General features: G+C 39.9%; 1 protein-coding gene across 1 annotated transcript; it reads right to left on the reverse strand.

Moving 5' to 3' along the window:
* Positions 1 to 3,947: 3,947 nt before the first annotated feature.
* Lars1 (leucyl-tRNA synthetase 1) lies at positions 3,948 to 60,199 on the reverse strand. Its single transcript, XM_051201129.1, has 32 exons — positions 60,037 to 60,199; positions 57,941 to 58,065; positions 53,490 to 53,577; positions 53,036 to 53,116; positions 48,922 to 49,059; positions 47,378 to 47,539; positions 46,670 to 46,782; positions 45,573 to 45,636; positions 45,121 to 45,188; positions 44,661 to 44,886; positions 39,993 to 40,080; positions 39,839 to 39,915; positions 37,968 to 38,021; positions 37,086 to 37,226; positions 34,316 to 34,393; positions 33,237 to 33,322; positions 33,087 to 33,152; positions 32,916 to 32,998; positions 32,004 to 32,142; positions 31,362 to 31,574; positions 30,465 to 30,522; positions 29,145 to 29,208; positions 23,754 to 23,937; positions 22,056 to 22,146; positions 20,819 to 20,959; positions 19,708 to 19,848; positions 18,686 to 18,796; positions 16,033 to 16,143; positions 13,747 to 13,851; positions 12,193 to 12,288; positions 10,818 to 10,950; positions 3,948 to 4,332 (listed from the first exon to the last, which is right to left on the reverse strand). Exons 1-32 carry the CDS (start codon positions 60,040 to 60,042, stop codon positions 4,127 to 4,129), a joined length of 3,537 nt encoding a protein of 1,178 aa, XP_051057086.1. The 5' UTR covers positions 60,043 to 60,199; the 3' UTR covers positions 3,948 to 4,126.
* Between the last annotated feature and the right edge of the window lie 472 nt (positions 60,200 to 60,671).

Genomic DNA, 60,671 nt, shown 5'->3' on the forward strand with positions numbered 1-60,671 from the left:
CCTCCTGCTCCAGGGAATGAAGCCTTCTTCTGGCCTCCACAGGCACTGCACTCAAGTGCATACACCCACACTCATGGCACACAAATACATTTAATTAAAAATAGAACAAATCTTCTTTTTTCCCAAAGAAAACCATGAAGCTGGACATAAAAGAATAATAAATGCAATGATTAAACCACATATAGAGTCAGGCATGGTGATGTATGCCTTTAATCCCAGCCATCAGGAAGCAGAGGCAGGAGGATTACTGTGAGTTTGAGACCAGCCTGGTCTACAGAGTGAGTTCTAGGACAACAGCAAGGACTGTTACACAGAGAAACTCTGTCTCAAAAAACAAAAACAAAAAGAAGCACATATAAAAAATAATTGGGGATGGGGGGTAGGTTATGAGCTGGAGAGATGGCTCAGAGGTTAAGAGCACTGGCTGCTTTTCTACCTGAGTTCAATTCCCAGCAACCACATGGTGGCTCACAACCATCTACAATGAGATTCAGTGCCCTCTTCTGGCATGCAGACATACATGGAGGCAGGATGTTGTATTCATAATAAATGTGGTGGCGCACACCTTTAATGCCAGCAATGGGGAGGCAAAGGCAGGTGGACCTGAGTTCCAGGCCAGCCTGGACTACATGGAAAGACCTTGTCTCAAAAATATACAGTAATTCAAGAAGCCATATACCAAAAAAAAAAAAAAAAAAAAATTCAAAAATATACTTGAATACAGCACTGACTATATAGCCAAGAAAGATGCTCTAAAACACAAGGAAAAACAACTGAAAAATAAAAATCACTAACTCAAGAGATTTTTCATCCATAGTTGTGTTGAACTGAGAGCTCCAAAGCAGACACACCTAAAGGAAACCAGTTATCCGTGGGTCCCTAGCACAAAGCAAAACAAAAGGTGGCCCCAGGAAATCAACACAAAGGGCACAAAGCCTATCCCCCCCCCCCCCCCCCCCCCCCCCCGCATCGCTCACTCACTAGTAACATGACGCTGTGAGGTAGTTTTCCTAGATCAGGCTGGCCACCTGACAGTAAGTCAACAAAGCTTACTATTCCTTCCATTTTATAACTGTAGCTGAGAACTTGCCAAGATACCCAAGTTCAAATGAAGTGGAATCTAGCCTAGCTAGCTGACATCAAAGCCACACTGCCTGACAGATATGTGATCTGCACCGGATTCCCAAGCAACAGTCACTGGACCTCAGTTAGAATTCAGCTTCCTTGGGACTGTCAAAACTGGCCTTTCCCCATGGTGAACCCTTCAAAAGTGGAAATATTTCCTTCTCTGCTGGTCGATGCCTTACGTCTTTTCATTATATGAAGACAGATGGACAAATGTAGTACTTTCCAATAAAAATAAAAAGTTTATAAGTAGTAAGATCTTTAAAGCTAGTTAGACTAAATTTTGCTAACTCATATCTAGGAGGAAAAAACTCTTAAAATACTAAAACTTACAAGAGATTAAATAAATTACAAGCTTTTAATAGTATCCCTGAACCTGGACCATACTGGAGAAGTAACTCAGTGGGTGAGAGCACTTACTAATAAGTATAATGAAAAATGAAAAATACCAACATCAGCTTATACTGGAGAGGATGTGGAGAAAGGGGAACATTCCTCCATTGCTGGTGGGAGTACAAACTCATACAGACACTTTGGAAATCAGTATGGCGGTTCCTCTGGAAAATGGGAACCAGTCTACCTCAAGATCCAGTAATTCCACTCTTAGGCATATACCCAAAGGATGCACATTCATACAACAAGGACATCTGCTCAACTATGTTCATAGCAGCATTACTTGTAATAGCCATAATCTGAAAGCAACCTAGATGTCTCTCAACCGAAGAATGGATAGAGAAAATGTGATATATTTAGACAATGGAGTACTACTCAGTAAGGGGGGGGGGGAGACAATGGAATCTTAATATTCCCAGGCAAATGAATAGAACTAGAATAAACCATCCTGAGTGAGGTAACCAACCCAGTCACAGAAAGACAAACATGTTATGTACTCACTCATATATGGATATTAGTCATAGAGCAAAGGTTTACCAGAATATAATCCACACATCCAGAGAAGTTAGGAAACTGTAAGAGAGACAAGACATTCACAGTCCCCCAGTGAAAAGGAAAGGGACAAGAAGAGTTCCTGAACAAATTGGGAGCATGGGGGGAGGGGAGGAAGGAGGCAAGAGAAAGATGAGGGGAGGAGGGAGAAAACATGAGTGATCAGGAAGATTGAGTGGGGAGATGAATAGAGGACAGCAAGAAAAGAATCACATCAATAGAAAGAGCCATTATAGCTTTAAAGAGAAATCTGGCACTAGGGAATTGTACAGAGACCCACAAGGATGACACCAACTAGGAATCTAAGCAATAGCTGAGAGGCTACATTAAATGCCCTTCCCTTATAATGAGAATGATAACTACCTTAAATGCCATCCTACAGCCTTCATCAGGTAGCTGATGGAAGCAGAAGCAGAGATCTACAACTAAGCACTGAGCCAAACTCCTGGAATCCAGTTTCAGGACCCAAAGAAATGGGTCAAGACCATGCTGAGAAACAGCTGACCTGAGCAAGTGGGAACTCATGGACCCCAGCCTGACAGCTGTGGAACCAACATAGGATCAAACCAGCCTACCCCCCCCCCCCCGAACGTGGTTGTCAGCTAGGAGGACTGGGCAGTCTATGTGGCAGTGGAACCAGGATGTAGCCCTAGTGCACAAACGGACTTCAGTAGCCCATTCCCATGGAGGGATACTCCCTTAGCCTAGGGACATGGGGGAAGTGCCTAGGCCCTACCCTAAATGACTGAACATATTTTGATGATCTCTCATGGAAGGCCTCACCCTCCCTGGGGAGTGGATGGAGGGTGGGATGGGGGGGTGGAGGATGGGAGGGAGAGGGAACTGGGATTGATATGTAAAACAAGAAAAAATATTAAATAATAAAAAAAGAAAGAAATCTGAATTATCATACAAACATTTTAAAAATCTGGGCATCTGAACAGAAAGATGACTCAGCAGGTAAAGGTACTTGTCCGGTACACCTGGAAACCTGATTCAATCCCTGGTTCCCATGTAAAAGTGGAAGGAAAACACCAATATATTGTTGTCCCCTAATCCCTATGTACACATTGTGGTACAAACACCTCACCCTCCACCCCCATATATACACCACACATATACAAACAATAATAACAGTAAATTGAAAAACAAAGTATTTGCTTGGGCTCCATAACTGCCAGTCTAGCTCAGGTTCAGTGGTAGACTATGTCTCATGGGAATAAAGCAGAGAATGACACAGCAGAACACCCAATGTCCTCTTCTGTCTGGCACACGAACATATGCATAGAGTTCTGCACACATACATACACATGTACTATACACATGCTCACATCACACTCGTAAAAGGAAGTAATGGAACTACCTCACTCACAATTGTCTTCTTTTCATTTGTTCATTTGTCTGTTTGTTTGTTTCAAGACAGGGTTACTCTGTGTAGCCCTAGCTGTCCTGGAACTCACTGTGTAGACCAGGCTCTCCTTAAACTCAGAGATCCATCTACCTCTGTCTCCTGAGTGAGGGGGATTAAAGGCGTGCACCACCACCACCTAGCAGTCTCTAAGCAGTTTAGCTAACTCCTTAACTGGATATAGTATAAGGAGCTGTGATGCTCCTTAACCTGCATAAACAGTAAAAAGCACACTTCATAAAAGGGACACACCTACAACAGGGCACAGGGGGATGGACATGCTTATAATCCCATCATTTGGGAGATTGAGTCAAGAGGATCATAAGCTCCGAGGCCAGCCTGGGCTACAGTGTCTGAAACATAAAAAACAGACCAAAAAGGAAGCATCCTGACACTCTTGTGTAAAGATGAAAAACTCCTAGGAAGCAGCAATTGTTTGTTAAAAATAAATGGCATAGCACAAACCATTTCTTAGAGGCCCAAAGGTGAAAAAGATGCCAGTTTATTAGATTTAGAAATCAAAGGAGAATTGGTGTGATTATGAATACACACAGGATCCAGCCATTAGAAATGAAGTCTATTTGGATTTAGCTTGAGATTATCAGGAAGTACCTTAGAAACCACATTAAAGCTTCAATTTGCACAAGCTCAGTGAACCAGATAGACCATTGTGTCGCCGATATCTGTGTGTAGCCCGTTCTCGGTGAGGTGGACTTTCTTGCTCACTAGGTCCACATGGAAAACAGCATTCTCAGAAATGAACGTCTTCTCACTGTGCTCTCTCCCTAGGACCGGAACTCGTCGAGGCCCCAGAAGAGGATCATCAAACCTCATCAGTTTCACTTTGGAAAGATCTATAACAGAAGAGATGTCCAACATGAGCATCTGCATACAGTCACTGATACAGCCCAGTTGTAATAACCTAACACAGACATTTTCATCAGACACATGGGACCCAGTCTCAGAAGAACGGCAGCGTCATCCCCTTCCAATAGTCAGAGAGTTGGTATAACACATCTGGAACGCCAAACAAGAATAGTGGCGGCCTATGGCTTAAATCACCTTTACATGCTTCAACAAACCTTTTGTGCTCCTGGATGTACTCAGCTGGTGAAAGGACCTTTTTGACCTATTTTTAGAGAAGTCATGACCACTGTGAGAAACAGAATTGCTACCTAGTTCTTCTTTTGCTCAAGAGATAAGTATTTGGGGCACAGGCTGGTGAAAATCAAAAAGAAAAGGAGGGGCAGAGGGAGGGGCAACGTTGAGATGAGCTCTAATCTGACCTGCATCTGGTCTACTGTTGTGCAAGCTAGTAATAAATAGGGCTCCTGACCAAAAAGAACTAACCAACCAAACAACAAATCTACAAAACAGAAGCCCCAGACCAAACAAGCACTTGCCCTGTGAATAAATTTATGATTCAACAATCTGGACAAAAAAAAAATTTTATTTAAGCAATTTTAAGACCTCTCAACACCAAACAATTTTGTTTTTATATGGGGGGAGAACACTGATACAAATGCTCATTCTAGGACTGTCATTCCAAGCACAGCATGGCCAGTTATGCTTCACCTGCCCCTCCCCAAAAAACACTGCCTACCTTACTTTTCTAAAACTGACCACTGGGTGGTCTGTGAGCTACATTCCCTCAAGGTGTCTCAGGAGGACAAAGCCTAACTTTGTAAGGGATAAGAGATCAAAGAAGACATTAATGCAGCTGGCAGTCGTGCCCAGAAAACAAGTCTTCCAGGCATTCTGTTCTCTCTGAGAAGCAAAGACTGGAAAGCTGCAAGTTTAGAGAAGAGCTCTCAGGGCTTACAGAGCAATTACCTGCATCTGCCATAAAAGCAACCCCTGCCTCAGAGTGTTCAGTCTCTGCAGAAACTATACACAGTCTACTCCAAGACAAAGCACAAGCCCTGAAATCTAACATCGAGAGGGAGGCAGCGGCATCTTCCCCAAGCCTTCATCTTATTTGGGTGAACACAATTCATTGTAACAGCTACTGCAATCTCACCTGTACATTAGGGCCACCAAATATTTTTGCTATAGAAGCAGTAACAGTCTCTGCCAGCAGATTTTATACATTCTCTGCAGCTTTCTCTAACTGTCTTCCCTCATCATATCAACCAATTCTAATTCGGACTATTTCAAAGAAACCTTAACACTCAATCAGCCTCCTAAGTGACAAAACACATTTGCTTTGATGTTTTGCCATGTAGTTCATTACTGCCAATAAAATCATAGGGCTTTCTTAGTGGCCTTCCTATCCATTCTTATCCCACATCTCTCTCATCACTGAAAATGTTGAAATTTAAGTCTGCAACTACACAAGATTTAAGGTACTTAGAGAAAAGATAAGAGCGATTGAAAGCCCCTAGGGACTAATAATAAGAAATGGAGCCTCTCACCTCCAAGTTATTAGTTCATATGTGGTATAGGTGTGAGTGATTTAAAGTCATTATCATCAAGAGTTGCTCAATGGCCTTTGTGGCATGAAATGATGGTTTGAGTCGAGTTCCTCCTGGCTCTAGATCATAATCACCCTCAATACAATTGGCACTAATTGGACTGCACGCTGGCTAGTACAGCAGACTATGAAGTGTGTTACTGAATTGAACTGCTTTTCTATCTTACATACTCAACATGTTCGGCCCCCATACATATCAAAGCAACCCAAAGCCCTATGGAAAGTGTCAAGGTCAAATCTCTTCTGTGGATTCATACAAATATCAATTTCAAACTTCACTAATTCCTCTATCCATTTTCCAAAACATGTAGCAGCTAGTAACACCAAACTTAAAATACACATTATTATTATGATATTATTCACAGTTTGTATGATCAAAGAGATAAGAACCACCCCAGAGGCTATACAAGAAAAGACAACAAATAGAAAGCAATGCCAGCACAATTCTAAGGAACCCAGCCAGAGTTCAGAGTACCTTTAATAGGGTTGTTGATTTAACACCTTAAAAAAAAAAATTCCTGTCAATGGTGGTGAACACCTTTAATCCCAGCACTCAGGAGGCAGAGGCAGGCAAATCTGAAATCAAGGTCAGCCTGGTCTACAGAGGAAGTTCTAGGATGGTCAGGGCTACACAGAGAAACCCAGTAAGGAACACATCACACACACACACACACCCGATAAAATAAATAAAATTCATTACATTTATTTATTTATTTGAGAGGTGTGTGTTTATGTACATATGCCATAGCATGAATGCAGAGGACAATTAAGTTTCTCTTCTTCCACAACACCATGGTCATCCGTCAGCTTGGCAACAAGTGCCTTAGCTTACTGAGGTATCTCATTATCCCCAATTTAACACTGTACAATACCAATTCCAATGTGGAAACACACCCTCTACTATACCACAACTTCATAATAAGGACCCTCGGGTCCATACAAACACCTGTTTTCTTTAAAAGCCACTCTGATGTCTTTTAGAGCTACAAGTTCTTCCTATTACAAAATCTGCAATACAAATATGAAGAGGCATAACATGGCTTCCTACACATTCATACTTTCAAATTTTCAAGTCCTGCTTACTTGTTCCAAAGGTGTATCTGCCATTCTTGGCTATTTCACTAAGGAAACATAATAAATGCCTATATGGGCTAAAGAGAAGGCTCAGTGGAGAAGACACATGCTGCTTTTACTGAAGTCCCAGGTTCAGTTCCCAGCACCGCACACTGGATGGCTCACAACCGCCTGTAACTGCAGTTACAGGCTGACACCTCCTTCTGGCCTTCATGTACACCTGCACGCACATGGTGCACACACATACACTCAGGCACATAGGAAACAAATCTTTAAGAACATGAATGAGTCTTGGAAAACTCTATGTGTATGTGTGGTATATGCATGTATACACACATGTATGTGGGTGCACTCACGTGTGCACATGAAGGCCAGAGGTCAGTGTTGGGTGTCTTCCTTTGCTACTCTCCACAGTATTATTTATGAAGAACCTGGAGCTTGCTGTTTCAGCTGGATAGGCTGGCTGCTATCTGAACACATCGCTTTGGGGTTTGTTATTAATATAAGTGCTGGGGATTCAAACTTAGGACTTCACGTCTGCACAGCAAGCACTTTACAAACTAAGCTAGCTCCCACACCAACCCAAAGCTTAATCAATAATGAAAACCACTGCTGGGTCAAGTGGTGCATGCCTGTAGCTCCAGCTACTCAGGAGACCAGGCAGGAAAACTGGTCAAGGTCAGGGCTGGATAACAGAATGAGGAACCATTTCTTTATTTTAAAAAAAAAAAAAAAAAAAGAGCCAACATAAAATATATCTAATCTTTAAAGTAAGTATAGAAACATCACTCCCTCTTCTGTGAAGTACCTAGAATAGGCAGGAAAGTAAAGAGTGTTCACAAGGGACTAGAAACAGGAAGAGGCAACAGGTTACTAGGCACAGGACTTCCATGTGGGAATATGAAAAGTTCTGTGGCTGGACAATATGAACACATTCAGTGACCTGAAGATGACTCCAACAGCCAAGCATGGAGGGTCACACTTATAATCCCAACACTCAAGAGCCTAAGCTGCACAGTGACAGTCTCAAACAAACACACAAAATAGGTACATTTTATGTTTATAAATATTTTACTTTAATTAAAAACTATTTTTATAAATATAAAATACCTTACCTAGTACACTGTGGATAATACATATGGTGAAACACAGTGGACACTCTCCTCCTTCTAATACACTTTCCTTGCTTTCACAAGGCCCATCCAAACAGTATTTTCTCCATAAATGTGTCTATAATCACCACAGCTGGAGACCTCACCTCCCCTGGGCCCTGGATGGAATCTTCATTTTTCTGACAGACTCAGTAGTTTCTCCTTCAATTATAGACAAGTGTTTCAACAGCTTAATTCCCGACCCTTTCACTGCACATAGCTACTAATCAACAGCGCTTATGGAACCCTCAAAACCCCAGAAATAAACAACTGATCCTACACATAACCACACAAGGCCCGATTCTCAACAGACATCCAAAAGACGGGAAACAAACAACCAGAGCAGAAACAGAATGTATGTGAAAATGAATTCAGGTTTTCTAGTTTGATAGAACATGACCACTCAATACAGTGCCATTAGTAAATTTTTATGCTGGACTGGTTAGATGACACTATGGGTAAAATTCTTGCTGCCCAAGCCTGACCATCTGAGCTTGATCCGCAGGACCCATGTAATGTAATGCCCCACCTAATCATAACATACAATAATTGTAAAGAAAAATTTTATACTGATGTAAAGAAAGTAGTCCAGCTCTTTTTTCTGAGACAGACTCTCACTGCATACCCCAAGTTGGTTTCCAGAGTGGCCTCAAACTTTTGATCATTGTGCCTCCCAAATGCTGGGGGTATAGATATATGACACCAAGCCAAATCTAATCCATTTTTGAATATTATCAAAAAGAAAAGAGGGCCAGCAAGATGGCTCAGCAGGTATAGGTGCTTGCACAAATCTGTCCTCTGACCTACATATATATATGCACATACATAAGTAAAAGTCATTAAAAATGAGCTATAATTCAATGGAAGACCTCTTGCCTAGCATGTACAGGGACCTGGATTCAAAACCTAGGACTGCAAAGAAATATATACATAAAAGTAAATGAGAGGACCAGACCTAGGGGCATCCAGCAGTTAGGAGGCAGAGGCAGAATTGCCACAAGTTCAAAGCCAGCCTGGTCTACATAGTGAGTTTCAAGTCCCCTAGGGCTTCATGGTAAAAGCCTGTCTGAAAACACATACCCACAGTGATGGAGAAGAAGAGATGGGAGGTGAGGGAGAGACAGATATCATCTCCAAGATGAACATTAACATCTGTTGGTCTTTATTATCCAGCAGAAAAGTACTAGAGACACACTTTCCTGTCTTTTATGTTCATTCCAGGACCTGGCTAGAGTGATGGATGGTCAATCTTCACTAACTTGACTGCATTATGAATCAAGGGAACACCAGGCAGTGGTGGCACACACCTTTAATCTAGCACTTGGGAGACAGAGGCACTGTGAGTTCGAGGCCAGCCTGGTCTACAGAGCAAGTTCCAGAACAGCTAGGGCTGTTACACAGTGAAACTCTGCCTCAAAAAAAAAAAAAAAAAAAAAAAAAAAAACAAAGGGTCAAGGGAGCAGATTGGATACGTAAGGGCACTTCCACGGGGTTTAAGTGAGAGAAAACCTACTCTGAATGTGGCGGCACAAGCCCATGTACTCAGGTCCCACACTGACTTGGAAGGAGGAAAGAGGGAAGACAGCTGAGCATCAGAGCTCTCCTGCCTCCTTCCTGACAGCAAATGTAGTGTGACTAGCACTTCAAGATCCTGTGACAACAGCCAAGGACTAACCTCACTGCCAGGCCTTTGCCACCACGCACTACACCCTCAAACTGGAAGTCAGAATCAATCTTTCCTCTCTTAGGTTGCTTCTTGTCAGTTATTTTTTATAGCAATTTCAACACTAAATAATAACTAATACTGAAAAAGGAAACCACAGTACTCAGGAAGCAGAGGCAGACAGATCCCTGAGTTTCAGGAAACCTGGCATACATAGCAAGTTTCAGGCTAGCCAAGGCTGCATAAAGACCTGCAGGGGAGGGGAGAGGGTGTTTAGATTGAACTTAATCACAGAACATATATTCTTAACCAAGATCAGAAATTGAGATTATTTATGTATTTTGCCTAGAGAAAAACTGTTTAAAAGAAAAAAATATGAGCTTTGTAATCTAACAGTTTGAATTCTAGGCTTGAGATTTTCCAGCTGAACAAACTTTTCAAGTTACTTAACCTTTGTGAACTTCCATTTCCCTCTCTATACAATGAGAATAATAATAATAATAATAATAATAATAATAATAATAATAATACTTACACTGTAATTTGTAAAAAAGATTAAAAAGCTAATGCTTGGAAGACACTCAAAAACTCATTCTATTTCTCCTCTTCCTCTAGGAAGAGACCCAGCTGGACAACTTAGTCTAGAATACTAAAGGTATATGTTTTTAATTTTGAATTACCTCTAAGAGACATATATCACCTTACTGTAATTTTACAACCAGACCGGATACTGAAAAAATATCCAATCCAGAATACTCATGTCATTGAAAGAGAGTTAGCCTGGTAACTAAGTGACACAACGTCACCAAACTACCTAACTCCAATCAAAAATGAAAGAATCTAGGTTTCCGGTTTGGGGTCTAGTTCTCTTTCCATGGTGCTACACAGCTATGAGAAGAGCTCTCTCTGTCCCTTCTACTTACAACTCATCATTACATGAGCTTTTGCTAAGTAGGAGTTTCAAGGAAACTATTTTACCTTTGATTCCTCGGTCCATTTTCATTAAGCGTCTGATTATGGAATCACAGCTGTCTCCTTGCCTGATATCGATTTTAGTTGAGAAGTGGCCATTGGATGGCTGGGGATTCACTAGGGAAACTGACACACCAGGCTAGGAGAATAAAAACATAAGTTATAGCACATCAAATTTGAACACTGCCAAAAATAAGGGCAATCTCTACTATATTTTCAATACCCTATGAAGACATGACCAAGACACAGTCAGATATAAAAGAAAAACTGTGTAAGTTCATGTTTACACCTAGATGCATTGGTAAAAACAGATACAACTGCATGTATCAATGCTGGTGACAGACATAACAATAACAGCATGTCCTCTTCCACAACTACCATCGTTTGTCTAACTTCTCTACTACAGGTCAGGCACTGGAAGAAGCACTTTATAAACATGACTCCCACATTCCCAAAGGGAATATTACAGCTGCATAAAGAACATTACTTCATTTATTCATTTCTGCAGCCCAAATGATTGCACTTCTGCAAGCTACACCGTGAGACAATGAAAGAATTATCAGAAAATAAACACAGAAGGTCACCATGAATGTCATTACCTTACTCTTTCAACATAGACCACTGTTTTCAGTTAATATCATACCTATATCCTCTATTAGGATATTCTATGGAGTCATAATTATATTCCAAATCTGAATGGATTCTTGGAGGCTAAATCTGTAAGACCTTTATACTTTTACTAATAATGACCAAAAAAGTAAGAGGTAGGAGGCAATTCCAGCATTAATTAAGATGATGAACCTGCCTGGTTTATATCAAAAAGCAAAAAACCTTGCATAGCAGTTAAATAGTCAGAATAGAAGACTTGAAGACTTTGTCACTGTTTAAAAGTCTTACCCACAGCTAGTTGTTTGGGTTTTTTTTTTTTTTTGTTTGTTTCTTTTTGTTTTTGGTTTTTTTTTTTTTTTTTTCCTCCCAGTAAAAACCAGGTTCAGAGCTGGGTGGTGGAGACACACCCCTTTAATCCCAGTACTTGGGAGGCAGAGGCAGGCAGATAGCTCTGAGTTTGAGCCTAGCCTGGTCTACAAAGTGAGTTCCAGGATAGCCTGGGCAACACAAAGAAACCCCGTTTCAAAAAACAAAACAAACAAACAAAAATACCCAGCTTCAGAACATCTTACTTTAGCTTTTAAAACTACAAATAATAAATAACACTACCATAAGGCATAACCAGTAGTACATAAACCAGAGCAACAACAGAATACCTAAGTCCAGTCCCATTTCTAGCCCTTCATATTCAATTCCTTCCACCTATGAATGATGGGCGTTGCTCCTGTCTATGCCTAGTAGGCAATGATTCAATATGGCTTCTTCAACTTACTTCTGTTCTGAAAACATTAAGCGGCTTCCCAGGACAACAGTCTTCCCTGACTTTATCTTCTGCTTCAGAGGCAAACTTGACTTCTATATGTTCTAGCTAAGTGGATGGGGAAAGGAAAGTCATTAGGAGCACTAAATATGACAGAAATTAATCACCACCTCATCTCTTTAAGAGCAAACTGGTTTCTCCACTTAATATGAAATGATCTGTACAATTTTATTGTTTTCCTTATAAATGTTAAATGAAATCTACAATCTGTTATCAACATTCATCTTAGTTGTTTCATGGCATTGTTCTTTACATAATTGTGTGTCACACTTTCCATATCAGAATCCAGCATTTACCCACCACATAAGAGGAAAAGCAGGATATAAGCTTTCCACTTAAAGAACAGACGCTCCAAACTTTATCATTTGAGAAGTTACATAAGCAGAAGGATAGTTCAGTAACATAACATACTGCAGATTCCTGAATAGATGCTGAGGTGTGTATTCCTACTGTCTACATGGAAAAACCAAATGGAAGCAGGGCACATGCTTAATCCCAGCACTCGGGAGGCAGAGGCAGGTGGATTCAAGGCTAGCTTGGTCTACAGAGTGAGTTACAGGACAAGCACCAAAACAATACAGAGAAACCCTGTTTCAAAAAACGAAAAAAGCAAACAAACAAACAAACAAAAGGAGTTTCTTACCTAAGAAAATGTATATATATGAACATTTAGAGATAGACAAAAACAGATGTCTACTAATCTTTGACTTCATGATCAACAGGCTTAGCAAGCACAAGGCTCTGGGTTGAATCACCAGCAACAAATGCACAATGATAATGAATAAAAACAAATTCTCACAAAGAACTATCCATCAGCTCTGTGTTCATGGAACAGCTCTCAGTCACTCTAAACCTGCATGGTTTTTAGTGTCTTCATTATCATTAGAACCACATTCTGAGTCTTCTAACTGTATTCTAATGCAAATTAGTTTTCCTTTTGCCTCAGCTAAGGGAAAGCATTTTTAGATTCTGTGTAAGTTGTGACTGAAAAATGTACCAGGACCATAGATTATAATTAAGTCAATTCTCTAATTCTGAGGTCTGAAAATGGGACAATTAAAGCCTTCCTATTATGCCACATTCCAAAAGGCATCTAAATATAAGGTGTCACTTGTTTGGGGCTTTGGGTTTTCTCTGTGTGTGTGTGTGTGTGTGTGTGTGTGTGTGTGTGTGTGTGTGTGTGTGTACACGTACGCGCGCACGTGGTAAGCACCCACTAGGGATTCTGATTGCTAAAAGATAATCTAGGGAGAATCTTAAGCCACATATAGCCCATGCTTTACATATAAAACAACTGACAAATAAATAAGGTGACAGATTTTTCTTCTGGAAATTTTATATCCACTCATTTGCTTTCATCTGAAAAACATTTATCAATTATACATTTAGTAAAGTCCTAAACAGTGGAGTTGAAGTTAATGAAAAGTATCCTAATGGGTTGTAGAGCTGGACTGTGGTTTTATAGGAAACCACAGTAATTAGTTATACAATCCCTAGCCCTCTTACCTCGAGAGAATTGGTTAGGTAGACTATATTCTCCATAAGTACTGCCTGCTCATCAAATTCCAACTGTAAATCCAAGACTCGAGGCCCTTTCTTCTCCATGTTTTCCTAATAGCCAAATGGTTTTGAAAAACAAAATCATATTAAAAACATGTTTAAAAGAATCTATTTTTTCCTAAGTAATCAATCATTCTCTCAACTGATAAAATCTTTATATTTCAGCAGGTAAAGGAAAGGCCTTTGATTCATGAGTTTCTCTATCTATGTTTGCCTGTTAATGAAATTACTTGCTCAGAATAATTGCCATTTAAAATAAGATAAATTAAAGGAAATACTGAAGACACTGGAAGGCGTGGGATTTTCAGGTATTGGAAATTAACATGTTTTTAAAACTGTGTATTTAGATGACTGACTGTACAAACTGAAAGGATCAAAGATATCTATGGGGGAAAAGTCTCCTCAGCTAACATTTTAAAAATTTTCCAAGATAACAAATATAAAAGTCCCAGCTATCCCTGCAAAGCTTAAAGAAAAACTGACACTGTCATACTATATAGGTATTCAGATAATCTTTTTTTTTTTTTTTTTTTTTTTTTTTGGGCTTTTCAAGACAGGGTTTCTCCGTATTGCTTTGGAGCCTGTCCTAGAACTAGCTCTGTAGACCAGGCTGGACTCGAACTCACAGAGATCTGCCTGCCTCTGCCAGCCGCGTGCTGGAATAAAAGATGTGCACCGCCAACAACTGGTTTCAAAATAACAATTCCTTATTCTTCATTTTCTTCAACATTAAATATTTGCTACTCAAAACATAACCTTAATGGTCCAACTTCATAAGGACAACTACAGCTGTGTAACACAATGTTACATTAACCCCACATTATTCCTACTGTCCACTGCTTTAGGGTACTGTCTGCAATCAATCTGTGCCTTTTTATAGGGAGTGTCAGTTACTGATCCGTGTGTACTGCAGGTGATCCTAACCTGTCCTCCCATGGTGTCAGGGCACAGAGGCAGGACTGGCCTGATTGCCTTTGTGTTTATATAAATTATCCAGGCTTGGCTAGGGATGTCAAGTGGTGGGATACTTGCCTAACATATGCAAAACACTACATTTAATTGCCAATATCACAAAAAGAAAAAGGAATTATCCAGTCTGTGGTATTCTTTTATAGCAGAACAAAATGAACTAAGATATCACCTAAGTTCTGTTTCCTTTCCCACAAAAGTACCAGAAAGGCAACTTCTTTAGAAACAGGCTCTCATGTGGCCCACAGTGGTTTTCAACTTCTTATGTAGCTGAGGAGTCCTTGAAATTCTTATCCCCATGCCACCACCTCACAAGTACTAGAATTATAGGTGTGTACTACCACATCTGGTTTAATTTGGTGTGAGGGACCAAACCCAGAGCTTTGGACATGGTATGCAAGCTCTCTACCACATGAGCCACATACTCAGGCCAAGAAAGCTATTTTCTTTTTCACAGATTCATCAGTCTTTTCAACATTTGCAAAACCACTGATTTTTTTTTGGGGGGGGGGAGCGCTTGGTAAATCAGGAATATTATTTAAGAGTATATTACTTTTACTGCTGGTGTGGTGACACATGCCATTAATCCAAGCACTCAGGAGGCAGAGGCAGGCAGATCTCTTGGTTTGAGGTCAGCCTAGTCTACAAAGCAACTTCCAGGACAACAAGGACTATACAGAGAAACTCTGTCTCAGACAAAAAAAAAAAAAAAAGAGGCAGGCGATCTACACTGAGTTCTGGGCTAATCAAAACTACATAGTGAGACCCTCCATCAAAAAATTAATTAAAAAATAAAAGAAAACTATGATACTGAGATGCTAAAGAACTCAACTCTTTCATAAGAACTTACCAGATCAAAACATCAACAGCCACTGTTGTATCCAATAACCCAAATCTAGCCACTGTCACTGTAATGCATGCTGTTCAGCTATACCACAGAAACGCAGAAATGCTCCCAGTCAAAGGATCCACTGATGACACCCTAACAGAAGCCAAAGAGAGAACTTCTTCCCCCAAACTGGAAAGGAACAAAGGCAGAGCACGGGAGCAGTAACTATGAGTCTAATTTTCTCCTGGAATAGTTATTTTCATATGTTCACTAATTCTGCAGATAAATTCAAAATCTGACTGTTTGTTCATGTCTCATAACCCCTAACTAAACAGTACTATTTTGGCATGTCATGCTTTTTTCTTTCCCTCTTTGGTCCTAGCTAACCTTTTCTCAAGTGGCTGTAGTTGTCCACAGGGTTCGTGCTTGCTTACCTTAATCATGGCAACAAACGGCATAACTTTCTTCATGTATTTCTTCAGCTCTGGCAGATTGCCTAGTTCACAGGCAATGGCTTTGTTATCTGGCAATTTCCCACCACTGGCCTAAAAATGGGAGCAGGGAGGAAGAGAAATGTATAAAAGACATGCGAGACCAAGGGTTAAGCCTGCGGGGACTATGCCAGATATAGAAGGTGGCTATTTGAGAAGGGTGTTCAGACCAGCATCATGAAGTGCAAGCTCAATGGTTAATGCACAAAGGTCTTTGGTTCTGTACAGAAACAGCATACTTATCAGTGCAAATGTGAAACACTGAGGATTTATCTTTCTTAATGAAAGAAGGCACTCCTAGTAAAAGACTGATACAGTCTTATAAAGATCCTGTCCTCAAGTTCAAAAATCTTATTTCATTGGTCATGTTAAAATGGAAAGCAATACATTTCTTATACAAAACTTATACATGACTACTTGGGAGAGATTTCCCCCACTGTTGGGAGATGTCATTCTGTAAATATGTTTCTCTTATTGGTTAATGAATAAAGCACTGTTGGCCAATAGAAAAGAAAGATAGGTGGGATTAGGAGACTAAGAGGAGAGAGGAAGGAGTAGAGGGGAGATTCAGCATGGAGAACAGAAAGAGCAGAACGCTGGGCCCTCTCTCCGGTAAGCCAAAACCATGTGGAAATAGAGTAATAGAAATGGGTTAATATTTAATACAGAGCTAGCCAATAATTAGTGATAGTAACAGGCCAACAAAATTATATCTAATACAGCATTTCTGTGTGTTATTTGGGGCAGGTGTGGCTGTGGGACAAAGCCGGCAGGGAAAACCAACTCATAACAAAATGAAGTCCAACAACGACCAAAGAACTTCCACTGAAAACTTAACAAAAGCTGGCAACACCACCTGCATCAGAAAGGAAGATGGACCTTAAAGAAACGCGTTATGAAGTTTGCTTTCAATATGGCAAGACAAGCCATTTGGGCAAGATACTGCTCTTGTCTGAACTGCTTGACTTTATGCTGTATAAACTGGACATGCAGGACCCACAAAAAAGTGACTGCTGATTCAAGATGGACATTGCTACAGAGTTCCTGCTTCATGGAAGAAGAGTCTGCCAGACAGTCTGCAGGACACAGAGAAAAGTGACTGACAAACTGCCAATACAAGAAGACAGTTTAATGTTTCCTGCTTTGCTGAAGAGTCTGCCAGACACACTATGGCCTATAGGCTGAACATGGTACATTACAGAAGAACTTTGGGTGACTGACCAGGCGAGTTGTCTCTGTCATTTCTAGAGTTTATATGTTATCCTTCTGTGGTCTTTGATGGAGTTGAAGACAGGTAATTATGGTAATAGTTTTCCTTAGTTAGGATTAAAGATAAGTTACATATAAAACTTCAGACTCACAAAGATAGGATAAATGATAAAATATTTTCTTTAAATCTTGCTAAATGTTATCAAACTAAATATTGTTAACTATGGTTCTTATTTGATAACTGCTTTGTTGTTAGGCCAAAGTTAAAACCCTTCTTTATATTTTGGACAGAAAAGAGGAGATAATGGGAGATGTAATTCTGTAAATGTTTCTGTTATTGGTTAATGAATAAAGCACTGTTGGCCAATAGGAAAGCAAGATAGGCGGGACTAGGAGACTAGGAGGATTCAAGAAAGTAGTAGGGAAGAGTCAACATGTAGAGACTTGAGAGAACAGAGGTCCAGGCCCTCTCTCTGGTAAGATGAGACCACATGGAAATACTTAGATTAACAGAAATGGGTTAATGTTTAAGACAGAGCTAGCCAATAATTAATGGTAGTAACAGGCCAACAAAATTATATCTAATACAGTATCTCTGTGTGTTATTTGGGGCAGGAGCAGCTGTGACACAAGGTTGGCAGGGAAAACCTACTCATAACATCCCACCCCATAATTAAGTGTGTAAGTGAGTGGGGGGGGGGTGTGCATATGAACTCGAATGCCCATGCAGGTGAGAGGCATCAAATCTCCCTGGAGCTAGAGTTGCAGGCAGTTGTGATTTGCCTGATGAAGGTGCTGAGAACCAGAATTCACAGGACTGCTTTTGAATACTCCCCAGGGTGGGGGGAGGAAATTCCCTAATTTCTGATGCCAAAAATAGTATAATTTCTATCTACTCAAAACCAAACAAAACAAACCCCCCCAAAAGTTATCATATATCATATATATAGGCATGTATATAGTACCCATACATACATCATACATGCAGGCATGCAGGCAATATAAATTTAAAATGATATACATATATATGTACTATAATCATACACATAAAAATATATTTTTTTAAAAAGTTAGGGCCAAGAGTAGTGGCATACATTTAATCCCAACACTAAGAAGGCAGAGACAGGCAGACCTCTGTAAGTGATAGGCTGACCGGACTTAGCCATAGAGATGTTGGAGGACTGAGGAAGTTGGATACAGAGGGATAGGAAGAGAGGAGGAGGAACAGAGGGGGATTTCCTGGGTTTTTGGAACAGGGAAAAAAACATGTAGAGCAGGGTCAGTCAACCACTGACTCTATCCTCGATACAAGGTAGCTTTACTGAAACAGTCAACTGACAATGTGAACAATTTTCCTGCAATAGTACTAAGGGAAACCCAATATCACCTCAAAGTGGGTTCGCAGGACCGACAGGGTGATGTGCTGCCAGAGAGGATAGTTCTTTGCCACATAGATGGTGCAGTGTGAGGGCCTCTGTGATGGTTGTTTGTCAGTCTTCTGCACAGGAGAAGAAAAGAAAAACATGGGTCCTTGTGTAAACCAAAGATGAGAACACTCAGCACCTAGACCACCGCCCTGAACAGGTGGAACATACATGCTTCAAACACTTGTTAGAATATAACATGCTTCAGACCCTTAACAGTTGAAACATACAGGCTTCAGACCCTTAACAGAACATAAATACTTCAGACCCTTAACAGTTAAAACATACAGGCTTCAGACCCTTAATAGAACATACATGTTCCAGACCATTAATAGAACATACATGCTTAAAATCCTTAACAATTAGAACATGTATGCTTCAGACCCTTAACAGTTAGAACATATATGCTTCAGACCTTTAACTGTTAAAACATACATTCTCCAGACCTTTAACTGTTAGAACATGTTTCAGACCTTTAACAGTTAGAAACTACATGCTCCAGACCTTTAAGTTAAAACATACATGCTTCAGACCTTTAACAGTTAAAACATACAAGCTTCAAACCTTTAACAGAACATACATGCTTCAGATCCTTAACTATTAGAACATGCATGCTTCAGACCTTCAACAGTCAGAACATACATACTTCAGACCTTAGAACATACATGCTTCAGAGCTGTGTCCACAATAAACACAGCACAACCTATTTTAATCACCTAGTTTTCACTAGTTTGTTATCTGACTACATACCGTAAGGAATAATCCTTTTTAAAAACTGGGCTGGAGCGATGGCTCAGTGGTTGGGAGCACTAGCTGCTCTTCCAGAGGACTTGGGTTCCATTCCCAGCACCCACATGTGAGCTCATGACTATAAGTAACTCCAGTTCCAGGAGATCCAACACACACAGACATACATGCAGACAAAACCAACAATGCACATAAAATAAATTATGTTTAAAAAAAATTGTTTAAAGGATGACTTCACCTTCCCTTTAGCTGGCATCATATAATTCTTGAGCCGTAACCTAAGGTCATGTGCTACTTCCATGAGATACTGTGAGGAACGAATTAAGGATTCATCCACGGGACCTGCCACAGGCCATGAGGCATTCATAATTGAATCAGGCTTTAAACAACAAAAAAAAAAAAAAAAAAAAAAAAAAAACAAGACTGAGTGAGATTAAACAACACTTGCTTCCCAGGCCTTGCTTACAGTTTTATACCATGGCTACCATCTGTAGTCGTGTGCCCCAAGTTCAAACCTGACTACACATAGCACACTTCTACAGTCCCTGATCTAATGTTCCCTAGAATTCAAGCTGTGAAGTCTGACTCCACGTTCTTAATTAGCATCCATTTGTACAAGCATATTAATACCCACACACATATGCTCACTTTCAAAGAAAATTATGTAATGCTAATCTGCCTAAATTTAATCATTATATAAATTATGCATGCTCTCAGATTTTATCCTATTAATACATCCAATGTTAAATGTATGGCTATTCAGCATATACATCACTAGCACAGTTCCACATGTGCTCATAGACTGAAAAGCACAAACACCTGGCTAAGGCAACTGGAGAGGAACATGAACCAGACCAATCTACTGATCTGCAAGCCTAGGAGAGAGAACTGAATTTATCTTCACACTATGAATGCAACATAGCATTCTTGAAATGCAGCTCAATATATGCCAGGAGTTTTATATAAAACAAGAACATTTATGCCCTTATATATTTACCTCATTCTGTTATTTATAGCTCTCTAAAATATTTCCACCTTGCTAACCACTGAAGGAACAATATTACACATGCATCCAAATGTACATCTGAACAAACATACTCAAATACAGATGGGAATAAAATAGTGGACAACATGATAACATAAATATGACCACATTTTTAACACATATACATGTATATGTAAAAATGCACATATCTGATCTGTCTTGTATGGCTCTTTCAACCTGTTAGAATTATGATGATGAATCTAGTATTATCCCTGAACTTCTCATGAGTAACAGTATTATCACACTTATTTATTAAAACCAAACTACACTAGCCATGACATTTAAAACCCAGTGATGTACATACCTTTCCCAGCAGTGTCCAGATGTGCTCACACAAATGTGGACAGAATGGAGCCAGAAGGATTGTCTGAACTTCAATAAACCGAAACACAAGCTCTCTGTGCATCCCTTCTGTGGCCAGTTCACGGTATTTATCTTTCGCAGCCTACGCAGAATTTCAAAAGATTTATCATTTTCTTCATCTTTAAAATACAGATGAAATACTTAGTTTCTTGGTTTTAACACATTAAGTCTTAGTCTTTTAAAACATTCCATAATAAGTTATTAAAAAGGTTTCACTTTATTTTTAAAACTCTACATTATAAAAACAACCTTTTATTCAGAGAATATTATGTCATTATATTAATGATTCTCAAGAAAGAAGGCTGCTGGGAATACAGTTGAGTAGCAAGAGTACATGCCTAGCACATGCAAGGCCCTGGGTTTAAAATAAACCAGATAATTATTTCAAATAAGTCACAGAATTTTCTTTGTCTACCTGGTTTGAGGTTTCTGAGACAAAAAAAAAAAAAAAAAAAAAAAAAAAAAGTATCATAAAAATAACACTCTTTGATGCAGGTTAACCCCAAACTCACAGCAATCCTCAGCCCTTAGTCTCCCAAGTACTGGGATTATGGGCATGAGTCAACTATGTTCTACATTTTTCTTTCTTCTTAAGGCATGTTTCTGTCAGTGAAGCATAAAGCTAGATTTCTGAACTGTTTTCTAAGGTCAGGCTTTGAGCAGTGCCCAGAGAAATGCTAGCATAAAGAACTATGAATGCAAGATTTCTACGCTCAGCACTTGGCCTTATTTAACCACATCTGAAAACCAAGTTACATAAATCCCAATGTGATAATTTACAAAACTGAGCGAAGCTACATGTGGCTCTTTAAATGCCAAATTTGGAAAAATACTGACACCTTGTGGAAAAACTCAGAAAGCACTTACTTTCATGTTGCCTTCTTATCAATTTAAAATGCTTTTGTGCATCAAGACACAGTGGTACATGCCTAGGTGGAGGCAGGAGGACCTCTTCTTAATGGTCATGAGTAAAATAAGAACAGAATTTTCTATACTAAGTAGATACCACAGACACAATGTCAAAGAAAACTATTTTAAAATCACAAATTATTAGAAAACTCATTGAAAAGATTTTTAGTCTGTACTTTAGACATGCAATTATTTCACAGCAAGAATAAAAAGGGGAAAACATAGTGTATTAATGCTGACATGTTTTAGACACCAAAATAATAGCATACCTGAAACTCAAAAAAACCTGTTTTCAAAGCTTCTTTAAACATCATCTTTTCGTAGTTTTGATCTGTTTTTATAATTCCTGCATTCATTTCACTATTGAATAGGGAAAGAAAATCTATTCAGTTTAACCACAACTACATATTTTATGTATTTTAAACATTATTGTATATTTATATTTTATATTATATATTTATGACATAAACTTGTACTTATGTATTTTATAGACACATATAAACATATATATAACTATTACATAGATCAATAATCAGAAAAATGAGAAAGACACCAAAAACATTACAAATTGTTCACTGAAACCAGGGGATGGCTCAGTGAGTGAACTGGCTGCCATACAAGCATGGCGGCTAAGCTCAGATGCTCAGAGCTCAACTAAAGCCAGATGATATAGTACATGTCTGTAATATCAGTGCACCAAGGTGAGATGGGAGGCAGAAACAGGAGAATCCCAGGAAGCCCCCAGTACAGCTAGCCTGGCATATATAAGATAGAAGGCAAGGACCAAAGGACCAATGCCTGAGGTTATTTTCTGACACACACACACACACACACACACACACACACACACACACTTACTTTCTAAATTTTTGCTTTTAAAAATAATTGCCCAATATAAACCTGCTTCTTCCTCCTTAAAACTATTTGTCTACCCACTTATATGCTTTCACTATCCAGGGTTCCTACTTACAATAACACCCTTCACAGTGTTGTTGTTTGTTAAGTTTCTTGGCGGTACTGGACATCATGGCCTGTAATCCAGGTACTTGGGAGGTTTAGGCAAGAGTGTACCAAATTCAAGACCAGTCTAGAGTAAGTGTGAGATCCTGTCTCCCCAAACACATCCTCACTAAAATCACTGTTAATGATCCTTAAATACACTATGAAAATCACCTAACTAGGTAGGGTGGCAAACAGGATTTACACATGTGAAGTAATAGATACCAGCTATTAGGAAACACATCTCTTGCCACCCCAGATTTAATCTGACCTGAGCTGGCCCTGATCTATTTCATATCTTGGCTCTGACCTACATATATTGTCTGTCAAATACCATACCCTTCCCAAGGATTATACATGTTTTCTCCCTTCTGCCTAAAACTACTGTCTTTTTTTTTTTTTCCAGAAACCCAGAATTCGCACGTCTCCCTGAGTCCTCCTTACACTGACTACTGAATTCCCGAATTCCCAGTTAGCAGGCGCTTTATCCTCTCAGCAAGTCTTACTCATCTTTGTATTCTTACTCATCACTCCCAATACAAGACCAACAAATGTCTTGAATTTTTTTTTGAAGGTATTTCTCCTTTTCTCTTAACCTGTTTTTCCTGTCACCATTTCATGCTACTGTAATGGGAGACACTGAGAGAAAGGCTATGCAGAGGCTCTGGAGATACAGACAAATTCATATCCCAAGGTTCCTATTACTACATTAAGGTATTTAATGAAATAACTAATAAGCCTCAGTCTCCTCATCTCCAAAGCTGAGCGAGCTACACTGTTAGCACATGAGGCTGCTTTGAGGCTAGAGTCAGATTAAAGTACCTAGCACAGAGAGGCCCTCAACAAATAGCAGTCATTGCCATTATTTAACTTTTCTTAGAATGAAGAAAGGCACTCTGAAGAAACAGACACTCTGAAAACCTGGAGGACTCAGCAACTCCTATGGCATAGCACTGGCCCAGGATTACCTGGCAAATACACGATCATTGAACGAGTTGGCAGGTCCACTTCTGAGGCTGCTGCGGTTGGCAAGCATTTCTTTGACCCACTCCACCCAAGTGTACAAACGGAGGATACCTGCATCTGCCATGGTTTCCACGAAATTGGCATCTTCAACAGTGTCACCTGCATCAGCCAGAGCCAGGCGCATTCCTGAAAGAAAACAAAATAGTCACTTAAAAACATGGTTACTGGCTGGGCGATGGTGGCACACACCTTTAATCCCGGAGGCAGAGGCAGGTGGATCTCTGAGTTCCAGGTCAGTCAGCTCTATAGAGAGAAACTGTCTTGAAAAACATGGAGAGAGAGAGAGAGAGAGAAAGCACATGCACGCACATATGAGTGCGCACACATATGTATGTATATATGCGCATCTATACACACACACATATATATATAAATACACACACACACACACACACACACACATACACTGATGGCCAGGCATAGTAGCAAACACCTGCAACCCTAGCACTTGGGAGCTAGAAGCAGAAGTTGATGGTCATTCTTGGCAACATAGAAAGTTTGAAGCCAGTCCAAGCTATACAAGATACTGTCTCAAAAAAAAGACAAAACAAAACATATTCACATTCTAGGAAAAAAATGCATACAGCTAGGTACACTGCAATCCTTAACATATAAATTAAGAAGTAATAAATGTTATGTATGACTGTCCTGGATCAACACAAAAATATAACTTTCAACTATTTAAAATATTTTTTGTATCCTCTGTGCCACATTTGTATTATTTGTATACATTTGTATCTGTTTCCACACACTCAGGACAAGGTGTTTCTTCCCAGGCATGCTGAGATGATAATGGTATTAAGGCATAGTTCTTGTTATCTGGAGTGAGACAATCAACTAAGGCTGAGCCTTCAGGATTAAAAGTGTCTGTAGAAGGCAGTCTTCATTTCTGTGGTATGGGATGGCATGCCTACTAGATTAATGGGGTTTATCACATGAATATGAAGATACCCTGAAAACAGTTAAAGATCTAGAAGAAAATTTACAGTCCTTGAGATTAGTGCACAAAGGTCGAGATTGTCAGCAAAAGGGTTGTCTGGCCTTTGTTATGTGTAGTTAGAAATGGATCTGAAGCCAAGATTGCAGCTAAAGCGGGAAGTAGTTTGTATAAATGGGACAGTTATAACAAGAAACAGAGATGTGGCTAGCATCTTCTGTGTTAGCCTCTGATTTGGCAAGTAAATTAGATAAATAAGAGGATGAGATGGAGGTGCCGGCTTGCCAATTGTTAAGGCTTAGAGGTCAGAAGGAAAAAATGACAAGTTAGATCTGTGCTTAGAAGGCCTTCCTTGGATCCAAGAACTTGGAACCCATTGGAAGATTCAGAGTGAGGAGGAAGGGGAGAGCATGGTAAAAAATGATAAAAGATACCCCCTCAAGTGCAATTTAACAGAAAAAAAGGGATAATCTGTAATCCAGTGTGCAGATGGGAGAATTAACAATGGTCCCATGCAAAATTTTTTTTTTTTTTTTTTTTTTTTAATAGTGTGATCAGGAAATAGTCAGCATCTGAACCACTGGAACTGGGAAGATTTTAAACAAGCAATGAAAGAGCCTGCATCAGGCTGGCCTGTGAGGCTGTGGGACATGGAGTGGACGGGATCAGTCTAATGCTATGGAGGCAGAGAAACTGAGTTATGTAACTTCTCATCCCTCCTTAAGAAAAATGCTGCATAACCTGTGGCAGTGTGAGGGAAATCAGCCCTTGGATTGGCTTATCCAAGTCATTAGGAACACTTGGTTATCTCTGTCCAAAGTCCCCATAAATAGCGGGGTTGAGGACCATAGGGTAAGGGCAGACACTATTGAGGGAATTAGGAATAAGAGAAGCTGTGTTTGAACCCCAGTTTACTGGACCACAGAGATTGTGTTCACAGAGAAGTTAGAGAAAAGGATGACCCAGCAGGAACCTCACAGCTAATATGGAGCTTTTGTGGCTTTTCTCAGTCCTTTGGTGAGGCAAGATCTTTATAATGTAGAGAAGGAAGGCTCTGGAAGCTCCCTGACTTAGACCAGCATATGATGAGTGTCCGTAAAGTAAAAGAACAAGCTAGAGGCAATAAGGGAAATGTAAAGCAGAAGGAAGAAGTCTGTCTGGGTTGCTCAAAGACAGATATGGCAGGGTGTGTGTTGTGCTTAAGTTCTTAAGAAAAAAGTTGATAGAAAGCCAAACTGTGCTAACAAGCTTCTTGAAGGCTTTTAAGCCTAAAGAGCAGTCCACAGAAGACATCCATGATAGAACAATGCTATAAAGATGATCAAGCCTGTCCCAGGGGCGAGTCATTATCCTCCCAGACTAGCAAAAGGTTATGCTAGGGCTGGAAATGATTTGCCCAGTCAAGAACTCCCCAAAGAACCAGGTATGGTGAATGGGGAGGCTCTAAGCCACTGTGCCAACCCAAGGCCTCTCTTACCAAGGGAGGCAGCAGGTACACAGGGGAAAGCATGGCCACATTCGCCTTTAACAGTCCTACTGAGTTTATCAGGTTTGGAGAAATGTAGGAAGGCTCCATGGAAAAGCTCAGGAAATGGAAACATTATGGCTCGGAGAGAAAAACTAGGGATTAGAGGGAGCTAATTAAATTTGTGTCTCCTATCTGGACTTTCTACCCAACCTTGAACTGTGGTAAAGGCAACTAATACTAATGGATGGAATCTTTCTATACCAGATAGGACTTTGCTTATGTTTGACTTTTTAGTACCTTCTTAGCTGTGAACCTATGGGGTCACCTGACTCTTGCTGGGAACAGATGACAACTATTCGTTATAGAATGATGGTTCAGGATGTTGCCTTGTCCTACCCAACCTCTGGAGAAGGTTTTGTTATATAGATGACACAATGCTAACCTCTAAGGTTTTGCAGATTTGGAAAGCCATTAAAAAGACAACTAGGTATAATGGTACTTCTAACTACTTTGCAACCCTACTGGGGCTGGGTTAACTAAAATAAAAAATTAAAAAAAAAAAAATTCCAAAAGGTATCCTACATGGATGAAAAAGAACACCCTCAGGGGCCGTTACTGAATGAAAACTCCAGTGGTAAGAGTGGGTTACTTTCCGGTGAGTTGCTGGCCAGCGAAGCCCCTGAGGTCCCACAAATCATAAAAGACATTGTTACTTTTGTTGGCTGTAGGCCAGGACTAGACTATAAGATGCTATTGCCAAAGACACCACATGTATATCCTTTGACTGTAGAACATGGAGAAATTAGCAGAACTGAACTGGAAACTCCCACCCTGCTGGCTGGCTACTGTAGTTTCAGAGAGGGCTATGTAGGCTGCTGGTGGAGAACTGTCACCAACATTCTTTTTTGCCTAAGGGACCTTGTATAATAAAATATCAATATGCCAGACAAACTGTGCCTGCTTGTACAATAGTGTCTCTGCTAAAGCATGGGTAAGACCAACAGCATTCCAAATGGATTTCAGATCTGCTCTAAAAAAAGAAAATCATGACTGGTACTGTGAGCCGGGACAAAACCTGTGGCTGGGAAGGTCATAAATCCCAATGGGAAAGCAACTTCTATCGCTATGCTTGACAGGTGTCATATACCTGCCAAACAGCCTTCTAAATATACGTGTTCACACCCATAGATCACTGTTATCAGCCTCAACTCATAACCACTGGTGAAGCTTCTGAGAGCAAGAGACTGCTACTGAGACCATACCTGAACATCTTTAGTCACAGAGATCACTGTAGAAGAGGAGGAGAAAAGAATGCAAGAGCTGTGGCTGTGTAACAGTTTCTTGTGAGACTGAAAATTCTATCCTAAAGAGAACCTATTTAAACAGGAAAGTGAACTCAAAATAGCTTCAGGAAGTCCCTGAAACTGACCAGATTAGCTAGGCCCCTCCCTGCCAGAGTAAAAAAATAAAAGCTGAGCATCCCAAGCAGGCAAACTGAAGCTGAGCTGCAAAGAAGACTCTCACAGGAGAAAAGCTACAAAGACTCTGAGACAGATCAGCTGCCTGAAGAGGTTTAGACCAACTGAGGTACCTGAAATGGACATTCTCCAACCTGTTGAGCTATACAGGCTGTGTACTGTGCTCCAGGTTCCCAGCTTTTTGAGCTGTCACACATGCTGGGATGGGCTTTGCTGTTACAACTGCTTTGAGTCATTTCTGCTCCTATAAGTAACCCCAATAAAACTCATTGGTTCACCAAAGTCTAGTTTTCATATTTTAGAATATGGAAGGTATCCACATTTTGGTCTGTCATGGGATCCCTATCTAGGGTGACTAGATGTGTGTGTTTGAGTTTTCCCAGGAAAAGGTCTGTCACACAACAGGCTACATTAAGGGACTCTGTCCCAAACAAACAAATACTCTATGCCAGGGAAGCCCTCCACCTCTACCCCCATTCGTCATCTAATACCAAGTAGTCAACCCTGAAATCAAATACATAAAGTAACATCTCATAGACTAAGCAATGTGTATTTATATATTAAGAATACAGTCAGATGGTACATACCCTTAATCCTAGCACTTGGGAGGCAGGGGCAGATGGATCTCTTGTGAGTTCAAGGTCAGCCTGGTCTACAGAGTGAGTTCTGGAACAGCCAGGGCTGTTACACAGAGAAACCCTATCTCAAAACAAAACAAACATGCATATAACGACAACTAAAAAAAAAAATGTCATGAATGTGAGAGAAAGTAGGGATGAGAGGTACACATGGGAAGGGTCAGAGGAAAGAATGGGAAGGTAAAATGATGTAATTAAATTTTAATTTAAAAAAATAAAAACATTATTAAGAAAACTATAGAGTTGTCAAGATGGTCCCATAGGTTAAGTGTTTGTCAGGGTTGATGACCCCAAATCCCCAGATACACATTAAAAAAGCTAAATGTGGTGAAACACATCTTTAATCCCAGAATTACTATGATGAGATGAGAGGTAAAGACAGGAGAATCACCTCAAGTTTGATAGCCAGCTAGTCTGAAGCACACAGAAAAACAAGAGAGACCCTGCCTCAAAGCAAGGTGGAGAGAAAATCAGCTCCAAAAAGCTGTCATCTGTTCATTGTAGACAATGTTGGGGGGCGGGGGGAAGCTATCATCTGACCTACACATTTGCACCACAGTAAGAGTGTATGCACACATGCATCATACACAGAAGCACAAAGGTACAAAGATAAACATCTTTAAAGACTCTAAACACATTGAGTTTTCTCTTGAATAGATTATACTAGCAATTCTCATGTTTTAACTTATACACTGTGCTTCTTATCCAAAAAAAAAAAAAAAAAAAAGAGTATTTAAATTTCTGTTAAAGGCAAAAGAATAAGCAACAATTTTAACCTATCTTCCACAGCAAGGTTAAAAATGTGTACCCACCATCAGCTGAAAATTTGTCAACAGCTTGGCTCAAAGTGAGGAAGTTGCCTGTAGATTTTGACATCTGAAAAAGAAAGCAATGATCAGGCATTAATAAGAATATATATAAATAAACCAGCTAGTAGTGGCACACGCCTTTAATCCCAGCACTCGGGAGGCCAGCCTGATCTAGAGAGTGAGATCCAGAACAGCCAGGACTGTTACACAGAAAAACCCTGTCTTGAAGAGGGGAGAAAAAAAAGAATATATATAAATAAGAAAATCCAAATCAAGTTAATAAAGACTGGTCGTGACTAAGTCATAAACCAAAAGAATCTGAACTGAGAAGGACAAGGGAGGTGACATGACTGAGAGAGGAAATCACTGAAGCCAAGGCACAGGGCCTCACTGTGACCCCAAGGCTGGGTTAGACAGAACCAAGGAGACTGTGACAGGGAATACTGACTGCTTACACAGGGAAGAGCCTTGCTGACCAGAAGTCACTAAAAATACATTTGCTCAGGTGGGTAGAGGACCTTCAGCAGCACTTAGAGAAGCGGCACCCACAGCAGACTAAGAAAATGCTAGACTCTAATAGGGTCTTACCACACAGCCCTCGCAGGCACAGACAGAGTTCATGGAGAGCCACCATCTGCCTCTGCCTAAGTGCTAACGTGAAAGGTGTGTATGCCCACCCAAAGAGAAGCACTTTTAAAATTCACCTCTTGCTTTTAGGGCACTGGCTAAATCTGACATTGCTTACTGTAATTTATACCATCTACTGTTTATTCAAATCTGTATCTATTTCCAATGTAACACTTAGAAAGATTTGTTTCCATATGTATTTAGTTATGTGTGTGAGAGGGTATGAGTGTGTGTGAGTATGAACATGTCCAGAGTCCAGAAGAGACCATGAAATCCTTGGAGCCACAGTGACCTAGGTACTAGCAGCTTCAAAGTCTGAACTGTTCTCCAGCTCCTACTATAACAGCAGCCCTGCCATTACTATTCTATTGGTTACACTAACATTACTAGTTGGCCAATGAACCTAACTTACTGATTCGGAGATAAATGCAGTCGCTTTGGAGGGTTTCTGTTGAGCAAATATTAGAGGGACAAGTGAAGGAAGTCTGCATAAGTTTTTACCAGGAAACTGACTTACTGAGATAAACTCACACAGCCAGAAAAAGGAACAGTATTCCTAAGGGTGTTGGGAGTAGCAGTATAGGCAGGAACAACATACTATTAGTCCTAAAGAGTTTAAGTAACTTTTCTTAACTCTAATTCCTACTTCTGTTTATTTTTTTTCCTCAGCTGAAAAGCCTAGCCCCAGAGCCTCACCTTCTCTGAGTTGAGCAGCAGGTGTCCATTTGCTCTCACAGCCACAGGCCACTTGTCACTTCACAGGCACATGTTGCAAGACAGAAAACAAAAGGCAAAGCAGGATTACAGTTCCCCATGATACCCTCAGGTCAATGTGAACAATGAGCAGTTTGTTGAGTCAAGGCCATGGCACTGCAATTGTGGGTGGCTTTTGCTTTGAAGTTATAGGGCTCAAAAACAGGGCTTGGTTCATCCCACAGAAGTGCTCCCTGTTTTCAACAGGAAGCAACTGAAAAGAACCAAAGGACTATCTCCGTGAGTTATAAAGACAGAAATACAGCAACTGTTTTGAAACCATAGGCAGAGCTCAGGTATGAACACAGTAAAATTTTGAAAATATGCTATTATGCAAAGAGACAGAAGAGTTCATATACTGTGGTTACCTATATACAAATACATAGCTAATTCCCACAATATGCATAAACGTTTGTTCCAAAAGAAACCAGAAAACAGCCAGGTATTGGTGGCACACTTGGGAGGCAGAAGCAGGTGGACCTCTGTAAGTTCAAGCCAGCCTGGTCTTCAGAGTGAGCTCCAGGACAGCCAGGGCTATAGCAGAGCGGAATAAGTGCAATGGTGGGTGACAGGTCATGAGCAGCCTTTTGTCTTTACAGCCTGTAGTATACATTCTCCAACCTGTCTTAAAACTGCTGCAATCCTTCACCAATCAGATCACTATCCTTTGATGACCCGAAATAAAGCATACTCTTTGAGCTGTCGGTCCAGGAAGAAGTACACATTCCACATTAAGGTATACTGTACCAAATCCAACTAAACCCTCCATAGTCATTCCTTAAGATACTTAAAGCCTAAGACACCCTTATTGACCTCACCCAGACTTGAGCATTCATTCACCTTTGTTCCGGCCACATGGCCACATGGTTGTAAATGTAATATGAAAGATGATTTGGAATCAGATCTTTGCCAGAGGCTCGAAGGTCCACTGGATACCAGAACTCAAATTCCTGCTTCAGCCGATCCAACTTTTCTTTTGGGATCTGAGTCTTAGGAAATGGAGCATCCTTGAAGAATATATAATCCCAAACTTCCTTAGTCATCTGCTGGGGTCTGCATTGAAATAAAGAAAACAAATGATGTACTTTTATTTTGAAAGAATCAGAATTTTCACATGAATTGAAATTTCAATTACAGTATCAAACAAGAACAAATCACTCCCCTATGAATTAAGAAGGCATAACATCACAGGAGGGTGGCTACTATCATCCTTCTCAGTTGCTCAGTAAAAAAGCAAATGTAATAGAAAGAATCTCACTGTGTTACCCTGGCTATCCACTATGGAGACCAAGCTGGCCTTCAACTCACACAGAATGGCCTACCTCTGCCTCCTGAGTGCTGGGATTAAAAACAAATGCCTATTTCTAGCCAAATTCTTGAAAAATAAATATGAAAGAATGAATTTCTAAAAATATAAACCAAAATGTCACAAGATGTGCAACTGAATATGTACATAGTTCTTTTCGTTAATTATGTACCAACCTGATGCCCAATGGAGACTCTGCCTGCCCATGCAGGTCATTCCCCTGCAGCAGGTGTGCAACTGTGTAAAATGCCATGTAAATAGTGGAATCTGAGAGTGATTCAATCAACCATTGCTCATCCCAAGGCAGACGAGTGCCTACAACACAAAAAGGAAAAAAAAATAATATTGAATAAAGCTAAGAGATGCCCACTGGAAGAAGCAACATCTTCAAGGCTACTATTCAGGAAGTTCTATTGCTGTTCTGTATGTGGGTTATTGCTATTCTGTTTTGTTTGTGGTCCTAGGAACTGAGCCCAGGGCCTAGCACATAGTAAGCAAGCACTCTTACCATTAAGCCACACCCTCAACCCTAAGACCCCTAAATTCTACACTAATAATTTATAATAATAAAATAGTATACAAATGCAAAAATGGGTGAACCTCTAATAGAAATGTCATAGGGCTAGAGAGCGGGTTTGGTAAGTAAGAACATTTGCTGCCCACATATAAAAACCAGAATTTGGATTCCAGCACCATGTAAAATCCAGAATCCCTTAGCCCTGGCACTATGGGGGAGATAGGAAAACCACTGGGGCTTGCTGGCTGCTAGCCTAGCTCCAGAAAGTGATAGACCAGGACACTAGACATACTCCACTGGCCTCCACACATACACAGTCATAGACACTCTATTCATAAATGTGCTTATGCCATACACATACACCATACTTATACACACACACACAAATATAAATAACAAACAGATTATACTATAAACGTCATGTGGGTTAGAGAGGACCAATTTCTCATCCTCGAACCAAAATCTATCACTTCCAAGATAGCAAACACCAGAAGAAAGGGGCAATGAAGGCAAAAGGTGTATTTTCTATCTAACAAAATCATCCAAACAGAAGTGTGCGAAGTCTGCTGACCTAAACCGTAGGTTCTTGAACAAGCATGTTCCTGTAGCCAGTCTAAGGAAGCTTCAAAATTCTTCCTGCTCTCCTCGCAGAATCTAAGAAAAATAAGGCCAAAGTGTGTCCTTTCTTTCATCAGCCTCCATGTTTCTCACCCCCACACCCCTCACATTTCTTCAGTCTTACGTTTCCATGTTCTTCAAACACTGAAATGTCTCCTTCTTCCAGCCCTCTTCTCCATAATCCAAGTACCTGGAAATGAACAAATGAAACTTTCCTACTGCCAGAAATGACCACAGTGACTGACAGAATTGTCTTGTGATAAGAGGGACTAACCACTGGTCACACAGGGCCACGACACATTCATCCGCAGACCTCGATATCACTTGTTTTTCTGGTTCCATGTAGATAAATGCATCTCCCTAAATGAAAGTAAATAAAGACATGGCGGGTGTCATGTCCAATCAACCCCTAATTCTTCAGGAAGCCTTCCCCTCCCCAGGCTCCACAGGGTCCACTTTCCTGTGTAATGCCTGCTTCTGAAACACTTAATCAAATGGACCACTTTACAAGCTACTCATCATTTTAGCACTTTGTAATCTTATGGTGTGATAGGTGGGCTTATGATTGCTTTCTAGCTATGTTATAAAAATACAAAGAAAATTTTAAAAACTAAATGCATGGCACCAGTGTTTTTAAAATAAAAATATATAGATTAAACATGAAAATCTTGTAAGATTTAGAGTCATAAAAAATTCAGTTCCAGTCAGAAAAATGACCACAATTTAGTTTTGGTTTTTTGAGGCATGGTTTCATTTAGCCCAGGCTAGCCTCAAACTTGCTATGTAGTAGAGGATAATACTGAACTTGTGATTCTCCTGCCTCTACCTCCCAAGTACTGAGCTAGGTATGCATCAGTATGTGGGCTCAAATCTTATTTTAACAAGATATAAATATCTCTTAATACTCTTTAAGCTAGGATTTTTCCCCCTTTTGGCTTTTCGAGACAGTTTATGTAGCATTCTCTGGCTGTGTTCTGCATATCAGCTTTGTTTTGTTTAGGTTTGCTTTCTTGTTGTTGTGGGGGAGAGGGAGTGTTGAGACACAGTTTACATAGCCCAGGCTAGCAATGAAGTTGAGATCTCCCTGCCTCTACCTCCTAAACACTGAGATGACAGGCACACACTACCACATGTGGTACATGTCAGCCTTCAGGCACAACCTCATCCTTACTACAGGACATGCAAGTTAAATGAACTGCAAATAGACCTATTTCCTGCCGTAAAACTATCTTTTTTTTTTTTTTTATACAATGCTAGGTTCTACTACAAAACTGTTAGTAATACATCTATTAATTAGTAAACTGTTCTTCTTAAACAGCCCCCAAACTGTCCCAGAGGACAAGCTACACATACAGCGTCAACCATGTTTTTCTGAATAGTCTTCTTTACGTTTTGAATCTTCTGTCCTTTAAATCCATCCACCAACATTACCTATAAGCACGAGAGGGAAAACATACAAAACAATTAAAATTTGTTTCCAGTTTCCCTCGCTAAATTTACTTAACAGACCAAACCAAAAATACCTTTAGAGTAACAGTTATTACATTTATAATCATAACTTTATTTTGATACAGTTGACACAACTGATATTCATAACATACTGGTCTTTCCGTAAGTGTAACTGGGTCTAGTTCAGTTGTCTTTATATAGCTGTAGCTAATGATGGCATGACTACAAAGATGTACTCACTTCCATGCTCAAGCTTTCACATGGAGATCAATCATTTACACCAGTGGCTCTCAACCTGTGGATGGCGACCCCACAGGGGTCACATATCAGATAAAACATTGCAAATCATAAACGGTGGCAAAATTACAGTTATAAAGTAGCAACAAAATAATTCTATGGTTGGGGAAAACTACAACATGAGGAATTGTATTAAATGGTTGAAGCATTAGGAAGGCTGAGAACCACTGTTTTATACTATAATCATTCCTGGTGGTTTTAGAGGGAACCAAGTATATTCCACCCAGGCATCTCTTTCCAACCATGTCCCTTATAGGCCTGTGATAAGCCTGATGTCTTCCAACTTCCAAGTGGGCAATTTATTTATTTATTGCTTTCAGGACAGGGTTTCTCTGTGTAGTTTTGGAAGCTGTCCTAGAACTCACTCTTTAAACCAGGCTAGTCCCAAATTCAGAGAGATCCACCTGCCTCTTCCTTCCAAATGCTAAGATCAAAGGCATGCCACCACCTGGCCTTAGTGGGCAAAGAATTAACTACCCTTTGTCCCCACAGATGAAAGCCTCATAAAACTGACTTGGGTTAAAAAGCTCATCTGGCTCTAATTAAAGTGGTTCCCATTTTGTATGGAAAAACACACAATGCTTCTGCTCTTCAGGTTTCTAACAATAAGTTTCATACTCTAAAAAGTTAGAGTCATAATCATCACTGTGCAGGATCCAATCATAAAGCAAAGCCACCAACTCTGAATCCCAATTCTGTCACAAGCTCCCTAGCTAGTCTCGAGTAAAACTCATAGCTTCTTTGTGCTTCCTTTCCTGACCTGTATGTAAGTGGAGGCAATACTGCCTACTTTGGAGCATTATTTTATGAATTAAGTTAGTCACACTGGATCCGGGCAGATATCTCAGCAGAAAGTACTTGTGGCTCTTATAGGACCTGGGTTCAGTTCCCAGAACCCACATGGTGGCTCACAGGCATCTATAACTCCAGTTTCCGGAGATCTGGCCTCCATGTGCACCAGGCATATATGTGGTGCACATAACATGCATACATACAGGCATAACACACATACACACATAATAAATAAATAAGGCTATCTTTTCTTTTAAGTTAATATATTTGAGTATTGGCTCTTACTATCATCCAAAATACTTCAGGGTTTGACAAGGTGGCCCCCATAGGCTCATAAATTTGACTGCTTTGTCATCAGAAAATGGCACTACTTGAGAAGATCTAGGAGGTGTAGCCTTGTTGGAGGAAGTAAGTCATTGGTAGGTTTTGAGGTTTCAAAAGCCCAAGCCAAGCCCAGTGTCTGTTGGCCATCAGATCAGGACTTAGGTCTCAATTACCTCTGTAATTCCTTGTCTTCCTGCCTGCCACCATGCTCCCCACTATGACGATAATGGACTAAACCTCTGAAACTGTAAGCAAGCCTCAATTAAATCCTTTATCAGAGTTGCCTTGGCCATGGTCTTTCTTTATAGGACTAGTACAGTGACTAATTCACAAGTCACTTAAAAATAAAATAAATTAAACTAATTTTTGTTTATCTAGGAAAGAGGAAATGTAAAAACAAAAAAACACCCCCAATAGTGTCCTTAAAAATATTCACTTCAGCCGGGCGGTGGTGACACACGCTTTTTAATCCCAGCACTTGGGATTTCTGTGAGTTCTAGGCCACCCTCCTCTACAAAACTACACAGAGAAACTCTGCCTCAAAAACAAACAAACAAAACAATCCACTTCAACCTTATGTGGCTATCATCCGACTGGGTTTCTCTTCCTCTAATTTAGCCTTCCCTCAAAAATCTAAGGCACATTAGCACAGGCAGAGCTGAGGAAGCTCAGAACAGCTTTGTTGTCCTCACTTGGCACTAAGTAGGCATCAACAAGTAAATTAACAGACTGAGTAAAACAGCTTAAGCAAAAACTGAACCCCATTATGAAAAGCAAAAAGGAAAGGCATTTTAAAAAATATTTTAAAATGGATTCATTTACATTTGGTGCAGTACATGCGTGCCTATTGGATCCCCTGGCACAGGGATGGCTGTGAGGCACCACGTGGGTGTTGGAAATCAAACCCAAGTTCTCTGTACAAGCAATAAGTGCACCTAACTGCTAAGCCATCTCCTCAGCCCTGGAAAAGGCATTCTTGAAGCAGCCAACCTTTAGTATTGTACTGTGTAATATTAGGAACTAATTTTAAGTATCTCAAGAAATTCATTTCTTAAGAAATTCCCAGATCACACCAAAAAAAAAAAAAAAAAATTAATTCTGGAAATGTTTCTAGAAATGACATGATAAAAATTAGAAATTTAGAATAAAATGTATTTATCTTTTTCAAATTAGTGTTTTACAAAAACAAAGATGAATTTTCCTTTAAGTTAAAATTAAGAGCACACTGCTACAAATAAAAACAATAAAAATTGTGACTCACGCCATCATAAAACCCTCTTAAATACAATTTCTCCTTTGCTTCTGCAAGTTTTTCACGGTCATTCTGGCTCTGAATTTTCAGCTCATCACAAAGGGTCACAGCAGAAAGACTTCCAATCCCTGGAATTTCAAGGATTGGCACCTGCAAAGGACAACAACACCAGAAATGTATTCATGCTGAAAGGCAGACACAATTCAGCCGCGTGGACGTGGCCCCTAGGCCCTGTAAAATCACTTGGATTTTACTGTCACCAGGCAGTGACGTACACTCAGTGCTCACAGACCACTAACCTCAAGATGGCAATACATGCACTCACTCCCTTACCATAGGAACAACACATGAAACCCCCACGCACACACCGACACACAGGTCACACAGGCTGCAAGAAGCAAAAGCAATGTCAACTCTTTTTATAGATGGTTTCAAATTTGTATCAAGGTTTGGATCTTTTCCCCCAGTGCTGAGGGGATCACAGCCAGGGCACTGAGCATGTCCAAGCTCACTCTCCTACACTCTTCATCAAAGTCCTTTGCTAGTATTATTCTGACTTTTCTTCTGTAGGTACTAATGTGAAAACAAGAAACATTAAGCAGCACTGCAAGGCTACAGAATAAATATTCCTGAGTTAAGTATGTCACGATGTTGACAAGTTAGTATAAAACCAATGAGAATAAAAGGCTGTTTATTCCCAGGCTGCAGGCACCAGGTGGAAAGAAATGCAGATTGCTTTTTTCTTTTCCTGTTATTTACAACAGTAAAATATCAAAATTTCCACTCTTATTTTCAAACTCTACCAAAGGTTTATTTTTGTTACAAAAAGAACATGAGTCTTTTTTCTCTCTAATAAAGATGTGTGAAGCCTATGAACACTCAAATACTCACCGGCTCAAACGGCAGGACCATTTCATCTCTAATTCCATATTTTGCTCGAAAGGCCTACGGAAAATTTGTAAGCTAACGTTAGTGCTCAATTTTGTTACTGACACAATCAGTAAGAAAGAAAACTCATATTTCTCCCCCCTGAGACAAGGCTTTACTGCAGTAGCCTATGCTAGCCTTCACTTGAGATCTTCCTGCCTCAACCTCCCCCTTCTTTGGCTTCAAACTTTTATTCTACTATTTGTTCTCTCCAGGTGGAACATTTTTAACATTTTCAAATATCTCAATAAGGGATCTATGACCTTTTAAAACTCAATAGTTCACTTTAATGTGAATGGCCTGCAGGTATGTCCCATATTTGACATTGTAACAAAATTTATCTATACTGATTAAAACTATACAACCAACTTACAAACAAAACTGTTATAGGAATTTGATCTGACAGGCAACCATAATATATAGTTACAGTTTCAATCCTCCTGAATCTTAGCTAAGGACATGTAATATACAAGCCTAGATTCTGCAAGAAAAGACAACTAATGGAGTAATTTCTATAATTTACCAATTACTTATGGTCTGGACATCTACAATATGCTTCTTACTTGGTATTGTCCTTGTTTGTATTTTCATTTTTGTTTATGTTATTATGTTTTCTTTCTTCCTGGCAATACTTGATAATTCTTCTTATTGTATATAGTTTTATTATGTTAAAATTAGAACCTTCTTTTTGTTTTGGACTAAAAAAGGAAAATGTGGGAATTCAATCTGATAGCCAGTTATATTGGAGCAGGTTGGCCCAATGGGCATTGTCTTCTCTGGTGGTACTTGACCCTATGACCCCCAAATAAAAGGTGGGGGATGGGGCACACTTGATTTCTCTTGAACTGTGGAGGGTTTGCTGGCGGCAGCAGCAGCTTGGTGACCTTCCCCAGACCTCCTTCATCTCCCTTGGGAACAAGAGGAGCGGCAGCTAAAGCAGCAGCAGGGTTGCAGCCTTATTCTGTATTGGAAGTGTACTTTTGTTTTGCACCTGTCTAATAAACTGGACTTAAACATAGAGATCCACCCCTCTTTACAAAACCTCGTATTTTAAATAAGCTTTTGACTTTCCACTGAGCCTCATCCATTGCTATTCTGTGACACATATAATCCACAGGCCACAGGTTCTGGACATGCCTGTTGGAACTGCAGTCAAATGCAACAATACACACAGACATCAAGAAGTCACCCCAGATGAGGGTAATATTTTCTTGGCTGTAATAAAAATATGAAGAAAAAAGTTTTTCTGGGGCTGGGAGAATGAGTGTGTGAGAGGGTTGCTAAACAAGCAGGAGGACCAGAGTTCAAATCCTGAGCAGGGAGGTGAGAAGCCAGGCATACTAGAAAGCCCAGCACTGCGCACAGTGAACACAGGAGAATCCATGAGAGACCATCACAAGAGCAAGGTGGAGAGTGGTAAAGCAGGGCACCAAATGTGTGCTCTGTCCTATGTGGCGGTGCACATACTTAACATACACACAACCTTCTCAAATTTGTCATAGAACTGTATTCAAAATTCTAAGCACAGAAACATACAAACACTGAAAACCAGGTTAGAGATAACAGTTCAGACACAAACATGTATGCACTCAACCTTGTCTCACAGCTGCTCAGCAGTACCCACTAACATCATGCTGAATTTAAAACAAGGACATGGCCGGGCAGGGACACATGCCTTTAAATCCCAGCAGGGGCAGGGGAAGAATAAGTTCCAGGGCTACACAGAAAAGAAAGACCCTATCTCAGAAAATAAATAAATAAATAAATAAATAAATAAATAAATAAATAAAAATAAAACAAGGACATGAAATACATGAAATGAAACAGATACTTACTTGCTTTTTCTTCAAGTCTCTGAGTGCTGCCAGATCATCCGGGGAATCAGAAGGAACGCTTGTGACCACACCAGTGCCTTATAGATGAAAGAATAAAAGTAACTAATACAACCAGAATGTAGTTAACAAAGCATTCTAACAGCAAAGTTTGTACCTTTTTCTTCCTTAATGGTGAGCATAGGGAGAACATACACCACCTTATAGCATGTCAGGGGTGCAGAAAGTGCAGCTCCAAGGATTTCCTGCATAAAACAGGACAAAAAACATGAAGACAAAAAGTTAAAATAATACTCAAATTTTCAGGTCAGAGGCTACTACTAGAAACTATACAGGAATAAACTCCTGAGATCTACATCTGCACAAAGTAGCTGCTGCAGTTAATGACATGGTATTACACAATGTTTTTAAATGTTCCCACATCAAAAATGGGAAGTCTGAGGTCCTCCTATTTGTTAACTAGCTTTACTTAGCCATTCTACCATGTATACATATTTCAAATCACCAAATATTTCAAAACATCATGTTGTTTACCATAAATTTGTAAAGTATCTTCTGCTAAGCAAACAAAGTAAAATACAGAAAAGGTAGCTGGGCAGTGGTACATGCCTTTAATCTCAGCACTTGGGAGGCAGAGGCAGGCAGCTCTCTGTTGAATTTGAGGTCTACAGAGAGAGTTCCAGAACAGCCAGGGCTACACAGTAAATCCCTGTCTCACACAAACAAAGAACAATAAATAAATAAATAAATAAGTGAATTAATCTATTCTATGATTTTAAATAAATTATTTAAAATAACCTTAAATGACTAAACAAAATTAACATGATAGTAATCTTAGTATACTAACACACTGATTGTGACATTGTATTTCTTGAGAAAAACAGTATCAAGATACATAGCAGAGAAACAAATGTCAAAAATGGGCCAGCCAGACGGCTCAGCAGGTAAAGGAGTTTGCCACCAAACCTGGCAACCTGGGTTTAATTCCCAAAATCTGCATAAATATGAATAGAACTGACTCCACAAAATTGTCCTCTGACATGCATTATGCCCTGCCTCACACACTAATAATAATAAATAATTGTTTTAAATATCCATTTCTGTTTTTTTTTTCTTTTTCTTTAAGAAACATAAGGGCCAGCAAGATGTCTCAGCAGGTAAAGGCACTTGCCATCACACCTGACAATCTTCATTAAATCCCTGGATCCCACATGGTGGGGAAAAATGACTTCCGAAAGTTGTTCTCTGACCTTTATACACACTGCATTACACACCTTATCCACACATGCACACATACACAAAAGTAATCAATATAAAAAAGAAGAAATCTACCAAACACTAAGTTATTTACACTAGTAAAACATTAAAGCACTAGTTCTCAATCTTATTAATACTGTGACCCATCCTCATGTAGTGCTGACCCCCATTATTTTGTTGGTACTTCCTAATTGTAATTTCACTACTGTTATGAATTGTTAATTTAAATATCTGATATGCAGGATATCTGATATGCAACCCCTATGAAAGGCTCATTTAATCCCCCAAGTGGGTCTCAACCCACAGGTTAAGAACCACTGCACTAAAGCCTTCAAAGACTGAAAAATTAGGGTAACAGAAAATGTCACAACAAGAAAATAGAATTTGGGGCTGGAGAGATAGCTTAGCTATTAAGAACACTGGCTGCTCTTAGGACCCAGGTTCAATTCCCAGCACATACAAATGGCAGCTCACAATCTAACACCCTCACACAGACATACATGCAGGTGAAACACCAAGGCACATAAAATAAATAAATCTTAAAAAAACAAAACAAATAAACAAAAACAAACAAACAAAAAACAGGAAATAGAAGCCAAGAGGTGGTGCATGCCTTTAATCCCAGAACTTGTGAAGCAGATCTCCGTGAGTTTGAGACCAGTCTGGTCTACATAGTGAGTTCCAGGATTCCAGGACTCTATAGAGAGACCCTGTCTCAAAAAAAAAAAAAAAAAAAAAAAAAAAACAAGCATACAAACAAGAACAGGAAAGAGTTCTTCAGGTGCCTATGGTCCTTATTTAAAGAAAAAAAAAAATTGAAAGTAGAAGAAGGCTAGCTGGGACTAGGAAGGGGATCACTGAGAATGGGAGGGGGTCAAAAAATAGGAGAATGGGAGGGGGTCAAGAAAGGGTAATGAGGGGAGGGTAAATATCACTGAAATACATTACGTATGTATAAAATGACATACTGAAACCCATAATTATATACAGTTAAGAAATGCTAATTAAAAAATAGAACGACCTCATGCCTGGTGGTACTGCTTATAATTTCACCTGCTCAGGAGACTGAGGCACAAGGATCATGATTTCAAGGACATCAGAGGTTGTACAGTAAGTTCAAAGTCAGTCTGGGAAATTGAATGGGAGCATGTCAGGGCTCAGTGACTGGGTACCTGTGGAGCACAGCTCAGTGATGGAGCACCTCTTAGCATGAGTAAGGAATACAGTAAATCCCTAGAATAGAAGGGACAAACAGAAAAGGACAGGTGGGCCACAAGCTGGCTTTGGAAAAAAGTCCTTGTAGTTCAATCCCAACCCCATGGGAGAAGGAGAGAACAGAGTCCTAAAAGCTGTCCTATAATCTCCACACATGAGCTGTGACACATACAATAATAAATTCAGTAAAACTAAAAAGAACAGGAAACAATGTGTTGTTAATACAGCTTCTAAGAACTTCTCAGACAAAACTGATGAAATGTGCAAAAACTGCTTCTAGAATAAAAAGACAAACCGCTCAGATTTCCTTCAATTATTATATAGCTGAACAGTGAAAGCTTGTGCAGTAATAAATAATAACAAGGAAGCTGGTTTGGTGCTGACTGCCAAGACACAGTAAGGTAAAACAGAAAGCAAGACACAGCACAATACTAATATGTATTTGCCTATAATGTATTTGTGGTTAAACCATGAAAACATTTCTGGAAGAACACACAGGACACAGACAAACTTGACTACACCTGAAAAGGAAACTGTAAGTATGGATGTCTGCTTTGCCTGGTGGTACTGGGGACTGACATCAGGGCCTCACAATGCCAGCAAGCTCTCCACTAACTACACCCATGTCCTGAAGGGGACTGTTTTCATCTTTCTGTGTCTTTTGAATCTTTCAAAGCCCATAAATATTAAGGAGCATAGTGGCTATAATCCCAGGCCTTAGAAAGCTGAGGCAGGAGAACTGCCACAAGTTCAAGGCCAGGATAGGCTACAGAGTAAAATATCTTACAAAAAAAGAAAAAAAAGAGGCTCTCTTCCCCTCCCCCCTCTCCTGCTTTCAGTTGACCACAGCTACCTCCCCTTTCTTCTCTCCGCCTCTCTCCTCTTCTGTTCCCGGTGCCTCTATGTCTCTTCCCTTCTCCCTCACTCCCCTTTCTAAATGAACTCCTCATTTAAGCTCTTAAAGAGAGAGAGAGAACAAAATATCTAGAGAGTTGTAGGTAGCCCAGTTGGTATAGCGCTTGCCCATCATGTACAAAGACTTGGGTTCAATACCCAGCATCATATAAAACTGGGTGTCATGGCACATGCCTGCAACCCAAATTCAGAAGGCAGTGGCAGGAAGATCAGAAGTTTAAGGTAAACCTTGGCTATGTAGCAACCCTAAGGCTAGCAAGGGCTATATAAGACCCATTTAAAAAAAAAAAATTTACAACATAAAGAAGAAATAAAATTCAACTGACAGGGAGACAGTAGTCTATCATATTTTTCTTTTTTCTTTTTTAATTTATTTATTATGCATACAGTATTTTGCCTGCATGTATGCCTGCATACCAGAAGAGAGCACCAGATCTCATTACAGATGGGTGTGAGCCACCATGTGGTTGCTGGGAATTGAACTGAGGACCTCTGGAAGAGCAGTTAGTGCTCTTAACCACTGAGCCATCTCTCCAGCCCTATCATGCTTTTCTTGTAAAAGATTATTTATCAAGAAACCAAAGGTATCATTTACTAAATGGTAGGGAAGCAGTTCTTATTCCAATGTCAGGAACAAAGACAATATTCTCAAAAATACTACTCTCATGAAGCTATTAATCCAAGGAAGAACTATGTATTTTTTTCAATCAGATACTTATAGAGTTGAAACAACATTTAAAAACATGATTACAGCAGGGCTTTGGTGGCGTATGCCTTTAGTCCCAGCATTCTGATCTCTGAGTCTGAGGCCAGCCTGGTCTACAGAGCTAGTTCCAGGACAGACTCCAAAGCAATACAGAGAAACCCTGTCTCAAAAAAAAAAAAAAAAAAAAAACAAAAAACAAAATAAAAAAACACTATTGTATGTAGAGGTAATACAGTAACTACAGTAAATACACAATGCACACAAACCACACATACAGGTCAAGTTCAAAAATAGCAATTATCAGGTTGGAAAGATGGCCCAGAGGTTAAGAGCACTGGCTGCTCTTCCAGAGATCCTGAGTTCAATTCCCAGCAACCACATGGTGGCTCACAGCCATCTATGATGAGATCTGGTGCCCTCTTCTCATATGCAGGCATAAAACTATATATATATAATAAATAAACCTTAAAAAAAAAAAAAAGGAGGAGGAGGAAGAGGAGGAGAAAAAGAAGAAAAATAGCAATTATCATGGGTGAAGTTGGGGTGAAGAAGGCCCCTTTGGAGAGATGCTGATTCCCCATGGCAGAGCCTTCTGGAGAACCCTGACAGCTCTATGCCTTGCAAAATACAAATGCTCTACACACATTATTTCATTGATGCTTTTTCAAGCTCCACTGCTAATACTTCCCTCTACTTTTACAATGAAAATCGAGAGTATGCTCCCCAACTTACCTCGCCCATTAATTCCTTCACAACAGGCACCACTCCATTGTGCTTGGTGAAGCCTTGGTACGCCATATTCCTGGCAGCTCTCTGGGTGCAGATGAATATATCACCATTTGCTGTCTCAAACCCAATGTACTTCATGTCAGGGCGAACCCAACAGTTTGTCTGTCCAAACATAGTCTCAGGTCTAAGGGTAGCAGCTACTAGGAAGATATTTTTCCCTTTCAGGCCACTAAAAAGAAAAAGCACATATTTATATTAAAAATGTGGCTTCCTCCATAATTATCTTTCATAATTGCTCAGAATGATCAATGAAGCCAGGTTTAGTAGCAAGTTCAATTGCAATACCTAGAAGGTTAGGCAAGAACACTAGGCTGTAAAGCAAAAGCCTGTCTGCAAGGAAAGAAGAAAAAAAAAAGTTAAGAAGAAAAAAAAAAGACCATGAAACCATTTTTAAGAAACCTACCTTAATTTTGATGGGTATGGTTCAAGCACCTTCAGTTTAACTAGGGTATATTCCTGTGGTCCAACACCCTAAACAAGTAAACAAGGGGAAAACATGGATTTATCCTACCAACCTATGCAGGAATCTGCTTCAAATTTCTAACATGAATTCTTGCACATAGGAATAATTCTTCCTTCCAGTGAAGACAGTACGACTGTGATGGCCATAATAAAGAATACCACAGGGGGCTAGAGAGAGAGCTTAGAGGTTAAGAGCACTAGCTGCTTTTCCAGAGGTTCTGAGTTCAATTTCCAGCAACCACATGGTGGCTCACAACCATGTGTAATAAGATCTGGTGCCTTCTGGCATGTAAGCATACATGCCAGCTGAACATTATACGTAAGAAATAAATTTTGTAAAATAAACAAATAAAAAAAAGTATGTGGTGACTACTCAGTGTCCCAGATAATCACCTCTCCAGTTTGTCTATCATGATCCATGCAAGGCTGTCCATCTTTTGGAGAATAAATGGTGTACCTAAAAAAATAAATAATTAATTAAAAAGGATCAAAGATCAATAAGTGGCAAATACTGTTATAGTATTCAAGTTACATCATAACATATCCCTATAAGTGTGAGTTATAACTAACACTCTCAACCAAGCCAGTATCTGGATTATTCATGCTCTGATAAGTAATTCTGAAAATGTAGTTATTAACATCTCTACCTTCAGCCAGGCGGTGGTGGCACATGCCTTTAATCCCAGCACTCAGGAGGCAGAGGCAGACGGATCCTCTGTGAGTTTGTGACCCATCCTGGTCTACAGAGCAAGTTCCAGTACAGGCTTCAAAGCTACACAGAGAAACCCTGTCTCTAAAAACCAAAAAAAAAAAAAATCTCTACCTTCATGAAAGGGAGTACTGAAAACTAAGGATTAGCCTTAGCCTTGCAGTTATGAAACATAAGACTATTAAGATAAATTCACAAAGATGGGCAGTTGGGAGGCAGAGACAGGCAGAGTGGCCAGCCTGGTCCACAGAGTGATTTCCAGGACAGCCAGGGAAACTCTGTCTCAGAAAAAAAGAAAAAAATAAATTCACTCATATGAAGTGTAAGTTGCTTTTACCTGACCTACATAATTAAGGAAGAATCTTAATAATTTATAGACGTATAAGCTAAAGCACAAAATAATTTCGTTAGTGGCTTGCTAGGAATACTGAATAGAGAGTCATTCCATTCTCTCTGGTTCTAGGTGTCAGCAACACAGAACAGCTCAGGGAAGTTTAAGACACTGAGCAGCAAGGAACTGGGAATGCAGCTCAGTGACAATATATCTGTCAAGGGGATGCAAGCCCTGAGTTCAACATAAAAATAGAAAAATAAAAGATACAGGCAAGAGTAAAGGAAAACAAGAGATAGAACAAGATGAGAGTGATGAAAAAGAAAAAAGACAGACAGATGAATGGGTAGGTGGACATATAAGAGAATAAAGAAGGAGTGAATACAGGTACTGAATTGCAATGCAAGAATTATTATTTTAGTTCATTATACTGAAACAAAACAAACTTACCGCTTCCCAAATTTAATTTTATTTCTCTCTCTTAATGTCACAAACTGCCACCTAACAAAAGAATCATAGTAAGGGTTTACATCCGTGGTGATGAAAGAGCGCCGCCAGTCTACCTGCAAAAAGAAAAGGGAAAGGTTACTTTTATAAGTAAGGGTTCCTAAGCCAACTGTTTACCTTGCTATTATTTATTCCAACTTAAAAATCAACTATTAAAGAAAAACTTTCCAGCTGGGTGTTGGTGGCTCATGCCTTTAATCCCAGCATTCAAGAAGCAGAGACAAGTGGATGAATCCAGCCTGGCCTACAGAGGAAGTTCCAGGACAGCCAGGGCTACACAGAGAAACTCTGTTTCAAAAAACAAAGCAGCAAACAAACAAAAAACAAAAAACACTTACACATTAGCTAACATATAAGATTTACAACAAATTTAAAAGAAATACTTAATACAGTCAACATACTCGAGTTAAATTTTGGTGTCTTCATATTCTTTAAATAAAAACCCTTTCTACCAACTGAATAAATGTATTCTGATAAAAAACAAATACTGACGTTTTTCTTCCTCACATTGAGTTCCTAATAACATCTAAATTTTTGGTGACATTCAGTCAGAATATACTGTTGTAAATTTAAAAGTTGTTCCTTATCTTTTTAAATGACACAAAAGTCAATGCCTTTCACTTGTCTTTAACACCGAAGGCGATGGCATACCTTCAAACCTATTTTCTTCAGATCCTGAACAGCCAGTGGTGGGAAATAATCAAGCCAGTGCTCTGCTTCAGAAAACTTCACTATGTCTTCATCAGAAAGCCCAAGGGATTTCATAATATCCCACTGGTACTTAGAAGATCCTGCTTTGGCAGCAGCTTTACTCTGTAAACAAATACAAACTCCATTAAAGCAGAGCCAAAACTGTTCAGCACCCCAGAACCACGTAATTTTAATCTCATAATCCTACTTGGTAGTTCTGTTTCTTTTTAAAACAGGGTCTCACAGTGTAGCCCTAGCTGTCCTGAGACTTACTATGTAGACAGAATCTCCCACAAGGGATCTGTTGTTCTGCCTCACACTGTTGATATCAGGAAACCACAGCAGGTTGGATATTATTATGTCCACAGGACTACAGTCAGGCTGTCCACCAGGAAACAGACACCACTGACTACAAAATGAAGGAACAACTAAACCACCATCATGACGATCTTAGCACCACACTATTTCCTTTCTTCTGATAGCACACATGCCCTTCTTAGCTCAAAATAAAAATCACTTTGTTTTAATCTATTATGAGAAATCATCAGTTGATCCCAAGTTGAAGGAATCTATTTAATGGTTGAAATTTTGGCCCCTACTCTAACCATAAGAAACTTAATTCCCCCTGTAATAGCATTTATCTGCCCTCAAAAGTGGATCACTGATGCATCACAGAAGATAAGTCCAGCCCCCCTGAACATGTTACTTCCTCTCTCCATCTCTCTCTCTCTCTTTCCTGTTCTATTACTATTTCTTTTCCCTTCCTTCACAGATAACACAGCATGAAATGCCTCGTCAGATACTGAACTCTCAACATAAGCCTTCCCAGCCTCAAGAACATTTGGCTAATAAATTTCTGATCAGTACAAATCACCTATTCTGTGTGGTATTATCACTGCAACACAAAAACAGACATGACTTTTTTGACAGTCAATAAATTCTGTATCTGAACAATACTCCATATCAAAAATCATAGAAGACAACAGTGTAGTATAGATTCTAGATTGGGCCTTTTTCTTCTAATTTATTCATTTTTATTTTATGTATATTTTGCCTGCATATGTACCATGTGCAGGCTTGCTGTCCACAGAAGTCAGAAGGCATTAGATCCCCTCCAACTCCAACAACCAAATTGTGGATGCAACTCCCTGACTGGATCTTAAAGCAGAGAAAAGATATTAGGAGAAGGATAGGTAAAATCCCAAAACAAGGTCAGCAAGAAGACTTAGTCTTAGTGCTTGTATACAGACCTGGCAGTCTGAGTTCTACCCCTCAGTCCTAAATGATGGCAGGAAAGAACCTACTCCAGAGTTGTTTTCTGACCTCCATAAGAATGCACCTACTGCTAAACCCACTGAACCATCTAAACAGCCTTGATTTGATAGTTTCTTAAAATTACCAAGTACATTTCATGTACCAGACACCTGCCAATGTTGGGAATGCATAAATAACCAGAGAGGTGAGAACTTTAGGCCCGGCAACTGAAACATAAGTAACCAACAGACCTTTTTTCCTTTGGCTTTATCCTTCATTATCAAATCTCCAGGTTTGACACTGCTTTCTTCCTCTTCCTCTTCTTCCTCTGGAAAATCAGGAGGGCAGCCATACAGCTCTATTTCTCTTTTCAGCTTGTCAGCACATGCCTACAGCACAACAGCAGAGGAGCCAAGTTCAGAACTCAAGGAAATAAAGCTGTTTCTAAAACCAACTAAAATTGATTTTCTGAAATTGTATGCAATGTCTATACACATACATTATATATATATATATATATGTATATAATGCATATATATATTATATATATCACTACAGAAAACCCAAATGATGCAAAACACATACCTCAAAATCCTATAACGTAGTTTGCATTTTAATAATTATCTACAATACTCAGTATAACATCCTGTTACACTAAACAGCACAAATGATAAGATACATAAAACATAGTATGTCACTTTGGGAAACAATATTAATAGTTTCTCATTTTAAAGATTATCTTTGTGGTGGAAGGTAAATTCTTACCCTCTGCTGGCAATCAGCACTCCTGCCAGGTAGACAGGACACTGACATGAAGTAATTTATCCAAGGTTATAAGCTAGCAAGCTACAAAACTGGGCTTTCCACCACAGCTCTTCCCAGCTATACTGAGTTCATTCCCCAAAGCAGAGGAAACATCAAAGAAGAGTTTCAGTTCATAAGTAAGCTACAACTAGAGAGGTACTACTGGCACACACAGCTGTTCTGGAGGCTGAGGCAGGGGGATTACAAACTCAAGATCATCCTGGGTAATTTAATAAGACTATCTCAAAATAAAAATTAAATAAAAACAAATATGTATATAATTCTATTTACCTAGTAAAACAAAGGCCCGCCTCCACCTCAAAGCCCAGTACTCAAAGCCCAGGGGAGAAAGTCACCACCATTTGGTTGGAAGATGTGACCCAGTGTTAGAGCACTTGGCTACCATGTGTAAGACTCTGGGTTCAATTTCAAACATGACATACATATACAAAAATGTCATCATTCTGTAACCACAATTATGATAACTAAAATAAGTCAGGATTATAAAAAAATACTAAAACCACTAGGCGACTGAAGAATAAGCCATTCAGAGGTTCTCAATACAGTCCCCATAGACTACTTTTTAAGTTACCCTTAGAATAAGAAAGTCTGTCATGTATTAATGTTACTAAAATGGGACAAGCTGCCATTGTATGCTTTTTATGTGACACAATGGGAAGTTTATACCTCATCAACATAGTATTCTTTTCAAAGTATCTAAATCAAAACATTCATTAACATCATGACAAACAACTAAAAAGTCTAAAATGAACTGCATGTGAAGCACAACCCACAAAAGAAAAGGTAAAAACGTTGACATGACCAAGGAAATTTAACTACAGAGAAGATAAAGGTGCTAATTTATATCACATCAACACTCAATCAAAAGGAGATACATGCCATAGAGGAAAGATGCATGCTACAAAAGAGATGAAGACTACAAAGAGATGAATACTGCAAAAGCAAGATGAACGCTACAAAAGAGATGTGCACTATAAAAGAGATGCACTTTATATAGATGCACACTAAAATATTCGGAGATAGCATGACATCTGCAAGGCATGAGTGTCTAGGTGTAAGCTGACAGAGCTAAGAAAAGGCAACAGACTACAGTAGAATTTATTATGTATTTCATCTCTTCTGCAGTCTGACATCTGCCCAAACAATAGGCTGGAAAATAAGAAATTCCTAGGCTGGGGGGGTATAAGCTTAGGCATCACAGTGCTCACATCTATAAAGTCCTAGGTTCTATCCCTACACCATACACACCAGGCATGATGGCACAGCCTATATTTCCAAAACATACAGGGCGGGGGCAGGTCATCCTTGGCTACACAGCAAGTTCTAGGACAGCCTGGGATACAAGACCTTCGTCTTTTTCTTTGGGGGTTTCCCAATAGCTAGGGAGCCTGTCTTAGAACCAGTCTAACCTCAAACTCAGAGATCTGCCTGCCTCTGCCTCCTGAGTGCCTGACTTAAAGGCGTGGGCCACCACTGCCCAGCTTTTTGAGATCTTGTCATACCAAAAAAAAAAAAAAACTAAAAGAATCTTTTCCATTTTAGTTTTTTGATCCATTCTTCATAAACAACTACTTCTAAAATAAGCTTTTATTTTGTTTTGTTTTTTGAGAGAGGGTCTCACTAAGTAGATCTGGCTGGCCTAGAACTCACTAGATAGACAAGTAGACCAACCTGACCGCAAATTCATCTGCTGACCTCTGCCTCCTGAGTATTGGGATTGTTTTGCTTTTTTACACAAGGTCTCATCATCTAGACTTGGCTGGCCTGGAACTCACTATATAGATCACACTGGCCTCAAACTCACAGATAACCTGCATTTACCTCTAAAGTACTGAGATTAAAGGTATGTATACCTTTAATGATCAAAATATGATGTGCATTATTTTATGTCATTCTGTGTATGAATATATACATATGTATACTTTACTTGTTAGAAATAAGTATGCAACAGATATGAATATATAAATAATTCAAAACACATTAAAAAATGACATAGAAATCACCTGTGGATCCATATGTGCTTTGTGTTTTTCATTTTCCATAAAACAGTCTCACATTATGTTCAGATTGGCCTCAAACTCTCAATCCTCCTGCCTCAGCCTCCGAATAGCTGAGACTATTGACCTACCACAGCTAGCTAATGTATATTTTATTTTGGCCCTTCTTCCATACATGTGGAAGTCAGAGAACAGCTTCAGGTGTCAGTCCTGGCCTTCTGGCTTGAGACTGAGTCTCTTGTTCACTGCTCCATATGCCAGGCTAGCTGACCCTGAGCTTCTGACAGCTTTTCTGCTTTCCATCTCCTGGTAGGGGTACACTGAGATTACACATTTGTTTGCACTGCTTTGTCTGGCTTTTAGGTGGATTCTGGGGGCTCTGAACTCAAGCCATCAGGCTTACTTGATGTGATGGTATAAATAAAAATAGCCCCCATAGGCCCATAAGGAGTAGCATTATTAGGAGCTGTGACCTTGTTGGAGTAGGTGTACCCTTGGAGGAGTGTATCACTGTGGAGATGGAGCTTATAAACTCAAGTCTGGCCAGTGTGGTACAGTTTCCTTCTACTGACTGTAGATCTAGATATAGAACTCTCCAGCTACCTCTCCAGCACCATATCTGCCTGTAAGCCGCCATGATGATAATGCACTAAACCTCTAACTATAACCCAGCCCCAATTAAATGTTTCCTGATGACAGAAGTTTCTGTTCTGCCTGGTCCTGCAGCCATTTAGTCCCAAATAAATACACAGAGGCTTATATTAATTGTAAACTTTTTGGCTGATGGCTTCTTATTGGCTAGTTCTCTTAATTATTAACACATTCTACTAAACTATGTATTTCCACATGATCTTGGCTTACAGGAGGGTGCCCAGATGTCCTATCTTCCCGGTAGCTACATGGCATCTCTCCTGCGACTCACTCTCTTTGTTATTCTTCCCAGCCGTCTAGTCTCCTAGTCCTGCCTATACTTCCTGTCTGGCAACATCCTGCCTGTCCACTGTCCAAAACAGCTTTATTCATCAACCAATAAGAGAAACACATATTCACAGCAAATAGAATGACATTCCCCATCAGTGTCCTTTATAAAAGTTGCCATGGTCATGGTGTCTCTTCACAGCAATAATCCTAAAACACTAGGCAAATGTCTTACCCTAAGCTATCTCCTTAGCCCTTCAAAAACTTTTGAAATTAATTTTTACTATAACATTTAACTCATTTCATAGAATGCTTTAATGTAATATGGCACAATGTGAAAATCCAATTCGAAGATCATAAGTCAGGTATTATGGTTTACTCTAAGCTCAAGATTTGAAACCAGGGATTAGAGAAATGACTCAGAGGTTAAGAGCACTGGTTGCTCTTCCATAGGTTCTGAGTTCAATTGCCAACAACCACACAACCATCAATAATGCCTTCTTCTAGCATGTAGGCATACATGCAGATAGAGCACTCATGCCTAAAAAAGTACATAAATAACTTTTTTTTTAATTGAGAAAAAAAAAAAAAAAAGAGTAGAAGTCAATCCTCTAAGCAATCTTACCTTTATCGGCATACCAGTACAGTGTAACCCAAAGGGAAACAGACAAATTTTGCCTTTTAATCTCTGGTATCCTACTGCAAACTACAGGAAGAAAATCAAATTTAAATTATAACATAAATGGTAGATTCAAACAAAATGCTAACTTTGACAGAACTAATTTCCCTCTTCCCAGCTTTAGAACAGATATTTTGTCATTGCAAAATTCCACTCCACTATCTTTTTTTGTTGTTTTTCACCAACACTGAAATTTGAACATACACATGTCCTGAACCCTGAACAAATATGCATATGACATAGAAACAAAAGCATAAAAATTAAACCATAAAAGTTATTCTTTAAAATTAACAATTTGAATTCCCTTAATAGGAAATGAATTTTATACATGCAGCTTTATTCAAACTGGTATTTATTATAGACCCTCCCTACCCCACCTTAGAAAACACAAGAGCTTTACCTCACACTTGGATAGGGAAAACGTGTGTCCCAAATGAAGACGTCCATTCATGTATGGATATGGGAATGTGACAAAGTATTTGCCCTTGCTGCAAAATAATCATGTGATAAAGAAAGTACAAAAAAGAAAATGTTACATTTCTTTCACAATAAGCAATGGGATGGAAAGGCTGCCTGGTCATGTAAGTACTCCCGTTTCATGTCTAGCTAGAGAGATGTCACAGTATTTAACAGCACTTGCTGCTTGGAGAAGCCACAAGACAGCTCCCAGTCATCTGTAACTGTTCCAGGGGATTAAATGCCCTCTTCTCCACTCTGCAGGCACTGTACTCACTAATATACTTATATGCAGGCAAAACAACTCATACACATAATACAAAAATTAAATCATTTTCAAAAGCAAAATAAAGTTTAGTATTTAAAAGAGAGCAAGTTTGGGCTGGACACAGTGGCACATGCCTTTAACCTACCACTCAGGATCCAAAAGCAGGTGGATCTCTGTGAATTTAAGCTGAGTGTCGTTCATACAGAAAGTTTGGGCTGGAGAGATGGCTCAGAAGTTAAGAGTACTGGCTGTTCTTCCAGAGGCCCTGAGTTCAATTCCCAGCAACCATATGGTGACTCACAACCATCTATAATGAGACCTGGTGTCCTCTCCTGGTGTGCAGGCAGAACACTGTATACATAGTAAATAAATTTTGGGGATATTTTGTTTGTACTCTAACCAATAAATCTTGCCTGAAAGATCAGAGAAGCAGCCAGCCACTAAAGTTCTTACCTCTACTAAATCCTCAGTCTGAATGGTTGAGCTCCTATCTCCCACCTTGTAGTCCTCTCTCCACCCAGTCATATCACTTCCTGTCTCTACCTCCCTAGTGCTGGGATTAAAGGCATGAGATCCCAAATCCTGGGACCAAAGGTGTGTGCCACCACTGCCTGGCCTCTGTGGTTAATTAGTGACAAGTTCCACTCTCTGCTCTTCTGACAAACTTTATTACAACACAAACAAAATATCACCACAATAAATCTCTTTTTTTGAAAAAAGGAAGAGGAAGAAGAAGGAAGTCCTAGGTCAGATAAAGCCTAAAGTAAGACTGTCTCCAAAAAAAAAAAAAAAATGTTAAATGCTGGGCAGTGGTAGTACATGCCTTTAATCCCAGCACTCTGAAGGCAGAGGAAGGCAGATCTTTTGTGAGTTCAAGGCCAGCCTCATCTACAGAGTGAGTTACAGGACAGCCATGGCTACATGTCTCTAAAAATCAAAAAAAAAAAAAAAAAAAAAATGTTTTAAAAGACATTAGGTTTATAAACCTTAAATGAAAAGCTCTCCAAAAAAATTACAATACGTTTGCCTTTGAAAACATTGTACATTCATAAATGACTACTATGGAATAATCTCCTTGAGCTGGGGATATAGCTTGAAGGTAGAGCACTTATATAACATGTATGAGGCTTGATGTTAATCCACAACAACACAGTAAACCTGAGAGGTTTAACTTAGACTGAAATACTTGAGTAACAATGATATAATTTAAAACCTAACATTTTTAAGATTCTATACTGCTTTAACATTTAGTCGAAAAAGTAAGACTCCTTTTGCATTAAATATACACACAAAGCAACTTGAAGTTCCTTGGGGAAATTTTTCCAAATTATCACACAGCACATGCAGTAGAGACTTCTTAAATATCACACAGCAGTTGCAGTGGAGTACCTTACTGAAAGCTGATTCTAGTCACAGACTATCTTCCTTTCTCTCAAGAAGTATTTTATAACCTATGTATTTATATCACACAGCATAAATGGCACATTTGTAAGTGTTGATTTTCAGCCAGAATGGAAGGCAGAGGCGGCAGGGGGATCACTGTGAATTCAAGGTCAGTCTGGTCTACATAATGAGTTCTAGGCCAGGCAGGACTACATAGTGAGATCCTATCTTAATAAAACAAAATGATCGTTTGATTATGCCATGTAATGTAACTGAGCACTTACGAATGCACCTTACAAGTAATAAATCAGCCAACCAACAGTATGTGCTCTCTACTCCCCACAAGGTGAAACCAATAACCTCTGGTTGTCTTTTCAGTCCCTTCTTTTTTCATAGTTTGCAAATATGGATATGCTCTTCAACAACATATTACTTAGTATGGCTCACCTGTGAATTTTACTAAAGCATAGCATGCTTCAGAAAGAAGCATTTTGATCTTCACAATATTAGTAAATTTCTTCAACAATATTGCATATCTCAACAGGCCATTCTAAAACTAAACTACAGAAGCAACAAACAGTGGTTTACAATAGAGTATGCCAGCAATCTCTCCTTCAAATTAAATATATTATACTAAATGCATTCCATTAGAGTATAGCTAAGTAGTAAGTAAAGAGGATAGATTTCAGAATTAGTAGACGCTAGAAACAATCTACAGTAACACCTTAAGTTCATCAGCTCTTGAAAACCAAGCTGGTCTTGCTTGGTTAATACTTGGAAGGGCAGAGCCAGTAGTAGTCCTAGATGCCTTTAATCCTAGCACTTGCGAGGTTAGAAACAGGATGAGTTAGAAGTCAGCCTGGTCTACATAGTGAGTTTCAGGACAGTCAGAGCTACATAATAGAGACCCCCCCCCCCCTCAAAAAAAAAAAAAAGACTCAATGATGTGAATACCTTTCAATTTTAAGTTTATGTGGCCTATCTCACCATCTGTAAAATGTAGTCTAATTTTTTTTAAAAAATGTTTACCAAGTTGGGGATAGCTTTTAGTTGAGTGCTTGCCCAGCATACACAAAGTGCTGGATCTGATCCCTACCACCACATAGATCAAGCATGGTGACACAAGCCTGTAAACCTAGCACTCAGGAGGTAGAGGCAGAGGACCAATTCAGGTCATTCTCTGCTACATGGCAAGTTTGAAGCTAGCCTTGGATAGTGAGAGACCTTGTCTCAAAAAACAAAAACAAGCACTCACCTTAAAAGGTCATTAAGAAGCTAAGCAAGGGACTGGAGATGTTCAGTGGTTAAGAGTATCTGCTGCTCTTCCACCAGACCAGAGCTGAGTTCACAGCACCTACATGGCAGCTCACAACTGTCTGCAAATCCAGTCGTAAGGGATCTGACACCCTCTTCTGAGCTTTGTATGCACCAAGTACCCACATGGTACACAGACATACATGCAAGAAAAATACCCATAAACATTAAAAAATAATAATAAATAAGCATTTAAAAATGCTTAAGATTCAATGAGAATACGGTATGTTTCCTAGCACAGAATAAGTTCACAGTTAGCCACCACACATATTTTTCTTGGTTTTTGTTTTCAAAACCATTTCTCTGAGTAGCTCTAGCTATCTAGAAACCTGCTTTGTAGACCAGGCTGGCCTGGAACTCAAGAACCCACCTGTCTCTGCCTTCCAAGTGCTGTGATTAAAGGTGTGCACCACCATGCCCTAATTTAACATATTGTGGCATTCTTTTTCATTTTGGTTTTTAAGACAAGGTCTCTCAGTTGTAGTCCTCAATGTTGTGAAATTCACTCTGTAGATCGAATTGGCCTCAAACTCAAAGATTCACCTTCCTCTGTCTGCCAACTGTTGGGATTAAAAGCATGGCCACCATACTCAGCTACTAAAGCATTCTTTTTGAGAACAATTACTTTGCCTTTGTTTATCCTCCAATAATCACTATCTACAATTTACCTCAAAATTAACATCAAAGCAATATAGTATTTATGATATAATATCAACAAATACAGTACTCTTCAAATTTTTATTCTATATAGGAGGTAATATCAGTAAGAATCTCTCAAAAAATTTTTTAACTGGGCAGTGGTGGTGCATGCCTCTTATCCAAGCACTCAGGAGGCAGAGGCAGGTGGATCTCAGTGAGTTCAAGGCCAGCTCTACAAAGTGAGTTCTAGGACAGCCAGGACTGTTGCACTGTTACACAAAGAAACTCTGTCTCAAAAAGAAAAAAAAAAACTTTCATTTTATTAGTCACTAATATAAAACTTCAAAACACTCTCCTTTGTCAAAATATGAAAAAATTACTTCTAAAACTCTGTATGGGGAACAAAAAAAAAAAAAACTTTGTATGGGCTGGCAAGATAGCTCAGGAGACACAGGCAGTGATGGCGCACGCCTTTAATCCCAACACTCAGGAGCCAGAGACAGGCAGATCTCTGTGAGTTCGAGACCTGGTGTATAAGAGCTAGTTGCAGGACAGCCTCCAAAACCACAGAGAAACCCTATCTTGAAAAAAGAAGGAAAACACACACACACACACACACACACACACACACACAAATAAGTTTTTTTTGGTTTTTTCTTTTAATCTTAATAGGAACAAAATCTAAGAATTCTGCAGAAAGAGTCTGACTTGTGTACCCACTTCATATTATGCATACTTCCTCACTTCCCTCTTCCTGGGGCAGCTGAATGTGAGAATCTTCACCCACTCACCTAGTCTGCTTCTGCTTCTCCAAATGAGATGCATTGACTTCAAACACTTTCTCAGCTTCCCATTTCTGCTGGACTTCTTTCTCAATCTTCTTCAAGAAGTCTACTTTGGCTGTTCCTTTTCTTTCCTATTAAATACAAAGAGACAGAATGGCTTGCTTTAAAAAATAAGAGCCAGGGGTGCTATGCCCTGATCCCAGCACCTGGGAGGTGGAAATAAGAGGATCAAAATTCAAGTTCACCCTCAATCACATAGCAAGTGTGAGGCCAGCCTGGACTACATGAGACCCTAAGTGAAAAAACAAGAGGAAAAAAGAAGTCAGGCTCACAAAGACCTGAGCTGTTCACTGACAGATCTGAACTCCTGGAATCCAGTTGCAGAGAGGGAGGAGTGATGAGTAAAGGGGTCAAGACCAGGCTTGAGAAGCCCACAGAAACAGCTGACCTCAACAAGGGGGAGCTCATGGACCCCAGGCTGATAGAAGAGAAATCAGCATAGGATGGAACTAGGCCCCCTGAATGTGGGTGTCAGTTAAGATGCCTGTGCAGTCTATGGGGCCTCTGGTAGTGGAACAGTATTTATCCCTGGTATACAAAAGGTCTTTGGGAGCCCATTCCCCAAAGAGGGATACTCGCTGAGCCTAGACACATGGGGAAGGACCTAGGCCTTGCCCAAAATGATGTGACAGACTTTGATGATTCCCCCATGGAAGGCCTCACCCTTTCTTTTTTGGTTTTTTTGTTTTTGTTTTTTTGTTTTGTGTTTGTTTGTTTTGTTTTGTTTGGGTTTTGGTTTTTGAAGACAGGATTTCTCTGTGGCTTTGGAGTCTGTCCTGGAACTAGCTCTTGTAGACCAGGCTAGTCTCAAACTCACAGAGATCTACCTGCCTCTGCCTCCCGAATACTGGATTTAAAGGTGTACACCACTGCCACGGCCAGGTAGCATCACCCTTTCTATGAAGCAGAATGATGGGTTGAGGGTGGGTGGGGGACATGGGAGGGAGAGGGTACTGATATATAAAATAAGATAAAATAAGATTGTTTCTAATTTAAATTTAAAAAAGGAAAAAACAGATTTTACTATAGTCTTTTCAAGGTGGGTTTGCAAAGTAATAAGTCATTTGCCTAACATATGCAAGGCACTGAGCTCGATTTCCAATAACATTCCCAAAAAAGTAAGAGGAGGCAAGAAAAGCCATGATCATCTGTAGAGTACAGATGAGTTACTTTTAAGCCAGGTACAACATTGCACCCCTGAAATCCAACCCCCTTTAAAGAAAAGAGGCAGGAAGAGTCCGAGTTAAAGCTACACAGTCAATTTCAGGGCGACCCAGGCTACCAGTCCCATGTTTCCACTGCCTCTTTGTACCCATCTGTGCAATGGCTTCTAGTTCTGGTTACTCTGTCGTCATCGTTTTTACCTGGAAATACCCTTCCCAGTGCTTCTCACCTGGGAAGGTAAACGTGGCAGGAGGAAAATCCGCCCGTGACCACCAAGCTCAAGAGGAATCTAATTCCTGAAAGTCACTCCCTCCCTCCTGCTAAACTATTTAACCCCTCCCCCCCCCTCGCTCCCGTACTGGAGACTGGATTCAGGGTCTTGATCAGACCACTGGTCTATCTCCCCAGCCCTTTTGACTTTTCCAGACAGTCTTGCTAACTTATTCGGGTTGGCTTTGAACTCATTCCATAGCCCAGGCAAGCTTTAATGTTCAGTCCTGTCTCGGTCTCCAAAGTAGCTAAGATTACTAGACCTGTGTCACCAGGTCCATCTGCTTAATTTGAAATTAAAACATATTTAAAAGTCAGTGCTTCAGAGACGCTAAACACATTCACTATGAGGTGCCCGATTTTTGTCGTTGAATCTTTCACATATTCTTCTCTACCTCTAGTTTTATTTAAAACACGATGAAATTCCGTAGTCGGAATTCAAGAAGTCCCTGTAAAGTGAAGAAAAGTAAATGATTCTCCAGCAAACCCATGTCTCAAGGGGAGGATGTCTCTTTTCCCAGCGACAGACAGCATGTGGAGAGCCCCGAATACCCTAACAGCGGGTTCCAGGGCCCGAACGTGAGGACGCTCTTCCCGCCCAAACTCACCGCCATGGTGCCGCCCAAATGGCTCAGGATCCTGCCAGTGGTCTCAGTGATACCCTCAGAGAAGTGGCTCCAACTTTTCCCTCCCACTCGGGGAAGCCTAGCCTCCCAGTACACCAAAGCTCACACTTCACGCTTGCTGAGGCAATCGCAAGGCTCACAGACTACAGCCGGATGCATCTCACGGACAGCAGGGAGTTGTAGTTCCCAGACAGTGAGTACTTGGGCTCAACCGGCGTCTGTAAACTACAATTCCCAGGAGAAAGTGGGAAACCGGAAGTTAGTGGAAGCCATAGGCCCACTCCCCAGGTGACACCGGCAGTGATGTCAACCGCACGTTGAACTACAAGAACCGTGATGCAGTTCAGGACGGGCCGCCACAAGTGAGCCCTAAAGAAGGTGGAGCTAGGATCGTGAACCTTCTCACCCTGTGGAGCTGTCGGTCTGTCAGGATGCCAGGATGCGGAATTGATTGCTATTCAGTGAGAGAGGTGTTAATTATGGCTTGCCACTATGCGCAGGTATTTATTACTACCAGTGGCATTCAACAGCTCAGCATGTAGACATTTAATAGCACTTATCAAACAATCTGCGCCTTTATGAGAAAGATCAGAAACCCACCTGTTCGCTGAAGCTTG

The sequence above is a fragment of the Phodopus roborovskii genome, unplaced genomic scaffold, assembly GCF_943737965.1.
Source record: "Phodopus roborovskii unplaced genomic scaffold, PHOROB, whole genome shotgun sequence".
NCBI classification, from domain to species: Eukaryota; Metazoa; Chordata; class Mammalia; order Rodentia; family Cricetidae; genus Phodopus; species Phodopus roborovskii.

Excerpts from the sequence above, each read along its gene's own strand:
- Lars1 (XM_051201129.1), bottom strand. Across the intron at positions 34,394-37,085 it reads TAAGAGGGTTTTATGATGGC|GTAATGTTGGTGGATGGATT; the intron begins GTGAGTCACAAT and ends TCGTGCTTATAG. Across the intron at positions 30,523-31,361 it reads GCCATGTGGCCGGAACAAAG|TGACAAGTGGCCTGTGGCTG; the intron begins GTGAATGAATGC and ends GTGCCTGTGAAG.